The sequence below is a fragment of the Alexandromys fortis genome, unplaced genomic scaffold, assembly GCF_014885135.2.
Source record: "Alexandromys fortis isolate MF-2015 unplaced genomic scaffold, M_Fortis_MF-2015_v1.1 scaffold_3, whole genome shotgun sequence".
NCBI classification, from domain to species: domain Eukaryota; kingdom Metazoa; phylum Chordata; class Mammalia; order Rodentia; family Cricetidae; genus Alexandromys; species Alexandromys fortis.
The window spans coordinates 22,803,775-22,867,746 of record NW_026067909.1 but is presented as its reverse complement, the minus strand read 5'-3'; the positions used below and the strand labels follow the sequence as shown (position 1 = coordinate 22,867,746).

The 63,972-nt window shown below is 44.8% G+C and overlaps 2 protein-coding genes across 2 annotated transcripts; one reads left to right on the top strand and one right to left on the bottom strand.

The window, feature by feature from the left end:
- Positions 1-9,357: 9,357 nt before the first annotated feature.
- Positions 9,358-30,807, bottom strand: Slc25a15 (solute carrier family 25 member 15). The gene is made up of 7 exons (XM_050136778.1): positions 30,677-30,807; positions 27,995-28,109; positions 22,478-22,736; positions 16,785-16,922; positions 14,405-14,574; positions 12,738-12,896; positions 9,358-11,481 (listed from the first exon to the last, which is right to left on the bottom strand). The coding sequence occupies exons 2-7, from the start codon at positions 28,047-28,049 to the stop codon at positions 11,357-11,359; spliced, it is 906 nt and encodes a 301-aa protein (XP_049992735.1). The 5' UTR covers positions 28,050-28,109; positions 30,677-30,807; the 3' UTR covers positions 9,358-11,356.
- A 9,951-nt stretch (positions 30,808-40,758) lies between these two features.
- On the top strand, positions 40,759-54,173 carry Mrps31 (mitochondrial ribosomal protein S31). The gene is made up of 7 exons (XM_050137645.1): positions 40,759-40,975; positions 43,103-43,375; positions 45,663-45,821; positions 46,897-47,037; positions 49,850-49,923; positions 52,342-52,485; positions 53,872-54,173. The coding sequence occupies exons 1-7, from the start codon at positions 40,851-40,853 to the stop codon at positions 54,099-54,101; spliced, it is 1,146 nt and encodes a 381-aa protein (XP_049993602.1). The 5' UTR covers positions 40,759-40,850; the 3' UTR covers positions 54,102-54,173.
- The last annotated feature ends 9,799 nt before the right edge of the window (positions 54,174-63,972 follow it).

Sequence of the window (63,972 nt, the reverse complement as noted above, 5' to 3'; positions counted from 1 at the left end):
GAGAGCCTGCGGCCTTCCGGTGTGTGGAGATACCTGCTTGTTTTGTCGCCTCCATCAGTTCCTACGTAACGAACTCTACTACTCTTGGTAGGATTGTATTTTCATGTTCTCTTTTTAAAAAAAAAATGTTTTAATGTTTCTCAAAACAAAAATCTCTTTTCTGGAAATATTTTTTGTCTCCCCCTTCCCCGGTTGGGAACAGTTCTTCAGTGGGAAAGTTAGCAGCGGTGGAGATGATTCACCTCAACAATAATTTCATGACGGTTGCCAAGAGTCCTCCTTCCGGCAACTGCTCATCATCGTTCTTTGCTTTGTTGGAATAAAGTAGGACTAACGCTGAGTAACGAGGCCATTCTGTTGTTCTCGAGTCGAGTTGAAGGAGTGTCTATCCCAGGCCATTCATTAGGCCCAGAGAAGTCGCCGAGTTTAAAAACAAGTCAAAAGTTTAAAAATAAAAATAGCTTAAGTTTTAAACTTTAAGTCAAGGCCTTAAAATGAAAAAAAAAATTAATTTTTTTTTCTATTTTTGAGACAGTTTCTCTGTGTAGTCCTGGCTTCCCTGGAACACACTGTGTTCTGGCCTCAAACTCACATAGATCTGCCTCCCGAATGCTGGGATTGAAGGCGTGCACCACCACTGCCTGGCTAAAATTAAAAATTGAACTGTAAATATCCTTGTATTCTAGTAAATTTGCAAACCAGCAGAGCATCCGTGCACACCCTTCCCCTGGCTCCCGCCAGCACTAACAACAGCACAGCACATTTGTGGACACTGACAGGATGCTTTCAAACTGCAGACCTTATTTAATTGTGCGGGCGTCCCCCTAGTGTCTTTCACCCACGTTGTTGGCTATCTTGATTTGTTTCATAATTTCCTAGTATTATGAATCCTGTCTAAGGAGATCCTGAAGCCTGTCTTCATTAAAATTCCTAGGACTTTCCTTTTTTGGTTTTGTTTGTTTGTTTGTTTAGTTTTTTTTTGTTTGGTTTCTTGGTTTTTTGGACACAGGATCTTGCGTGTTTTACAGTGATCTTGAACTCAGAGTGTGGCCAAAGGTAACCTTGCTCATCTGCTCCTCTTGCCTTCACCTCCAGAGAGCTGAGAGTGCAGACGTGTGCTGTTGTGCCTCAATACGCAGAACTGGAGGTGCCGGACTCTGTGCACGTTACCTACCTAGTCTACCAACTCAACTTCATTTCTCCCCCGAGCTTTCTCTTTAATGACCTCGACACTTTAAATTTATTTAATTCTTTTATTTGTGCATATGAATGACCCACAGACTCGTTAGAATTCAGGCCTTCTGGGCAGCATGAGAAGTGGCCATGCATTGGAGGACAAACATGGGAGGGGTATGGGGGAGGAAAGGGGGGTAAGTGGTGTAACTATATTTTAATTAAACTTAAAAAAAACTAATATTGAAGACTGGCATTTAAATTTTTCTGTAACACTGACTTTAAATTCTATAGGCACTTATATACATCAGTGTTGGTGCATATATAATTATCAGTTTATTGCTGAGAATGTTGATGACCACATCTTTATCAAAGTTATATAAAAGCATTTATGCCAACTCTTATTTTCTAAAACTATTCCTGTTTTCTAGAATTTTTAAGATAAGGCATTAAGGAATACATAGTTCAAAGCTGCTGCCTACAGTAGTCAGCCCCTCAACTGGTGAACTGATGATAAAAATGTTGTGCATATACGCTACAGATTTCTATCCACTGTTAAGGACAATGAAATCATGAAATTTGCAAGTAAATGGATGGAACTAGAAAATACACTAAGTGATATCATGCAGACTCAGAAAGACAAACACCTCATGTTCTGTGTCATTTGAAGATCCTAGTTTGACATCTTTAGATGTGAGTGCATAACCGGGAATCATCAGCAGAAGGCAGGAAAGTAAGAAGGAACCACGGTGTGCTAGAAGAGGCTCCAAAGGGGAGGATCGTGTGGCAAAGGTGTTATGGGAGGGGAAACAGGGAAAATGGGAGGGTGGAATTCATCTGGGGAGGGGAGAGTCGGGCAAGAGAGTGGCAGGAGGGACAAGGACCACTAAGGATGATGGGGAAAGCCACAGGGGACCATTATTCTATGTTTACTTAAAACAACACATGTAATTTTTATGTATGTATATTCACATGTAAATATTTACATGAAGCTGTGCTTTTTGGGGTGATCATGCTCCCTTCACATGCTGCAGACTACCTAACAAAACCCCAGTTCCAGGTGTGGGAAACCTCTGACTTGGTGGCGTTCAAGGTTTCCAGAACAATACAGGCTGTTGCTATTGCTCTTGATTGCCTTCCAGAGCTTGAAGGGAAGACCTCAACTTTTTTAACTTAAGAATTTGGAGGAATCAGGATGGAATCTGATGAGGAAGCCTCCTCCTGGGGACCAGTTCTCACAGTATCTGTAGGTGCAACGAAAGCCGCCAAGGGAGAAAAGCAAACAATAGCTACCCAACTGTAATGCCTGAGTAAGGCAAGATACACTCAGCGGTGTGCAATAGTGGCACGTGTATCTTGAGGGAAAACAACAGCCATCTAGTTGGACCTAAGGCCTGCTCAACAGGAAGGAATTCATGCTTGTTACTATTAAACAGAGCTAGCTAGCCATGGCTGGTGAGGTCTTGGACTCCACTACTAAAACTCTCCTAAACCAGTATTATAATTCCCAGCTGTGTTCTAAAGATGAATCCTTATGCCCATAGAGAAGTGTAGCTCTCACCCATTATCAAAGCAACCTCTTTTTGCAGGAGAAAGAGATTATCCAACATGGTCAAAATACAAAGAACAACTGATTCAACCACAGGACAAGGCTCAGGGAGCATCAGGGAAGAGTCTGGAAAGGTTGCAAAAGCCAGAAATCCAAGTTTTCTGCTGCAGGATACCGTCTTTTGTATATGATGGGGGATGCCCTGTGAAATTTCAACCACCTTGTTCCCTAAACACGACCTGCACAATGGCAACACAAGTTGGCTTGCAGTTGTGTGGACCAGGGAAGGAACTAATAGCTACTAAGAGAGGAAGAATCAGTATTTCTCTAAGGATGAGTCCGCTGATAAAATTTTCAATCCCAGGTGATCATCTCTAAACACGTATACATATGAGTAATACTAAATGGACTCAGCAGTATGTGTATACATGCGTGTGTGTGTGTGCACGTGTAAAACAATAATACTTAAGGAATAGGTGGTGAATTAGAGAGAGTGGTCAGACATAGGAGGAGGTGGAGTGGGGAGAAAGTGGAGTGAAATGATGCAAACACACTGTCCATGTATGATATTCTCAAATACAGTATAAAAAATACATTGGCTTTAATTTTCTTTTAATTCTTTACTATGTGTAGGTAGATGTCAGAGGACAACTTATAAGAGTTGGTTCTGCCCTTTTTGCATGTGGGCCCTTGGGTTTGAACTCAGGTTGTCATTCTGATGGCAAGCACCTTTATCTGCTATGCCGTCTTACCAGCTCTATGGTTCTCTAAATCTGTCTGGCGTCCGTATTTCTTACTGGCCGTGCTGCTAGTGAATCAGTGAGCTTGTGTCCAGACTGGTCCTTTTATTGTTGGCCAGCATATGTAATGGCGTTATAAACTCTTTTATTCCAGAGATATGTTGGTCTCAACGTTTTTATGAAATAGTATCTTTGTTACTTTTCTATCACTGTGATAAGACACCAAAACCAGGGTTGCTTGGCGGTTGTCATTTCAAGGGAGCTGCAGTCAGTAACGGAGCTCATGGGATACCACCCACCAGACAGCAAAGCTATGATGGTGCACCCTGGAGAGGCGCCACCCTGGGGAATGGTCTCCTGCCCCTTGCTTCTGTGCTTCTGCTGTGCTTTTCCTGCTTGCTGCTCTCGTGTTCTTTCTGTATCTGGCAGGGTGTGATGATTATGAGAAAGGACCCCACTGGATCTAGTATAGTGTGATTGTTTCATGGGAAAATCCCACTCCTCACTGAGCAATTTACTTGCAGATCATAATGTAGATGATTTTTATAAGAGCAGTGATGCTTAGATAAATGATTTAATTGAACTCACTGAGTCAACCTGAAAGATACAGGTGGTTAAGACAGTGGAGATGATTAGGTTTAGGCTTAGGCTGCCGTGCCAATTGCTACAATGAGATTAAAAAAGAGACAGAAACAAGAGTAGCAGCAGTTATCCTCTTTGCTAGGTGTGAGATTTGCTGAGGATGGAAAATAAGAACAAGGAAGTTTCATGCATTATAGACTCATGAATTCTGCCTGTGGGGGAAACCAGGATGATGATCAAAGAAGCCATTATGTCCCTACACCAAGGTTAGGTCTGAGTTCCTTGGTCATGTAGCTTACAGGAGTAATTAGGTTTTGGTATGTATCCTGAAAAATCAAAGTTGTGAAAGGAAATTAAATGACCCTATTGTGTGTAAAGAATAAAGAAAAGAATAGTGGTTAGCTCGACCACTTGTTTACAGTTTTTTAGAGTAGAAATAGACTAGGAGTCTGCTAATCTGAAACAAGGAACTGGCTGAGATATATTTGGCTTGCTTAAAACGTTTTAAATCAACAATAAGAGAATCATTGTTTTGGGGTGAAGATGTTATGGTAGGAAAATTAATACAAAGGAAGATGTTCAGCCACTTGTGGACTTCTAAGAAAAACTTGTAACTCATGATCACAATGTGATTTCTTTCTGTGTAAAGGTTTTGTTTTTTGAAAATATGTAACTTACGGTTGTAAGGTAATCTTTTCTTGCATAGAAATTTTTGTCTTAGGTGGTATAAAAGGGTTAAGAGGAAAAGAGTCAAAAGAGGAAAAGAAGAAAGAGAAATAAAATGAAGAAATGTTTTGCCCCTCAGATCAGTCTCCTGTGTGTTCAGTAGCTCCGACTCCGCACTTCCTCTCCAGTTTCTCTGACCTATTGAAGCTGATGTTGGCAGCACCTTGGAAAAGAAAGCTTACAATATGGAGCTTATGGTGTCGTAAGTCTGAGCCCATGGTGATAAAGCAAAGGCATGACAGGAGGAGCAGCTGAGAACGTACATCTTCCTCAACAATCACAAGGCGGAGAGAGAACACTGGAAATGAGGAGTGTCTTTTGAAGTCTCAAAGCCCACCTCCAGCGACCTGTCTCCTCCAACAAGGTCACATCTCTTAATCCTTACCAAACAGTTGCAGCCACAGGATCTGAGTATTCAAGTATATGGAGGTCTCATGGTCTGAGAATGAGGACAACTGGCCAGGTCTCTCTCTGTCTTCGTGCTGTGAGAACGAATGACGGCAGATACCCGAAGACAGCACTGCTTGGAGGAGTGCACGGGATAAGGCAAGAGGAAGATCCAAAAAATGCCGGACAGACAGCCGAAAGGAAGACCGTGGAGCCTTGGATGTGACAATGACACAAGCATCTAGGACTGCCCAGGACAGGAACAACTGGAGAGCCACCATAAACAGGCTGCCCGTGCATGCTTAAGTGTGGCCAGGGCATCAATGATGGTGAACGATTCAAGTATATGAGTCTATGGGGACCACGCTCATTCAAACCGCCCCAAGAAAAACATCCTCTTAGATTCAAAAGAAAAAATGGAAGCCAGATGATCACTGCTCTGAGATACTGTCCTGTGATCTTTGATCTCCGTAGGTTCTTGACTCCTTTGCCTGTGCTCTTTAAAGGGAACAGCATCTGTTCCTAATTTCCTGCTATATGGAACGAAGCTCGTTTTGTTTCCCAGTTCACAGCAATCTCAAGACAGCCGGAATCTTTGTCTTAGGGTTGCCATGGCATGGAATTCTATTCACATATTGGCTTGTTTCTCCATAACAGATAACGACCTTGGGGTGAGGGACTGAGCAAGGATCTTCCATTTCACTCTCTGGAGCAGTGTTAGCCTGTATTGTTATCTCATTCTCACAGAGACAATTAGAAAAGTGAAAGTTGTTAGGGGAAGGTCTGGTGGGTGGGGCTGGGGAGCCGAGAGGGTTGACTAGAGGTGTTAGAGCAGGCACTTAAACAGAAAGGTTTGTCTTAGCTCAGCTGAGGGGGGAACCGACATGCCTCTTCCTTCCTCCAGGAACACCCAGAGCCTCGCCCCTGGACACAAGAACCATTAGGTTGGCAGATGTAGCACGAACCTTGTTCCTGGCCGTGAACTGACTGATTTCATTGCCTTAACAAGCATAACTGGAGGAAATTAAGAAAAAAAAAAAAAAAAAAGAATGAAAAAGAAAAGTTGCTACCCCGAAGGGCAGCAGGAGAGAAGATTGGCATCAGGAACTGGAGGGGTCTTCCCCTTCTCAGGCCCCCTGTAGATGGAGTGATGGCTAAGCTGTAAGACACTAGGCCTTCTGAGTCCCTCTGCCCAGCCCTACACCCCCCCCCCCCCGCCAGTCCCTTGCTGCCCTGGCTCTTTCCAAGCCCCATCAAAAGCAGTGGCTGCAGGTAAGGGGGCCCAGAATTGGCAGGGAGTGAAGTAGGGACTTCCTAGAGAAGCTGTGGAGTCTCTACAGTCGCAACGGAGGGAAAATGGAGCATGGCCTTTCAGGTCTTCCCTGTTTTTCATGGTTTTTCAGTCTTCCCTGTTGGTGTCTGTTTGGGGGGCAGAGTTGACGACTGGCTGTTTTTACCTGCCTTATTCCTTAAGGTTTGAAGTATTTTTCAAGTTCATTCAGTGCTTTGTTATAGCTGGATTGAGGTATGGTTTCTCAAAATAATGATGGGAGTATATCTTAGTAACAAATGTTCAGGGTCTGGGGTCTATCCCCAGCACCTCTCAGAAAGAAATAAAACAAGTAGCAGAAACTACCATATGAACAAACTAGATATGAAAATATAGTTATAAACAAAAATAACTAGTACCATTGCATCGATATCAGTAGAAAAGACAGTAGAAAAATTTATATGGAATAAGTTAAAAGTAACTAATACAACAAAACCCCAAAGAAATAACACATAGGACCAGCACGATGGATGGGGGGTTCGAGATGTTTTTGCCCCCAGTCTGATGCCTTGAGTTGCTTTGAGTGATCCACAGAATGGAAGGAGGAAGTCAGTTCTCAGAAGTTGTCCTCTCCCTTCCACACGCATGCCTTGGCATGAGCATGCATACATACACACATAACATGCACATACATGAAGATAAAAAATTTAAAAGAAACCCATACACAGCATCGAAGGCTGACGACTTTGCCCGCTCTTTTTGAGAGGCATTTCCCCAGCCTGTTTGATCTGTGGATCAAAGGAAGGACATCCTGGAGTTTTCTTTCTAACCCATAACAATTCCATTGTTGCTGTGGTTTGGGAAGGAATGCTACATGTAGTTTTATTTTTTATTTTCCTAGGAATATAGGAAATTTAAGGTTTCATAAGAGTTGTATTTCTTTAATAAGAATATATATTGCAAAAAATTAAATACATCACTTTGAGTGGTTGCTACATAGCAATTTAAAATTATTAATCATTTGTTTATATAATAGGATTATTCTCTGAGACTTTCATATATTGTATTGTGTTTATTATTTCTCAAGGCTATCATACAGAGGGTCCCTCTAGCTCTTTCCCATGGGACCTCTCAGCTTTCCCTTCTAGCCCATATCCATTTCTTCTGTCTGCCCCTGACCTGCAGAAGCTCTTTCTACCAAGGACTCCTAGCGGCCATGCTGGGCAGAGAGGAAGGAAGAGCCTATTCCCTATCCTCCTCTCTCCTCCATTCTGGTCTCTCCAGATGACTCTTAGTCCCACAGTAGCCTGCTGACCAAAAGATAGAAAACATATGGAAGACATTTAATCCTTATTGCCGATCCTTTATCACTACGTCCTTCGATTTGCCGTAAAAATGTGTGTCTTGGTCACAGAAGCTTCTTTTTGTAGTAAACTGTGGTCAATGAACAGACATAGCTGAGGTTGTTGGTTTTTTGGTTTCACTTTGGTGGTTTAGCTGAATCTAGAAATTCATCCATTTCTTTTAGGTTTTCCACGTTAAGGGAATACAAGGTTTTAAAATATTTCTTATAAAATTTTGAATTTCTTTGGTTTCTCTTGTAATATATCCCTGTTCATTTCTGACTATGTTGGGTTTTATCTTTCTTTTAATTACTCGGGCCAAACAAAGGTCTGCCAATCTTCTCAAATAAGCAGCTCTTAGATTAATTGATTCTGTGTATTGTTATATGGTATGTTTTCAATTTTTTCATTTTTTAACAGTATAAATATCTGAAAAATACCTATAATACACATAAGTCACTATATATGTTGTATTATGAATATGTGTACATATAGATAGATGGGGATATATGTGAGGGTATATACTATATACATACACACTATATATTCTTTCTATAGTATATATGTAGATATATAGTATATATATGTAGTATATATATAGAAAATATGAGTTGTCCTTAAATTTTTTTAACACCAAGAGAAAGCAACATACTCTTGAACCTTCTTTGTGTCTTGTCTATATCATTATAAACTGTAAAGTACTGCATATTTAATTGATGTGATTGCTTAATATGTTTCGACAGGAATAAGGGAAGAAATTTTAAACTCGCTGGAATCATTAGTTCTTTGTACCAGTTTTATTACAAAACTAACCTTTTTCTTTAACCATGTCTTTTTAAGAATGTTCCTAAATGCTGATGACTGCCCTTTGTTTTCATACAGCTTTTATATGAACAAAACATGTAGGGCTACATTGTAATCCAGCGGAAACAGCCTAATGTCCCAGTATGTATTACGACAAGGTTTATGCCAGCTGTGCTAAAGTCAACTTATAGAAACAAAAAATCTTGAGTCATCATTTCAATGCATCAGTCGTCGTAATGCGGCTTTAAAATCTTTTAGAATCTGTTTGCATTTATCATTAATATGAAATACACATACAATACACATTACAGTTTGAGGGCCTGCATACATTTTCCAAGGGTGAGTCCATTATCCTCATAGCAGGAACAAAGTGCCACGTAGGCAGGCGTGACTATGGAGCCAAGAGCTTTGCATCCTGACCCACAGTCAGCAGGGAGAGTCACCGGGCCAGCCAGCCGCCAGCGGGAATGGGCTTTTGAAACCTCCCTTCCTCCAGAAAGGCCACACTTCCTAATCCTTCTAATCCTGTAGTAAAGAGCTCCCTCCCTGGTGACTAAGCATCAAATAGATGAGCCCCATGGGGGCCATTCTCATTCAAACCACCACACTTGCAGAGCGCAGGAGCAATCTAGCTGGATGTTTCATAACTACAGAGTACAACATTTGTCAACTGGCCTAGAGTAAAATTATTTTACATCAGGAAACCTTGCTGGCAAGACAATACTTGTTCCAATGCAAATTGGTCCTTAATACAAATAAAATGTATTTAAATGAAGCTCACCATAGACTCAACGTTAGTTTTATTTAATAATGATAAAGTACTCATTTCTTTAAACAAACTATCTCAAGTTCTGGTTTTGTCTTAAATACAATTGTACCCAAACATTAAACTACAAATTAAACCATAATAATAATAATTCTCCTTAGGTTTTTCTTTTTCACTTCCCCTTGTTTCTATAGAAGAGGCCACAAATCTTTAATGGGCAGACTGCAAGAAGACATACAGGGATAACAGACCCCAGGCACCCAAAAGGAAGACCATGGCTTTGGTCAGTCCTCTTCCTGCAGGAAGCCAATCCTATTTTGCTTCAATCCAGACCTGTACAGATGAAGCACCACTCAGTGGCCACTGGTCACGCAAGAACAGAGAGAACTAAAGCAGAAAGGCGGTTTCTCATAAAAAGCCAGCCCAGGGATGCTGAGAGGCACCCCTCCCTTTTTGGAACACTTTGTTCCCCCAACCTTGTGCTCCTGGCACTGTGGCAAGGGAGCATTAGCAAACCTACCACCTTCACCTTTATAGGCAGAGCAGGGACAAATGCTACCGACAGCCCCTCTGCTCTTGGAGTACTGCAGACGATGTGATTTTGGTCGCTACATATATACTACCTACTTTAATAAAAATGTCTTTATTATGTCCAACACTTTCCAAATTTACACATCATCTAGTCATTGCTGGGTGTGCATGGCTTCAATCCCAGCACTCAGGAGGCAGAGCCAGGCGGATATCTGAGTTTGAGGTCAGCCTGGTCTACAGAGTGAGTTCCAGGACAGGCTCCATAGCTACTAAGAAACCCTGTCTCGGGAAAAAAAAAAAAAAAAAATTGACTGACAGCTCCAAATGTAGAGGCAAATCAAGGAGTTCCGGGCCCCAAGGTAAACTTCAGGAGGGTGAGCACTGACGTGACGTGGTGCCCAGTGAGCTCCTCTAGACTTCCTGTGAGTAGGATCAGGGATGAAAGCAGGGAGCCCAGACTGCTCTGCTTCCTTAAGGACCTTTGATTGGTGGAGCAGAAAGACAGTGGGTTTAGGGTGGCTTCATATCCAGGACCAAAAGAGCAGCCTGGCTGGGCGGTAGTGGTGCACACCTTTAAAGCCAGCACAGAGGCAGGCAGATCTCTGTGAGTTCAAAGCCAGCCTAGTCTACAAGACCTAGCTCCAGGACAGGCTCCAAAGCTACAAAGAAACCCTGTCTTGGAAAAAAAGAAAAAAAGGAAAAAAAAGAGCAGCCTGGATTCCTGCTGAGAGCAGGTAAAAGCCACTGTCAGTTTTCCTAAGAGCATGGCAGGGTTTCCCTTGTCTCTCAGGAGTCTGGTACAAGGAAGTGAGAAGGGAGGGGTGAGTACTCTGCTGCCCTCCAGGAGCTACACTCCAGGCCACTCCCACCAACCCCAGAGTGCATAATAAGCCCGCCTAGAAAACTGAGTTGAGCATCATGAAAAAAAAAAAAAAATCCAGGATATCCTCCCTGAAATTTCGTCAAGAATGTGGAAGCCACAAGTATGCATCTAAAAATATAGATGGATGTTTTAGCTTTGATGTAACCTCTTAGTGCACAGGCTCAGGGGCCTTTGGCCCTACATCTAGGATGGGTTAAGCAATCATTTACAACAATCTGCATAGAAATTGGTCTCCATTTACAACTAGACAGGGAACAAAACTGTGTTTTCCTCAACTTAGATCCATCTAGATTGCACGTGTACCTCTGATCTCTGCGGAAGTTCTGTCCTGAGAAGAACAGTCTGCATAAGGCCACCAGCTAGCTGCCCTGCACATTCCAAGGGCAAGAGCAGCGACTTTTTTCTTTTGGCACAATAATGGGCAGAAATTATACTGTGTAGGGTCTTCCACAAAGTCTAAGACTTTGAACAGAAGAAGGGAAGACTAGGACAAAAGTCCCAATTAATCAACAATTCCACATTGTTCTTGTACTCGTGAAACCCTGAGTTAACAACAGTCACTGAACGCCTGCCCTGCCTCGAATCCAGGCCACCAGGACATTTCAGTATGCTTCCCATTGGTTCATCATCAACTTCCTGCTATATTCATAGGCCAAAAACAGTGCCCCGTTGGCAGGGAAGGCTCGAAGCATAGTGGGTTTCAGTCCAGAATACAAAGCTGTTATTCCTGGAAGACAAAAGGGCAATCAAAGATCATGACAGCACTTGATTGAGAACACATGTGCAACTGCACAGAGAGATGGTCTGTGCCCACAAATCGGACACAGTACTAAAACCCCTGTGATGAAGGGACTTGCTCTCAAGTTCCCTTCAACAGACTACAGGAACAAGGTAAGTAGCAAGCCCCAGGCAAAGCTGATTGATGCTCAAATAACAAACCAACTGCTTTGCCTGGAGGACTCCTCCAGTAAGGACAGAGCACAGCTAAGGACTAACATGGCCAGGTGGAGGCAATCGAAGAGCCAGAGGGACCAGCAAGAGAAGCCAGGGATGTAGTCACCCTGCTCAGAATGGCCATGCGGGAGACCTAGATAAGGGACTGAACTAGAGTATGCCAGGCCAAAGCGGAGAAGGCACACAGGAGAAGTGGGAACACACAAGACACCTGCATTCTGTGTGGGCTGTGAGTTTAACATGTCTGTGTCACTGCGCTCTCTTTAAACCCAAAGCACAGTTCATAACTCAAGGTACTTTTTGCTTTGTTTTGCAGATAATGACATTTTTTACTTCATCTATTTCACTTTTAAAATTTTTATCTCTAAAAATAATTTAAAAATTTTAGATTACAATTATAAATCTTTTCCCTTTCCCCCACTCAAGCCTTCTCATAACCCTAGTTTTAAGATGCCTATATGGTGGGATGATGTTATACGAACATGCCTTACAGTCTGTATCCTGCATAACTCTAAACCTGATAGCAAATCATCTCTAGGGGCTGCTCAGATCATTTCTCATTCCAGAAGTCTTATGGCTAAAGAAGTTGTTGCATTCTTTTAAATGTAATAAGAATGTAATATTATATATATATATAAAACCAGGGTTCTTTGTGAAACAGCAGCCCTGGCTGTCCTGGAACTCACTCTGTAGTGGTCCTGTTGGTCTTTTCACATTTGGATTCCATAAATGAGGTGATGCTGCTCACTTCACAGCACCCTTCCCTCGAGACAAATGTTTGTATCTTAAAAACTCCCAAGGTATTTAGAATACAAAGAATCCTGCCAGATATCTGGTCCAGAAATTAGGAAAAAGAACTTTAAACATTTCTGAGAACAATGAAAATAAGCTACAGCAAAAGGTTTGGAAATAGAAAGCTAGTGTCAGGAAAATGACGAGGCCAAGAGAAAGGAGAAGTCACAGGTCTAATTAACCCTGGACAGATACACTTCAAAGAGATCAACCACTGTGCACACACCCCAGCCTCACCTTCGTTCTTTATGATACTCAGAAAGGTTCTGACTAACCCCGTCTGCTTTCCAGTCATAGAAAGAACTTGAATTCTAGATTTGATACAGTCCACCGGATAGACGGCAAGCCACAGGCAAACTCCACCAAATCCACCACTTAGCATCAATGGGACAGGACCTAGGGAGGGAAAGCAGCCATTGGTACTTTGTTGTAGCATTTTCAGAAGCACATAGACCAACTCCTTGAAAAATGTTCAAGGTTCTGGCTAAGAAGTTAGAATATCCCTGGGCTTCATCAAGACCAGCTGGACATTCAGGTATTGAGCCCCCACCCCAACCTCATCCTCCCGTTGGGGTTGGCCCACCCACAGCCAGCAGGTCTCATATAACAGAGAATGAGAAAACAGCCACTGAGATAGAGTCCATGTCTTTTTCAACTTTAACCCAACACCCCACATCTTTCTCCACTGTGACCAAAAAGGAAAAAATATCTTTGTACGTTCCTGAAACAACTGGTGATTTTAAAATGTGCATTAAGCAGGTGCAACTGGGATTGCTCCATTCATGACACTGATAAGTGCTGCGGGAGCTCCTTCCGCTCCTTCAGCCAATAGCAGTTGAGATACCAGCCCACTGGGGGCGTGGTCTCTTTCTTTTTATTTTTTTATTTATTTTTATTTATTTTTATTTTTTTTTGGTTTTTCGAGACAGGGTTTCTCTGTGGCTTTGGAGCCTGTCCTGGAACTAGCTCTGTAGACCAGGCTGGTCTCGAACTCACAGAGATCCGCCTGCCTCTGCCTCCCGAGTGCTGGGATTAAAGGCTTGCGCCACCACCGCCCGGCTCTCTTTCTTTTTAAAAAGCAGCGGCAGCCCTCCTCTTGCTGTCTTGCTCCCGACTCCAGTTCCCACAACTAGAGTCCTTTCCTGGCTGTCGTGTAGGACAGTGTTCTGTGAATTTTTTCACCTCAAATAAATAACCTTTTTAATAGTAAGTCTAAACTGATGTGAGATTGTTTTGCGCATTATCTGGCGCCCAACGTTTGGTTTTAGAACCACCCCATCACCCCTCCACCCCCATTCCCTGGCTAGGCTGCCTGCTGCCAACTTGGCTTGGCACAAGCCCTCCCTCAGCCATGGCCCTTGCGTGGAGTCAGCAGTTAAAAACTCCACACCTCCCAGGATCCACGGGCTGGACAGTCTGAGCGGGTTTTAATGGATAATGAGGAAATAATGTTTTAGGAAACAAACTTATTTGTGATTAGATGTCAGAACCAGGGTCTGGCAGACAGTCTTATTTTGTAATTGCAATGACAGGCAATTAATTAACCAATTAAAAAAGAAAACGAGTTTCTAAAGCTTATTGCGAGATTATTGATAGTGACAACCATTTCTTCCTCTAATGGACCCAGAACAGTTGGTGCCACCCAGAAGGGAAGGAGCTGCTCTAACAAGGCTAAAGCGGCGAAGAAGTTTGGGACATAAGGCTTCAGGGCTTGTCTTTAGGAAATTTCCCTCAGGAGAGGATGCTAGCCAACACCTGCTGCCATTACTTTCTAGCGTCCAGGAACTCCCCAGTGCCAGGTGGACTCCCAGGAAGTGCACACTGAACACATACCCGGTGGAAACCAGGAAACCCAGGAGGTTGACTCTTCTAAACCCAAATGTCGTCAATGCGAATACATTTACCTAGTTCATCTTTTGATTTCCCTGATGCGAAAAAGGATCTGCTCAGTTCATAGCCACCGAAGAACAAGAAGTAGCCTGGTACTTCTCGAAGTAAAGTGCTTGAGAGTCCGTGGTAGAAGCCCAAGGGGCCATCCTTCCTAAAGATTTCCTTCACAACTGACCAAACTGTGCTGGGGGAGACAAAGCAGGAGGCACAGTCAATGCAGGTGGGGAGATGTGTGCATGCAATCAGATTTATTCTCCAAGGATGACTTACGTGACCAGCGTTGCTATAGCTGTGTTTTCTGTGACCTGCCCAAACCAGCTGCTTCCTTACTTGTGCCTAACCAGGCCTGCTAACTAGGGCGGTACATTTCTGTAAGTTATACTGTCTGAGATGTAAAAGGGTTACTTCCTGCTTTTTCAACATAAGTAAAAACAAATTACAATAAGGAGCCATGCAAGGCCTTGAAACAGCTAACAATACTATACTTGCTTAGTGCCTTGCCCCCTGGAGCCCCACCTTTTCAGCTTGTTGGTGTATTCGTTACTTGTTGTAATAAACACCTGGCAACGTGAAAACTGAAGGGAAAAAGGGCTTGTTTTTGGCTCACAGTTCAGGGTACAGCCCATGGTGGGGGCAGAGCAGTGCAGCAGGAGCCTGGGGCAGCTGATCACAGCGCACCTGACATCAGGGGCAGCGACAATGAGTGCTGACACTCAGCTGGCTTCGTCCTGTTATGCAGGCCAGGACCCAGGCTCGGGTCATGCTGCCACCACTTTTTAGGTGCAGGTGAGTCTTCCTACCTCAGCTGACTGAATAAAGGTGTGCCCAGGTACTTGCCTCCTAGGTAATCTAGGTGTCCCCATGCTGGCAGTCAACAATGGCCATCACTGTGTGCTTAGGATAATTTGTTGAGGTGGTGTAGAGACATGAGTATCACTTGAAAGCAAGACACCTAGAACTAGTCTCTCAGGCCAAAGTGGTCCGGAGGAGCTAACTCCCTTTAGCAGGGGAGCCGCTGCTGGAGCAGCCTCAGGGCCAACATCCTAGCCCCCCATCTCCACCGTAGTGTGCCCGGTGGCAGGTTTTACACACTGAGAACAAGCAGAATGTCACATGGTCAGTGTAACCACTAAATCACTCCCTTTGTTCTTAGGGAGCAGAAGAAATGACGCCTCAACTCCTAGAGTGGCAAAGGCCGTAAGCAACCCTCCTCCTCCTGAGACCTTTGTTCCTGCAGCACTGCCCCCTGCACATTGAGCACAACAGATGACTCCTGACAACACTGAGCTGCTGCGGCAAGCCTGCATCCAGGCCTGGGGAGCGGTATCGTTAGTGTTCGTCTGTTACTCTAGGCACCAGTTACAAGGGCAGAACTGTCCGCTTGTCACCTGTATGTATTCACAGAACCGTCAGTGGGTTCTAGTTCAGAAATCACCTTTTAAAGCAGTGATTCTCAACCTTCCTAATGCTGTGACCCTTCAATACAGTTCCTCATGTTGTGGTGACCTCCAACCATAAGATTATTCCATTGCTACCCCATAACTATAATTTGTTACTGTTATGAATCATAATGTAAGCATCTGATATGCAACCCTTGCAAAAGGATCATTGGACCCCGGGGGTCACGGCCCTCAGGTTGAGAACCATCGCTTTAAAGCATTAGGTAGACTCCTAGGAGGGAGGACACCGACAACTGGTCAATCTCTTGACTGGTTCCCCAGAAGATTTACAGACCCTGGGTGACAGCAATACCCTTGCCTAGATCTTCAACCAGCCACACGTCAGGAGACATCATTTGGTGATTAATAAGGTTAATCATTTTTCAACTCTAGACACGTGTGACATATATATTCCATCCTCACAGTGGTGGCCAGCTGCTTCCATGCCTAAGCTGATCAGTGCCTGGACCATAGAGAGCAACTCTACTTACGCAGGCCTTGATGAATGTTCTCAGAACCTGGGACCCTTACCAAGGACATGTGAAGGTTTGGGAAGGGTGGGAGTTGCCACTAAATTGTGGCAAAAAGCCTGAACACTCATAATTGAGAAAGGGCAGGAAACGTTCACCTCAGAATCCAAATCCACTTGGCTCAACTCTCAGACCCAGTTCAAAGCTGTCTCCCAAACACGGCGGAGGATCATGCCTATGCAGTCAGGAGGACAAAGGGACATTCTGCTCCTTGGTGTCTCCATTTCTGCACTATTAAATAACTGCCCAAGACACCCTCTCTAGGATAGGTAGTGTGTCCCAAACATAATAAACAGTCTTTCAGGAAATTATCCCGACACAATATTAGAATAGAACAGGGCAAACTGTTTCTACACTTGGTGCTTAATTTTAACAACATAAAACGAACACAGTACACCCAGCGTCTGTGAACAAACAGTGCTTACTTCTGGCTTGCAGCTATCTTTCCCGACGATTCCATCTCATACATGGTCTGGAGCCGGCACTTCACAAGCTCTGTGGGGCAGAGGACCAGTGCGGCAAAGGCAGAGGCAAAGGAACCAGCAGCTGCGTTCTGGAGGTCACTGCAAGGACGAAAGGTGGAGCATCAGCTTATAGTCCCTCCGGCACTGACACCACAGAAGAGCAAAGGATGGGAGAAAAGAACCTATGGGTGCTGTCCATCTACAAATCCCGAGACCCTGGCGCAGACACCAGTACTCCAGCACGTGCAGGTAAGACATGTCCCCAGAGCCACACATCTAGAAAGTGGAGTGCTAGTTATCCAACCCAGTCTGCCTGATTGCTACATCCGTGCTTATGACCCCATCCCCTCAGTCCATGTGTAGTAGTGTTTAAAGCAAGGGTTCTTAAGAGGCAATTAGGCCAGGTGGCAGTGGCGTCTGCCTTTAATTCCAGCAATCAAGGCTGAGGTGGTGGATCTCTGAGTTCAAGGCCACCCTGGTCAAGAGAACAAGTTCCAGGATAGGTAGGGCTGTTTCACAGAGAAACCATCTTGAAAAACAAAACAAAACAAAACAATAACAAAAAAAGGCAATTAGAAATAGATTTGTTCCTGAGTATGAGATCTTCATCATGTGATCCAGCCTCCACAATAAGAAATGCTTAAGCTTCCTAATGGATGGTATTTTGTTTAGTAGCCCAAGCTAAGGCACATAAAGAAACAAAAAAGAAAGAATAAAAGGAAGGACCATAGGAGACGGGGAAACCACCTACAGTCCTACCTCCCAAATACAGTCTATTAATACCTAAGTGCATTTGTGACAATATTCCTTCTGGCCCCGAATCCAACCTGGAGTAACCAGACACGTAACTACTACAGATAAAAAGTCTACATTTTTGTGATGGCAAAGATTTACCAATTCAGCTATGTCCTCTCATAAGATTTGATGTGGTTCTCTTCCCCACTGCTCTCCTGAAGAGACAGGTGGGTCCTTGCATCTTCTTCCTCTTCTTCCTTCTCTCTGTATTTATCTCTTCCCTCCCCCACTCCCTGTATCTCAGTAAAACTCCCACATTTAAAAAAAAAAAGATTTGATATGGTTTGTGTATGTTACCCAACAGTTTGTGTGATGGAAGCTCGGTCCCTTGTGTCTTGTTGAGGTGATGGGACATTTAAAAGTTGGGGCCTGCCCATGAAAACACCCAAACATCACAGGTTATTGCCAACATTACTGGTTACTCTTCACAACTTGATTGGTAAAGCCCTACCACTGAAGACAACGTTTACACATGCCAAACACAGAGAAGCTGGTGCCTCCCTAGAAGCTTCACCTCTACTGACTAGCATTTGTGGTACTGGAAGGTACTCTTGCATCTAGAGGAGAAACTCAGTCATCAAAACCTTCCTGCTACAAACCCTGCGACCTACAGTGGCTTCTTTGCAATACTGGTGCAATAGCGGCATAAATGTTAAGGAAATAATTGACCACTTCTGACCGGACCTAAGGCCTACTCCACGAGTTGGAAACCCATCCCTGACATGGCTAACGTGGCCAAGAACCTGAGACAGGATAGGTCTGAGACAGGCCACCAGCTTAGGGGAAACCCTGAAACTGTAATTCTACTAACGGAACTAGTAATGCAATGATTCCTGATGGCATGTCCTTAGGAAAATTCACTGAACAGTGCCTCACTCAGCCCTTGTCAGCGAAGCTTCTTACTTTGTCCCCCAAAATGGGACAAAGTGCAGAGTGAGATGTTGGGAGCACTCCATCTAAAATGGGATGTCTTCATCAAATCCTTCCCCTTGAGGCGCAGGATCTGCGTGGAAAAGGTGGAGGGACTGTGAGAGCCGGAGAGGATGGATGTCTCCATGGAAACAGCGTCTTCCAGACAACAACAGGCCTGATACACACATAACTCAGAGACTAGGGCAGCATGCACAAGACGTGCACAGGCTCCAGCCAGATGGGGCCCTGCACTGAGAAAGGAGAAGTGGACACAGGCTCCCGCCCCTAACCAGCTATCTTACACTGATACCAAAGAAAGATTAGTTTTCTCCAGCAGAGTCTCAATGGGTACATTAGCCACACTTTCCCGTAGTAGAAGGGCAGCAAAACTCAACTCAGTAGCATTTTTGTAGACTTTCTCTTTCAGCTTGCTTTGTTTGTGCTTTTCTTTTTTCTGCCTCACTGATCGTTTGCTTGTTTATTGTGACTTCCATTTTTGTGGGGTTTTTCTTGTATGTGTTTGTTTTATTCATTTTGGTTTTGTTTTAGAGGGGGATGGAGAGAATGAATATAAAGTCTGGTGGGTAAAGAGGTAGAGGGGATATGGGAAGAACATTATCAAAATATATTGTATGAAAAAAGTTTCAATTATAAAATAATGTGGCACCTAGGGTATTGCCATCCTTAGAGGGGATGAATACACTTCTCACAGGCTGCAGTAGATGCCCACAAGAGTAGAGCTTCCTGTAGTATCTGGTGACCTCTCCGTACATTCCCATGACAATTCCATCTACAGTACTGTCATACAGCCAGAAGACGCCCTAGAAGAAGCAAGCAGACGCCAGCCCCACGCTCTTGTACCCCCAGATTATTGTAAACTAAACAAGCCTCTTTACTTGCTTCCAGCTTTGGCCCTGGATTTCTGTAATCTTGCCTGATGTGGGATTCCCCTCTGTATGCTGTAAATGTTTTATTACCATTGGTTAATAAAGAAGCTGCTCTGGCCTATGGCAGGACAGAATATAGTTAGGCAGAAAATCCAAACAGGATACAGGGAGAAAGAAGGCAGAGTCAGGAAGATGCCAGTGGCTGGAGGAGTAAGATGCCAGCATATTACAGGTAAGCCACACAGCACATGGCAATTCAGATGATTAGAAATGGGTTAATTTATAAGTAAGAGCTAATCAGGAAGAAGCCTGAGCTATATCGGTCAAGCAATTATACTTAATATTAAGCCTTTGAATGATTATTTCATAAGCGACTGCGGGAACCTGCAGGCAGGAGAGAAACCAGGTGAGACACATAAAGGTCTGCAGTTATCCTGACCCCGCACATCAGACAGTAGCTGCTGTGCACAGGCTGAGCTGGTCTCTCAAACACCCAGGACTCAGGACAGCAGGCTTACCATGGAGCTGTCCAAAGCAGGACTGTTTTGCTGGGTGGACTTCCTTTTGACCTTAGAGAAGTAAGCCTACCACTATGACTAAGACCAAGCAGGCGTACCAAGATCCTTGTGTGCAGAGCAAGAGGCTCTTCTCGCCACTCCTTAGTCCATTTGTTAAAAGCCAAAGCTTCAAACAGCCCTTTGGTCAGCCTACAGGGCTATACTCGGCCTTCCTCAGGGACTTTGTCAGTCTGCTGACAGGTCACTAGCTGTCCATGAGGGTCATTACCTAGATTGTGCCAGGTTTGCTAGAACTAAGGGGTCAGGCAACAGACATGGAAGTCAACTCAACCTCAGGTGCTGGGACAGTTCCAGAACCTGAATGAACACAAACCATTATAAGAGTACAAGGGAGACGCCAAGCCAGCATGTCCCCGGACTTCGCATTCGTCATAAGTACTTTCCAGTGCACAAAATGCGGCACCTGGACCTTCAGCTCTACATGTAGAATACACATGACAACTGGAATTGAAAGCGCAGAGAGGGCAGGACAGGGTTCTGTAAGCATCGACTGTAGACTCTTTGTCTCATTTTGCTCTTTGGGTCTTTTCGCCTTAAGGGTTTGTTTGTTCATTTTGACTTTCATTTTGATGTTTTGGTGTGTTACGTATACTTTTTGTTTTCTTATTTTCAAGAGATAAAAAACAAAGTTGGTGCGGAGGATCTAGGAGGGTGGGGGAGGGGAAATATGATCAAAATACAGTGTATGAAATTTCCCACACACATATGAAAAAGAAAGAATCCATTGTCTGACCTAAATGTCTCTGCTGCGTAAGATCTCATTTAACCAAAGGTCAAAGTAGAACAGCATGTCAGGTTCAAACCAGGACACACAAATATTTGTGATGTGGTTGCAGAAATCCACAGCAAATGCTTGCTTTAGCGGTTTCCCTTGGCCACTTTTGACACGTGCTCTCTAGATCTGACCAGCATCCTTGCTGGTCTAACAGAAAGAGGTCTGAATGGAAGGGGAACAGTAAGCTCAGATGACACCATCCTTGGCCCAGCAACTATGACTATTTCTCTATCTGAAAGACAGAAATGACAGCACCTCCACACGGTCATGGTAAGGGCCATAAAGACACAACCTAACAACCTACAGCCAGCACTGTCCGTCATCAGAAAAGACTACGTGAAGGGCAGTAACGCCCACCTGTCATCCCTGTGCAGGAGGCTGAGGCCAGTCAAGGCTACACAGCGGGACCATGTCTCAGGGCAGTGTGCTCAAACCAGTCTCGGAAGCAGGGGAAGAGGGAGGAACACCCAGGGCCAGAACCAGGTTTGCTCCCATCACCATTTCTGCCCTGTAGTCAAAGGTTGCCTTGCCCAAAGTGGAGCAAGGAGTCTTCTAGCAGAACCTTCTCTGGGTACCCACTGCTGCTTTGGCTCCTCTCCCATGTGGTCCTTCACTAAGGAAGCTGCCAGAGAAAGCCAGTTGCCTACTGCTTTGCTTGCCTGGTCTCCCTGTGGGATGATAATCTCTTGGACTCTGCTTCTGTCTCCCTTGGCTCTGCTTCCTGACCTCCCTTAGCTGGAGGTCTTGAAGGATCACGTCCAGCCCTCCTCTGTCCTGCACTGTCTCCCTGGGCTATCTAGTCCCCAGTTTTTAAACATAACTTCTACCATCATGATCAATTTTTTGTCTATAAAATAGCACATCTGAATCTTGTAGATATCACCAGAACACATTTCCAAGTACAAGGAATCTACTTGAGTTGTGTTCAGCCTGTGGCTACAGTAGAGGTTCTGACTCCTACTGACAGCCAGCAAGCCTGCCCTTTGCAAGTATTGTGTGTGTGTGGGTAAAAATGACATATGATTTTATGTATTATGTATGGAGGTGTACATGTGTATATGGGTTTCTCAGAAGCTATACCTTTGTGTCTTGAGAAATGATCTCCCTGGGACCTAAGGCCCCAGATCTCCTACCTCTGCCTTCCCGGAACTGGGATTATAAGCACACACCATGTGCAGCTTTTTCTCTGTGGGTGGTATGGATCTAACTCAGTGCCCTGCAAGCACTTTAGTCAGTAGGCTTTCTCCCCAGCCCCGCCTCCCCCAATATGATTTTAAATCATTTCAAATAAAATCAACATTAGAAGGAAGGACAGCTGAGCATCCCCGTGGCTTATGAATTGTGTTTGGTCTCTGAACAATAGGTATCTAAGGAAGATCAAGTACAAATGAAGTCTGACGTGTAGGGTTCGGGTCCATCTGTTCTGCCTAAACTCCACATTTCTTGTCTAGCAATGCTTGGGTACCTTTTCAATACTCTCCACTAAGCTTAAGTTCCATGTTCTATAGTTTTAATCCAGTATCTTCCCTTAGGGACCAAGGCACACAGTGGACTCTTGACATGATCCATTTGGCCTTCTCTGGTTTACACCAGGACAGTGTAGAACATTAGAATCATTTTTAAAAAGGAAACTTCTTTCGTATAAATGTCATTAAAATTAAGTGTTTACTTATATAAAAAAAAACAAGTGTCGGAGTCCTGACTCACCTCAGTTTTGCCTGACTGTCCAGTCCGACCACTTTGCGGACCACCTGCTGGCAGAAGCCGTAACACATGAAGAGCACCGAGTTTTCCGCAATATTGGCAATCAGTGCAGGACTGGTACCCTTGTAGAAGCCACGGAAGCCCACCTGGGAGTAGGTCTTCAGGCAACAGTCGGTGAGGCCCCGGTAGAGGCCTGGAAACGTCTGCATCTTCACCTTCATGGTGTCGAAGGGCTGCCCAGTCAGCACACATGCTGTGCCCCCTAGAGGCAGGATGTGAGTTGTTAGAATGGGCCTACAGCCACACACAAAAGGACAGGCCCTCGCTGTCCATGGTTTACCAGTGTTTGAGTTCCTAGTGACTGACTGCCTTTCCCAAACCCCCTAGCCAAGTTCAGTACAACTTCTGCAGGTGCCTAGGCTGGTCACCCAGAAGCCCATCCTAAAGGGAGTCACACTTACAGGGCAGGTCTTTGGTGTCTACATTCTAAGGCCTGAGTACAAGAGATGGTCTGTGTTTGGGGGGCTCACCCAGGTAGTGGGCAGAGATGGGCTAGAACCTGGTCTTACTGCGTCACCCCAGAGCACCTCTGAACCTCTGTTCTTCATCTACACCATTTCGGACTGTTAACTTGGCACAAACCTGACACACAAGCGGTTACTAATCAGCAGCCACTATAGACATGAGGGAGGAGCAATGCATGCAGGGACAGTGAGTGGGACAGTGGGACGGTGGCAGAGACAAGCATTTCTTCTTGTAAGGCCCGGCTGTATGATGACTATGAGAAAAACATCAGAGCCGAGCGCAGACAAGGAAAACAAGACGCCTGCTAATTAATCTCGAGGGCAAACACTTGACCCTGAACAGAGAGCTTCCATCTTAGTGCTATCAATTAATGATCTGTATGCAGGGAACAGACTACAATTACCTTTGCTTAGTGTGAATCAGCGGCCTCAAGTCTGCCTCGCATGTGCTTTCTTGCAGTGAGAATATCTAATGTACTTAAGTCTAAATTGCAGTAGATTACTTCAGAAAGAGTTCTGAACACAGGGATAAGAACAAACTGTGATTGCCCATAATGTCTGTAGACCCTGGACTAGGACCAAAGTTTTAGGACAAGCTGCTGGTTAATATTTACCTCCCTCACAAGGCTCAGAAGGCCCCGCATTTCTGGCACCCTCTGCTTAGGTCAGGAAACAAAGCACCTGTGTGATGAGGCCACTATCACACCATCAAAATGGAAGGTTTACCCAAAATACTTAAGAAATACAATGTTAACAACTCAGCTACCACACATTGCCATTCCACCTGTGTCGTGGCGATGGAGGGCAGTGAGGAAGACTCATTTATTTACTGGTGGACAAGGTTAACATCACGGGATCAGAGAATGGCTTGGCCTAGGAAACAACCACCATGTTTTCTGTGATTTTCTTGCTGCTGTTTGCTTCTTCCAGGAGGGTAACCGCAGAGCGTCACCCGATTGTCCAGAATTCTGGACCACTGGAAGATCACTCAGCAAGGTGACACAGCAGAGTGAGCGGTATCTGCCTGTCATCCCAGGACCCAGGAGGTGGAAGCAGGAGGACTCAAGAGTTCCGGGCTAGCCTGTGCTAGTCAGTGAGAACAGAGCAACAACACATTAAAATGATGTTCCTATAATCAGAACTGTTCTCTCCTGCATCCTGCTGGGCTAGTCTATGTGGTCCCCAACATAGCAAAATCACCGAATTATTCCAAAGCAGCCAGTGACTGTTAGGACTTTTAGAGTGCCCACTTTGGATAAACAGAGTAAAGCCTGTAGTTCAGCACATTAACCTTCGAACTGAACTGTTTGCATGTTAATGCTCAGCCTGAATGTGCAGACAGACAGCAGTTACTATGACAGACTTTGTTGCATCTCCGTGACGGTTCTGTGTCCGTCCAGAAGGTAGGAAGCTGAATGCTGTGAATATAATGAAGCTGCAGCCTCATCTATTCATGAAGGTGGACCTAAGTCCCAACAATGTTCACCACAGAACTCAGTCTAGTGTCCACCCACCCCCAGCTCCAGCCAGCAAGCACAGCGCCAAGCCGGCTCTCAGATTTACACATCAGTAACACCAAGAACACTGCAGGGTTTCTCCACTTGCGTAGAAGTACTATGTCTGACCATTCTCTCCTTCAAGGACTAACGAAAGAGCCTCTGTCTTCAGGGGCTACCACAGGCAGCTCTCCACTCGCTCTCCAGGAGAGGTCCCAAGACCAGAGCATGCTCAATACTTCATGAATAGTCACTGCGGTGGGTAATTCTCACTGTCGGCTTGACGGCCTTGAGAGGCACCTAAGAGACCAATACAGCAGACCTCCGGGCACCTGTCAATTTCCTGAGAGCACTGACTAAGGAAGAAAGACCCCTCTGAAGCGTCTCCCCACCTGGTGTCCACACGTAATGTAAATGAAGAGTACAAAGAAAAGGGACAAGAGCAGAGTCTCCCCCCCCCCCCCCCGCCTTCTCCCCCTCCGCCGCCATGGGTGTGGGTGTACGTATAGTATAGATGTGTGTGCTTTCTGGCTGTCAAGATCTGAACTTCTCTGGTCCACCACACACACACACACACACACACCCCAGGACGGAATAAAACACCTGAAAACTGCCAGCCAAAATGAACGCCCTCCCTGAGACTGACCCCCTTCTCCTCCCTTAGGTTGACTTCCCCTCCCTTCCTTAGATATTTTATCATAGCCACAAAGACTCTGTCCACGGACTGTCAGTTTTCCATATACAAGCAGCAAATAGCAAGCCACTGAGGCCATTTATCAAGGAAGGAACAACTTAGAGCAGGACTTACAGGCAAACCCCAACCCCCCAGTGGGCGACAGTGCTGCTTTACAGGACTGGGAAGCAGGACATTAAGATATCCCTTCAGAATGGTTTTTGGGGTGCTTGTCATTTTGACACTGAGAAGGTAAACCTCAAGGCTGTAAAATTCCTCCTCCCCAGCCAGTGAATGAGGCACCCTGCAAGGACCACTAGGGACCATTTTCCCCTGGTGTAGGGAGGAGATACAAACTAACTCAAAGCATTCTCCAGACTCCCGCGGCTTGCTTTTGCAGTACACGCTGCCTTGTTCTGGTAACTAGCCAATATCTAACTCGGCTTTAACTCTCATCCCAGCTGCCCAGGATCCCTTCCTGAGACCTCGCCTACAGCAAGCACAGGTCAGGCCAAAGATGGCTGCCCGGCACTTTAACAGCAATGGTTGGGAAACTTGTCTGGTGGGAGCAGCTTTGCTTAAAATCAAAAGGAGACAGAACTGGTTTACATCTCATCATGACCCTTGACCACAGCTGACTGTTCTTACAGATAAACCACCTGACCAATGAGGGGATGGTCATGGAACGAGGGGTTCTCTGCGCAAGTGGAAAAAAAAAAAATCTCAAAACCTAGCAATTTGCCAGTGCAGACAGTTAGGGTGGCCAAGAGTTCAAACTACCTCTGACCTCAGAGAAGGTTGCTGCCCTACTAGGCACTAGAGCAAAGATGTCAACAAAACAAGAAGCCAAGATCTGAGTGTTTCAACATACATGGTGAACACTGATCCCCAGTTCTGGAAGGCATGCTATACCAACTAAAGTTTGGGACCCTCAAAAGTAAGACTGTTCCTCCCAATAGAATATGTCTTACGTCACTAATGAGCATCTTCTTTGACCAGCCCCGAAAAGCCCCTACCCCTGCCAGGAAACCTGTACTCAGAAATCTCGAAACCCAGCAGCTCTGGGGATAGCCTTGTGTTCCCAAGCCCAGGGACAGATCCCAGACCATAGGCAGCAGAACCATTTAAAGTCAATATATGGACATGCTGCCATTGTTTTAAATAGAAAAGGCCCGCCGGCAACTGTCGGCTGTACAATGCTCCCAACAATATTGTTACAATCTACATAAAGACTATAACCTGTAAGTACTCCTCAAATATCCAAATGCACGCTCAGGGGAGAGGGAAACTTTTTTAAAGTATTGCAACAAAGCCTTGCTTGCTCTCAGACTGATGGGAGAGCAGAGACTGCCTGCAGTTGAGATTCTCAAGCGACTACACACCCTCTTACGGAAGAGGCAAGAGCTGTGGTGCTCGCCACTAGCCAGAGCTGGTGGATGTTCATCTCTTACAGCCAGCATCTCCACAGCATGCCATGAGGACTAATCCTTTGGCCCCCATCCTCTCTTCCACAGAATACGGGGCACCAACATGAAGGCCCACAGTGGTTGATAACATACTGGGGTACAACCTTGCTAGCTACTGGACCTGCTCACCACACTGGAACAGTCCTTGTCCCTAGGCTGGAGAGATGTCCTTGGCTGGGGATCCTTATCAGCCTTCCTTCTTAACCAACTTTGACCTTTGATTCATGAATGGGGGTGGAAGAGCTGGCGAGGAGGGGAGAGAGAGAGTTGTTCTCTGTACAAGGATTTTTTTTACAGCTGAACAAAGGACAGGGTGAGAGGTGGTAGTCCCCTGACCACACTTGATCTGCTGACCCAAGAGGTCATACAGGGTAAGAGAACATCAGGCAACCTGGTGCTCTTGCCTCCCAATTTACAAGAATTAATATGTGGGGGGGGCAGGGTAGATGAAAGGTTCCCCTTGGGAAACATGTGCCTTCCAGTGTCCCTCAGCCCCTAAGATGACACGGAACTCTGGAAACAAAATGACTATCATGGGCACCCAGGTCTTTTTGCCCCAGCCTAAGCTTCTCCCTATTTCTGCACATTAAAAGTGATCTTTTTACAGTGGCCTCAAGTCACCAGCTCTGGCTCCAGTCTGTCCTTAGGCCCAGGATCTAAGGGTCAGCCTCAACCAGCCATGCTCAAAAGTTGTGCATCACCAGGAGACTCTGAGGACTGTCCGCCTCAGTGCTAGAGAGCCTCCCTTTCTTTCCTGTCACCAGCGAGAACAGGAGTGGGAGCTGGAGAAATGGCTCAGCGGTTAAGAGAGCTCACTGTATTTCTAGGGTGACTGCTTTGGTTCCCAGCACCCACACGGGGGCCCCACAATTGCCTACTCCAGCCATGGGGGATGGGGGTCTCTCTTCCAAGTCACCTCAGGCACCTGCTCACCTGGGCAGATGCTCACACAGACGCACACGCACATGCGTACACACGTACACACACACACACACACACACACACACACACACACACAAATAAAAATAAAGCAGATATTAAAAAAGAACAGTAACTGGCATTTTGTACTACAAAACATCTAAAGCCTGCCCTGCAGGGACCCACTGCCACTTGCCTGTTCTAGCACATGAGTTAGTTCATTTTGGAACAAGATGCTTTCTGCCAATACCAAGGACATCCTTCATTGTCTGGTAAAGCTTTAATAAACTTAAACACTATTGTGTATGTACTTGCTGCCACACTCTGAACAAAATCACATTCCCATTAAACTGATTCATGTTACCTATGGGGTAACAATTGCCAACCCACTCTGAGGAACTACTTGAGGAATCTGGGCATGGGGGGGGGGGAGGGAGACTTACCTGCAGCTCCTGCCGTGAGGTCAATGGCAGCTTGAATGGCAGGATTGGACTTCATGGCGCCACTGGGTTCTGTGGAAGGCAATTCTCTATGGTGTAGGCTGTGTACCACATATCCCTGGGAAGAAGGAAAGGTTCAGTTAGCCTCTGCAGCATCCATTCTCTAAGCCTGCCAAGTTACTGCACCTTAACTTCTGAGAGGGGGAACACAGGTTCCTAAGGAGGCTGAATGTACCAAGACAGCCAAGTGCTCCTCTTCCCTTACAACATCGCTCACACACCTCCTTCCCTGAGTGAAAACCTCAACAGCAGCAGATAAGGAACCAATCACAAATGGCCCAGACCTCACCAGATTAGTGTTTCAGCGGCCCATGGTGAAAGTCCAGTCCACCAAGCTCAGCCATAAGTTCAGACAGCAGCCTGTGCCTCAGAATGTCAGAGCCTAGGTACTCCATCGAGTCACAAGACTCCTAGACTCAGAGTTCTTCATCTAAGACAAAGTGGATTATAGAATTACCACACACAGGCAGTCATAAATGCCACAAGGTCCAGAATAAAGCCCTGACCCTGCTCTTGTCACGACTCCATTACGTTTCAGCAGTCAATGTGTAGATCTACCTAAGGTTGTGCTACAATTCAGATTCTGGTTCAAGAGGCCTCAAAGTAGGACCAGAGATTCTCACAGTCCAAGTTCCAGGGTAAGGCTGATAATGTGGGCCAGCCCCACTTTGGTGCAATGTCTGAACTACTGGGTTCCAGTTTGACTTGATCAGAATCCCAGGAGTGAGTCTCAGAGAGTCTAGTCACCATTGTTCTCTACAGCAAAACTTGAAATGTTTGTGTGTTGAGGGCTAGAGTTTCGGGAAACAAAGAAGTCTTCTTCTACCTTTAGAGAAAAAAAACCAACTTGCCGAGACATGAACTTAATATTAACTAGAAAAAAAATGGAGGAGGCCTTAAGATCCAGGATCAAAATTGCCCATTACTCAAACTATTCTGTATGTTCTCAAAACAAAGGATAGACTTACACAGAACAGAGGACAGTTTCATTCCTTGTCACACTGAGGAGTTTAGTATAGCCAGGCAGTGGTGGTGCGTGCCTTTAATCCCGGCACTGGGCTGGCAGAGTAGGGTGATCTCTACAAGTTCAAGGCCAGCCTGGTCTACAGAGAGAGTTCCAGGACAGGCTCCAAAGCTACAGAGAAACCCTGTCTCAAAACAAAACAAAAAATACCAAAGCCAGCCTGAAAGTCAAGAAAACAATGCCAGAAACCAAGAACTTGAAAAAAAAAAAGTTTCTTTTTAAATTAGCAATGTGGTAGTAGTTACAGACTAACCCAGTCCTACATTTCTGCAGGGCAAGTAAGACTGGCTGCAGGGGTAACATTCAAAGTGGCCTCAGATAAACTTCAGTGTTGCCATTTTTTGACCCTAAAGATTCTTCACTAACTTAGAAGGCACAGAAAAGTGTATCTAAGTACACAGTCACTATGAACTTGACCCCTTGACATAAGCCAAATGCAAACACTTCAAATTCAGGGAGTTCGCTGTGAGTTTGGACCTCCTAGAAAGGTCAAAAAGACTACACCCCAGTCTCAACGACTTGGAAGCCTAAGCAAGACCTACACAAGGCTGACACCAATAAACACACTAACAAGGATGGAGTAAATCTCAGGGGCGGCTCAAAGAGCTGCAGGTGTTACAGGAGGCCGCAATACAGGCAACTAAGAAATGCTGGGGGGAGGAAAGAGTCCCTCAATGGGCTACATACAAGTAGCATTATATGGACTGAAAAAGTTGTATTTATATATTTACAACTGTGTGTGTGTGTGTGTGTGTGTAATAACAAAGAAAAAGAGGCCATGAATTTGAGCAGGGGAGTTAAGGGAGTTACATAGTCTGGGTTAGCGGTAGAAAAGGGGAGGGAGGAAATGATGTTAATTACAATTTCAAAAACAATTACATATAAAAAAAAAGCTTTTCTGTGCTGGAGATTAAACCTGACTTCCTGCGTACAAGTCAAACAGTCTACCACTTAGCCTCCTCAGGGGTACCTGTCAAATTGTAAGAAACAGAAATGGTACTAACAGATGAACCAAGAAAGTATGCTGAATGAACTCAGTACAAACTGTGGCTTGAGAGTATGAACAGGACTTGCACAAACCGCGGATTTAGACTGACTTAGAGGAGCTTGTTGTACAATTTGGAGTAGAAAACCGGAATCTCTTGAGGGTCCCCCACCCTCTTCCTTCAAACTACCCAGCAGTCGCAGGAACAACGCCAACACTACTACAGGTTCCCAGAGGAAAACAACTTCGGTGGTCGAACCAGGTGAGGCTGCATTTTGTCTCCGGCTGCAGCTGGGTGGCAGGAGGCCGCATGCCACCACCACCACCACAGAAACCATCGACCGAGCGCCGGCACCTGGGTGCCAACTACGGCCGCAGCCGCGGAGCGCGTCACCCGGCCTGCACCGGATCCCCCCACCCCCGCTGCACGCACCCCACGCACCCCGCAGGGCACCACTCGGGTCAGAGCCCGCCCGAGCCCCAGCGCCTCCCGGGACCCGGCCGCCAGCCCGGTCCGTGCCGGTGTGGCAGCACGTGTGCGGCAGGGCGGGGACTGTCAGGCCGCGTCCCCCTAGCCCGGCTGCCCGCCCGCTCCCTTCTGCAGCTGCCGCCTCACCGCCGCGCCAGGCTGCACCGGCTCGCACTCCGCCGTCCGCGCTCCGCTGGCGGCCGCGGCCCCGGGACACTCTTAAGGTCGCAGTGTGGGTACGGCCCTCCTGCCCGCCCTCCCGAGACCCTCCACTGGTCCTTCTCCCCGGCCCCGAGGCCCCGCCTCCCCCGCCCCTCCGCCCCTCCCTCTCGAAACCCCTCCACGGCCCCCCACCCCCAAGCCCCGCCTCCTTAGATCCCGCCCTCCAAGAAGCCCCTCCCCCGGGTCCCGCCCCTCCCTCCCGAGGCCCGGAAGTCTGCTCTCCACTCTGGCAGCTTGTCTGGAGGGCCGTGGAGGTTTGGTGGCTGCTTCCTGGAGGACTCACCTTGGGGTCTCCTGGAGGCTGTGGCTTTAACAGGAATTGAAAAGTACTAGAATGGTAGTGGTGAAATATAGATTCACTTACGGCCATCTTTTACAATTACCTGTTTGTTTAGAGATAGGGACTCACATAGCCCAAGGAATGATGGGCTGGGTCCTCCGGCATCAACTACCAATCAAGACATTCTGGTACAGCCACATGCTTGGACCAACGGTTCTAAGCAATTTCTCTACCGTGACATTTCCTCTTCATTCTAGGTTTGAGTGAAGTTGACAAGCAGCAATAGTTCCGTACCTCTGAACCTTCGTGCCAACTCCTAAGTAAGGTGTCACAGGAATGCCTTGTTAAGTTCCTAAGGATGGTCTTGAACTTTCTGGACTTCCTGGCTCCACCTTCCAAGTGCGCGGAGGTTTGGTTTTATGAGGTGGTTGGAATCAAACCCAGGGCTTCTTGCAAAGTAGGCAAGCACTCCATCGTGCTACATCCCTAGCCCATCCGATTTTATTTGCGTGTTCGTTTGCTTTACATTGCTTTAAATTTCCGTCTTCCTCCCCCAAGGAATCCATCCCCAGGAACATAATGGAAAGGACACCCATGTAAACTGCCGCTACGAGGCAGCTCCCTGGTTTTCAGGTTCTCAGTGACATATTCCTGAACCCATACCTGGTAGCTCACGAGTTCAGCTCTGGTGGACCCAGCGCCCTCTCTCACTCTTCTGGTTTCTGTATGCGTGTACATGGGAATACACACACACACACACACACCTACACACATGTTTACACATAAACATAATGTGTTTTTGTTGTTGTTTTTCAAGTCAGGGTTTCTCTGTAGCTTTGGAGTCTATCCTGGAACTCACTCTGTAAACCAGGCAGGTGTCAAACTCACAAGGATCTGTCTGCCTCTGGCTCCCCAAGTGCTGGGATTAAAGGTGTGCGACACCACCACCCAGCTAATAAAAAAATCTTTAAAAATATAATAAAATTGGGCTGGAGAGATGGTTCAGTGATTAAGAGCACTGGCTTCTCTTTCAGAGGTCCTGAGTTCAATCCCAGCAACCACATGGTGACTCACAACCATCTATAGTGAGATCTTGTGCCCTCTTCTGGTGTCTAAGTATTCATACAGGCAGAACATTGTATACATAATGTATAAAAATAACAATAAAATCAAAAGAAGTAGCCATGGCTCACGTCTTTACTCCCATTTACTTCCAGCACTTGGGAGGCAGAGACAGGCAGATCTCTGTCAGTTTGAGGCCAGCATGACAGAGTGAGTTCCAGGACAGTCTCCAAAGCTACACATAGAGACCATGTCTCAAAAAGAAAAATATAAAAAGAAGCAGCTGAGAATACTTAAGGAAGGTGTGGTTCACAGGACTGATAAAATGACCTTTAGCTCTAGCCCTATCTTAGAAGATTCCTGTGCTTCCTCTGACACTTAGCTACCACCTCCCACTCGGCTTCAGCTTCCCTATAACTATTTCCATTTTCTTTCTTTTTTTTTTTGTGGGGGCAGGGAGTAAGATAGGGTTTTCTCTATGTAACAGCCCTGGCTGTCCTGGAACTCGTTTGTAGACCAGGGTGGCTTCAAACTCAATGAGATTCACTTGACTCTGCCTCCCAAGTGCTGGAATTAAAGGCATGCACCACCACTACCCGGCAGTATTTCCATTTTTTATATTGTAGTTTCTTTATTTTTTCCTTTCTTGTTTTTCTTTTTTTTTTCTTTTGAGACAGCCTCTCATTCTGTTTCTCAAGGTAACTACCCAATCCCCTGCCTTACCTTCCCTAGTAAATTTGGTGGGATGGTCTAAATTGTCAGTCCAGTCTTCAGGAGGCTTGGGCAGGAAGATGGAGAAACGGGCTCTATAAGGAGACCTTATCTAAGAAAGGAATAAGGAAAGAAAGAAAGAAAGAAAGAAAGAAAGAAAGAAAGAAAGAAAGAAAGAAAGAAAGAAAGAAAACCAACACTTTATCATTTGGATATGGTATTGAATTATTATAAGTTAAATTAAGTGATTGGTAATGGGTATCACGGACTTAAATATTTTGGCGTGTTGCATTTTAGTGTGTAACAGGAGTGAACAAGAGTTACCTCTTGCTGGCCATAGCGTATGCTTTAACAATGTCAGAAAACCCACTATGTGGGGCACTGGTCAGCATCAGCCCCTTAGACCTGGCTTACAGAGCACAGTATAACTACAGAAACAAGCCAGGGAGCTTGGCTGAGTTGTTCAAAGTAGCACATAGCCTAACAAGTTTGAAACCTTCGGCAGCTGTGTTCCGTGGACAACCTACTGGAGCCACCATGTATGTGGTCATGGCTACTCCAGATGGTGACTTGGCAACCATGATGAGCCCCTGGTTCCCAAGCTAAGGCCTTGTTTGTCCCAGTAGGGTTCCTTCCTCTCCTTTTCTTCCAGCTCTGTTCCCAATACTCCCAAACCACTTCTGTGTTTCTCCTCCCTAGAATATCCTCTTGACAGCTCTCAGCTTCAATTTGTTCTGTAACTAAGACATATTTGAGATTGTGCTTAAAAAAAAAAAGAATGTAAGCCTCTAATCTGTAAAGTTACCCTTTCTGTACAAATGCGTGTCCATTTATCCTCTGGTTGCAGACCAATCAGAGGAGCCCCTGCATGGGATACACTAGCTGGTCCAAGTGAGGATCTCAAAGAAATAGAGGAATGGGTCCTTTACGCAGTATGATGCTAGAGCTACAGGGACATTTGGGTTCAGCAGAGGCCTGTCCAGAGGTGCTCTTAATCTCCGTGAAGTTCCACTTCTGGGAAGGTGCAGCCCTCCCGTGACTTTGGTCACCAGATGCCTCAGGCACATCTCGTATTACTGTGTATGGCAAACGATACATAATAAAGGACTAGAGTCAGGGACCAGTAAGACACGTAAATTAGATTAGGGACCTTGGTATGAGGAAATACTTTGTGTAACTTTCAATAAATGCGTCTTTGTATGGCTCTTCGGGGGTTCAGTTCATCAGAAGAGGCTGGACCTTCCTGCTGCCACAAAGGCCTTAAATTTTTATCTAGGATTGCTTTCTTTCTTTAACTGACCTGCACTGCACAGTGTACCCCAACAGGAAGGCTTCTTTTCCAAGATAAGGGAGCTACAGCCACCAGTTCCTAGAAGAGCTTAAAAATCCCCTTTCCTTCCATCCTCCCTCTCATCTTTGTCCTGGGAAATGAGAAGCAAGCCAGTGTATTGCTACTTCAGAAAGAACTGATTGGAAGGCTATGGGTTTCCACTAAACAAAGTGCCCATGTAACTCCGTTCAGTGAGTCCCCAGAAATAATGGGGCCTCTTTTTCTTAAAATTTATTTGATTTTTAAATGTATGTGTATGTGTGAAGACATGCATGCTGGTACCTGTGAGGCTGGAAGGGAAAAGTGTAGTCCCTAACTAGAGTTACAGGTGATTTGAGCTACCTTATTCGTGTTCTGGGTCTCCTAAGAGCAGCAAGTGCTCCCTCTTAACTGCTGGACCATCTGTCTCCCTCTCCTCTTGAAAACAGCATGTCACAAGCATGGACCACTGCTCTCGCAGAACAGTAGAGTGTATTTCCGAGCTGAATTCCATGAGCAAACACAGTCACACACTGGCCTCTCTGCTCAAGGTGGGTGGCTGGCTACCTTGGGATTGTGCAAGATGTCTCTGTGGCTGACCTGTAATGGAAGCAGGTCTGACGCAGGTGGAAGGACAGACAGATTGACCACAGGAATCAAGCTCTTGTCAGAGCACCAGAGTTTCACAATGTGCAGGCTAATGACATCACAGGGGGAAACATAACAAAGTGTAACTGGCGTTGCTAACAGATCACAAACACGGAACGTCCCGGATTCAAATGTGTACTTGGTCGGTGAGGAAAAAGAAAACAATGCTTCAGTTGCACAGTTTCAGCGCCCACTACATGGGACCTGGGTCGAGAACTCCCTCAAGTCTTGTTTGGAGTCAGTACAACCAATATTTGAAGTTGAAAAAAGCAAACACAGATTTGGGTTTCTATGAAACTGTGTGAAATGGCAGGGAAATTTGCATCAGTGAAGTACTTGTTAGAACAGTGTTTGAAAGGAGGCAATTTCTATCACGTATCTTTGGAACCTTTTATGGTATTGCAAAAATGAAGGAAGGCCAGGCGGTGCTGGTGCATGCCTTTAATCCCAGCACTCGGGAGGCAGAGGCAGGTGATCTCTGTGAGTTCCAGAACAGGCTCCAAAACTACAGAGAAACCTGTCTTGGAAAAAAAAAAAAGAAAGGTAAGAAAGTCAGATCACATATATATTTTATGAACCATAAACGTATCCATTTTTAAGGATAAAATAACGGTAGCATAATTACCGATGATGCTCATAACTGCTCACCGTTTTGTGAGTCATCAATAATAGGAAACATGCCATAACTGAAACAAATTCCTCTCCTCCTATATTTTAGGAAAAACTTGGCAACAGGTGACATAATCCCCAAGCTATGGTATAATCATTTTGTCTATGAAAAGCTATCTAGAAGTAGGAAGGGCTGGGGTTGGCTGACAGCTCAGCCAGGTCTGGGTCAGATTTTCCATGACAGAGTTCCACGGCCCACGACTGTCTAGTGATGGTGAGACAGCGGGCACAGCTCCATGTGTAGTAACCTCACATGCTTTGTCCAAGTCAGGAGGAAGCATTCTCATGCGTCTTCCTGTCGGAGGAAAACATCTCTCCTCCCTGACAGTGTTCAGCCAGGCTTCACCTTGGGGTCCACAGGCCCAGAACTGGCTTTCATTCCCTCTCTCAACAATAATAATAGTAATGGACAGAGACTAGAATTACCCATCATTCATGTGGAACAGGGCCCAGGAAAGTCCTGAAAAGATCCAGCTAGCAAACCCTGCCGACTTTCCAGGACATGCTGTCTCTACCGTGTGCAATTGGCTTTGCCACCAAGAGCCATGGGCACTGCAGATAATTAAGTGGGGTTGTTTTCCAACAAGACTTCATTTTTCTTTGCACATGGAAATTTCATCTCATATGAGTGAGATTGCTTCTTTGGTTTGCTGTGATGAAACCATGACCAAAAGCAATCCGGCTGCTTTTACAGATTAGAGTCCATGTCTAATGGACAAAAGCAACGACAATATCTAATTTTAACTTCTCACACTGTATCACTCTTGCGTTTTTCAACTCTTTGAAGCCAAGTTTTTTAAAGCATTTGGAACAGCTGAAGGAGTAGGCTTGTCAACCAGGTTTAGTATGAGTGTTTTGCTCCCTTAGAAGCGTAGGAGGGGCCCACATTCTCTGCGATTAAAACACCCCTTCTTGAAAAGAGGAGAAAGCAGTGGCTCCCCAAATTTTCTAGCAGCAATCTCTTCACTCAAAAATTTTTATGTATTTAGGGAGCCATAATAGATATACAAATCAAACATTCATTTATAATAAACCCTAAATTTGCTTTAAAATAATTCTTTGGTATACATATCTTGTTTGTTTATTTGTTTGTTTGAGACAGGGTTTCTCTGTGTAACAGCCCTAGCTGTCCTGGAAGTCGCTCTGTAAACCAGGCTAACCTCGAACTCACAGTGATCCACCTGCCTCTGCCTCAGAATGCTAGGATGAGAGGAAAGTGTCTCTCCACCTCTGGCAAGTTCCCACATCTTTGCCAAGTCATTGAAATAGCCTTTGGTAAGGAGAACTATACCCCCAGGGCGTTCTCATAGCAATTCCACATGGGGAAGAAGATGCAGAGGCTGGAACTGAACTGTGTTCTGATGGCATGTCCCGTGGACACTTTCTGAGAGTTGGTGATGTCTTCTGAATGTGACGGCAGCGTGGCTCTTAGTCCTGCCTGATTCTCAAGAACCATTTCACAGGCAGGGTTCTGAACTGTGTAAGAACAAGAAGAAAAAAACTAGCTGAACGATAAGCAGAAGCAAGCAAGCGTCGTGGCTGCATTTGTTTTTCTGTTCTGTTGACCACAGATGTAGTCTGAGCAGCTGTCCTAAATCTCCTGCCTCTGTGACTTGCCCACATGATGGACTATAACCTGTGATCTGAAGCCAAATAAACCCTTTTCCCCCCTAAGCCGCTTTTTGCCATGGTATTTGTCTTAGTTTTATTCTGTGATGTGATAAAATATTGTTTCAGCTTAAGAGGCTCACTATTTCAGAGGTTTCAGTGCATGGTCCTTTAGCTTTGTCCTTTCAGGGCTGTGTGGCACTGAAGCCATCATAACCGGGTAGGTTGTAGAGTAAAATAAAGCCCTCACCTCATGGTGGCCAGAAAGCAATGAGAGAAAACATTCCCTTCAAGATCATACCCCTAGTGGGCTGGAAAGATATCTCAGGAATTAAGAGCATTTATGATTCCTGCAGAGGACCTGAGTTTGGATTTCCAGAATCCACGTGCTGGCTCACAACAATTCATAACTCCAGTTCCAGTTCCAGTTCTTCTGGCATCTGCGGGCACCAGGAATGCATGTTTTATACACAGACATACATGCAAGCAAAACTCAATTGCTACTCATTGAGCCACATCCACACCCTATGATGATGCTTTTACTCACATTTAACATCAAGACTCTTTTGAATAGGTTAGTTAGTGCTGTGTGAGAAAGAGAATGAACCAGACTGTCCTGGTGATGGCACACACCTGTCCTCGGAGTACAGGAGATGATGTGGCAGAAGGGTTGTATGCACTACCAAATTAGTCATTAAAAATAAGTTTTATAGACAAATTTATAAGTTCTCAAAAAAGGAATATTCATAAAACAAAATTAGAAGATAAAAAAAATATAGTTGGTCCTATTGTATTAGAAATGGTTGTGAGACTATCATATGACTCTGTTGTCTCCTTTGGGTTTCCCTTGCCATTATTATTTTTTATCTGTCTGTTTATTTTTATTTATTTATTTTGGTTTTTGGAGACAGAGTCTCTCTTTGTAGCTTTGGAGCCTGCCCTGGAACTTGCTCTGTAGACTAGACTGGCCTTGAACTCACAGAGACTCGCCTGTCTCTGCCTCCTAAGTGCTGGGATTAAAGGCCACCATTGCCCAGCATATTTTTTTGTTTAATAGAAAAATTTGTAGGAGTCTGTTGAGTGTATTTGCCAATTTTCTCTCTAGAGGATCAAAACTGATATATATGAGGTTTATTAGAGCGGGTTACATGCTGTGGTCTGGCCAGCAGCAGAGAGGGCAGGGATCTGGTTGTTGTTCAATCCACAAGGTTGGATGTCTCAGCAGTCCCAGTCTGGTGCTGGAGTCCCAGGGAAGTCCCAGAAAGCTTCTGGTCTTTATATACAATAGAAATCTGGAGAAGTGGTTGTGTGCCTAGATGTGCTGTTTGCAGAAGCCTATGCATTGCATGCAACGCCTGCAGTTTCTATGAATGCCAGAAGAGGACATTGGACCTCCTCTCCCCCATGAGCTGGAGTTACAAATGGTTGTGAGTTAGAATCAAACCTGGGTTCTCTGGAAGAGCAGCCAGTGCTGTTAACCACTGAGCCATCTCTCCAGCCCCCTGAAGCCCCGTTTTAAAATCTTATCCGTCTCCTTGCTGTCCATTCTACCTTTATATTTCTGCAGCACTCAGCGGGCTATTTACGCATTCATCTCCTCAGTTGTCTATTGCTGGCACCGGCACCCCACTGCTGGCGCAGCTGCGGTTGGAAACCAGCAAAAGCGAGGACTTACTGCTTTTAACTGATGTTTCTCTACTTTCGGGCAGCTCTCAGCTGTGTGTAACTGCTTGCTTTCCATACAATGGAATGAACTTTCAAGTTCAGACTCTCTCTTTCACTAGTCCTGTTTCAAGAGCTCAGTAGCAGCTTATGGATTGTGGTTTGTGGCTTGTGGGCAGGACACACAGGGCAATTTCATCATCTCCATAACTTCTATTAAATCAGCAGCTGGTACACTGTGGCATTCAGGAAACAATGGCAGCCAGTGCTCTTAACCTCTGAGCCATCTCTCCAGTCCTGCAAAGAAATTTTGTCTGTTGTGGATTTTGTTTTGTTTTTTTTGTTGTGGGTTTTGGTTTGTCTGTTTGTTTTTTGCTTTTGTTTGCTTGATTGCTTACTTTGATTTGTTTCCTTATGTGGGGATGGAGGTGGCAGCAATGAGGAAAGGGGGAGGATGGGGACCAGGAGGAAAAGCTCCAAAGAATCAACAAAGAAGTAACTAAGGGGAAAAAAAGAATACAATGGACAACATAAATTGACCCGATAGCACTGATTTATAATAAAAATATTGCACTCTCCAAAAAATGAATTTATAAAGGGAATTGAAGTGGCCACAGTTTGTTAAAAAAACTTTTTTTGCACAAAAAACATGAAAAAAAACCCAAAAATGTTGGAAACAATAAGCACAGACACATGATACAATGAAATTAAGAGCACCCAGTTGAGAAAAAAAGGTAGAAAATTTCTCTATTTCTTTAGGATGTGAGGAATGCTTAGTAACACAAAAGATCTTAAACAAAATATGACATTTGCCATGCAAATTTAAGCTGGCACTATTTTGCTCTGTGTCTATATGCTCCTTTTTCTGTAAATGACCAAAGGAAGAGTGGTTTGTTCCTTCTTCTCCTTCCCCACCAACGTCTTTCCAGATTTCTTTTTAACAGGTAACTTGGGTGTTCCAATTTGTGGCAAGTCAGGTCTGGCCACCCTTCCACAACAAGCCTATGAAAAGAACCAAATTAATCGTGGAAAGCAGGGGGAAAGAAAGATGTATTTAATGTGCTCGCATTGGGAAGGGAGGCCAGAGATCCAGCAAACCTCTCAAGTCCACCATTGGGGTCCTGAAGTAAGGCCAAAGTTTAAATAGAGACCAACAATGTGCACATCAACCAGTCCTTCCCAAGGTGCAGTCATGTTGTAGGGATTTAGCAGTCACTGGGGTAAGCATTAGAACAAACAGCTGTTTTCTAGAAGTAATTTGACCTTGAAGAATCCTTATGGAAAACAGTGATTGTTTTCTGATCTGTGATTTGCAGAATTATTTTACTGAAGGAGCATTGTAATCATCACCCCAAGACTTTGGTCACAAGATTCCTCAGGCACACCTGAGGTTCTTGTATTATCGTGTATTGTAAATGACATAAAATAAGGGACTAATTATGTCTCATGAGGCCCTGTGATGCTTTTTTAGTAAGACATATAAATTAGATTAAAGATCTTGGTATGAGGAAATACTTTGTGTGACAATCAATAAATACGAGACACAAGAAAACCATATGGGTGCTGGGAATTGAAGTTAGGGCCTCTGGAAGAGCAGCCAATGCGCTTATCCTCTGAGCCATCTCCCCAGCCCAAGCATATCGCTCTTTAATTTGCACTATCATTTGACTCCAAACAAAATCAACTTGCTTATTTTGTAAATTCTGTGGGATCCCATATTTTCAATTCATTGGAAAAGAGAAGAAAGAAGTTGGAAACACCTAGCCCAGACCTTGACCAGGAGTTTCCTTAAAAGCCGAGCACGGCGAGCTCGCCCCGTCACTCATGGGAGGGCGGGACAGGCAGTACGACCAGTTCTTTATGGCCCCCGATCAGTTTTTGTTTAATTGATCACCCGATTTACTCTCTCTCTCTGACCCTGGCGTGGACTCCGCCCAGACAGCCGAACCTGAGAGCGAGGATCGAGGCAGTCAAAGATCCCGGAACAAAATTACAGACCTCTGTGGCCAGCCGGAAGCCCAAAAGCGAGGAAGCGTGCAGGCGGAAACCATGTCGGGGGACATATTTGGGGGAAGGGATGAACTAGTTCGCTTGTGCCCTTGCTTGAGTGTGCTTCCGGTTGTGCTCTTGCTTGAGTTTATTTTTACACGATGCTTCGTAGAATCCCGGCGTTTATACGTCCTCGCCCCTTCTCGGGCCTCCCTCTGTCCCCTGGAAACTGGGATGTCTTGGTGACTGTGAGTGCGCTACCCGCGGCTCGGTCCGGAACTGTCTGGTAAGGCGTTCCAGGGTTTTTGGTCCCGCCGGTCTACCGTGGCTCTCCAGTTCTTTTATTTGCAGTCCTAGTTTCTCAAGCCGCCTGGGGTTGATACTGCAACCGTAGGCTTAGAAGCGGTTGTTTTAAATGTAGGCAAAGAGAAATGTACAAGATAGCTTGCCCAGGGTCGCGGTGGGTGTGGCAAACAGTCTTGTCTCCTGTCCTGGGTACTTTCTGCTGCACGCCTGCCCTTCATCTTGCTTGCTGCTACAAATCTTTGTACAGTCTCCAAAAAAGAGGTCGTTTTCTTGCATTCTGTGCGTCCCAAGATCTCTTGATGGCCTCATTAATGCTTCCCACTGTATTCCTTACTGCATTATTTAAAGTGCCTACGATGTGTCAGTTACTGGTGTTGAGCTCTGAATAAGACCGTCCCGCTATTCTGGACAGTTATTTAGTTCCACTAAAGAGGTAATTCAAGTACAGTAACAATAGCTTGGGTAAGCACAGATTACTTCGCTCTCTCAGCACATAACTATAGGAGAGCAAATAGGGACGCCTAGAGGTTGTAAGCGGTTCATGGCATCCTCCCTGGGCACACCTGTTCTATCTAATATCACGCTGAAGCAAGCTAACAATGGAGAAGGAGAGGAACAGCTCCACGGAGGAAGAGACTGCACAAAGTAGAGTTAACGGGATGTGACGTGAGGAAGTAACGAAGTGGCCAAAGAGACCAGCTCTTTCAGCTGACGGTCCTAGAGAATCCACAGAAGGAGAACGATGTTTGAGAAAGAGTTTTAACTATGTCATCATTTTTAAAATGTTGGCAGAGCTAACTTTTATTGTAGGAGCCTACATTATGAAGGATGAAGAATGTAAAATCAGCCTCTGAAGGGAACAATGTGGGGGTCTTTGATTTGGTGCCAGAGATCACATTCAGGGTTTCCTGCTTGCTAGACAAATGATCTATTACTCACACCGCCAGCAAACTAGGGGAAGCTCATGAGATATTCTCAAAGAAAGTAAGTTCGGATGAGAGATTCGGAGCATAGTTTTATCTATTTATTCTTATTGGCTTTTTCTAGACAGGGTTTCTCTGTGTCTCTCTGGTTGTTCTGGACCCCAGTCTGTACACCAGGCTGGCCTCAAACTCACAGAGATTCACCTGCCTCTGCCTCTCTCAGTGCTGGGATTAAAGGCGCGTAATGCAAGGGATCTTGAATTATTTTGCTATAACACAGGTTATGTTTTGAAGTCCTAGAGCACTCTTGGAAAGAAGCAATGTGGTAACCTGATTTCCACTTGTCTGTACCTTCAACATTAACTTTCAGATGCAAGATAACAATAATTATCAGAGGGTTTTCCTAACAAATTGTACCATATTGATGCTATGTATTGGTCATGGCAAAACTACCTTTGTAACTGTAACTAATTCTCAAGTGACTGGTGAAGTAGTCTCAGGCGTTTTTATAAGCAAATTACTTAGTTTTGGAGTTTAGGAGAGCTAGGTGATTGGCGTCTCAACGAATGGACTGTTCTCTGGAATCATAAGACCAAAAAAGCTCCTTTTCCCATTAGTGACTTTTAGGCATGGTATTTTATCTTAGCCACAGGAGAATAATAAAGACGCCCTGTGCAGTTACTACTGTGGTTTTCCGTTTCCTTCTCTGTGAGAGGAGGCTGGTGCTGACCTTTGGAGTTGAGGTGGGGGTGAAAACTCTACACAAGTCTTGCTGTGTAAGTGAGGCCCAAGGTCTGTACTAACACATGATAAATCGCTTCCATTACGGTTGTTTATAATAATGGAAAGCAAAAGAAAACGGAAAGGGCTCAAATTGAAATTCTTTTCAGTGTAAAGCAGGTTCTTTTCAGTTACTACTTTAATATTTTGGCATTGTATTTTTCTATTATTCTTTTTTTTAAATGTTTGTTTGTTTGTTTGTTTATTTATTTATTATGTATACAATATTCTGTCTGCATGTACACCTACAGGCCAAAAGAGGGCACCAGACTTCATTACAGATGGTTGTGAGCCACCATGTGGTTGCTGGGAATTGAACTCAGGACCTTTGGAAGAGCAGGCAATGCTCTTAACCACTGAGCCATCTCTCCAGCCCCCTCTATTATTCTTTAATGTCATTCCAGGACAGAAAATAATAACCAAAGACATTTTGGCACTGGCAGCTTGATCTATAGCAAGAAGGATAGCCAGTCTGTTCCAGCTGGTGAAATTTCCCAGGAGGCAGCAAAGAAGCAAGACAAAGGAGAGGAGACTTCAAAAAAAGACCTGCTAGACATTATTAAGGACATGAAAGTCGAACGGAGCACAGTAAACCCTCGTGGCAGGAAACCTTCTACCATTTTGGAGGCTACAGTTGGCAGGCATCCCAGAGCTCCAGAAGATCCTCCAGGGGAGAGGTAAATAGTTTCAAATCAATGCTCTTGGAGACCAATCTGTGGTGTCCCAATAAGCCTTTTCTTATAGTAAACAAGCTATTAAATTATAGTACTCGAGACATTGAAATAACGAAGCAGTAGAGGGTCTCTAATAGTTATTTCAGGGGTGTGTGTGTGTGTGTGTGTGTGCGCGCACGTGCGCATGTGTGTGTATTTAAGGGACAAGCAGATATTTGTAGCCAGGTATGGTGGTGGCACTTGGCTATAATCCCAGCGCTTGGGAGCAAGAAACAGAGTATTGTGAATTTGAGGCCAGCCTGAGTTACACAGACTTTATCTCAGAAAAACAACAACAACAATAATAATAATAATAATAAAATAGACATATACATCTAAGTACTCATTCTGGACTACATTTTGGCAGGGCACACATCTGTATTCCCAGCACTCAGGTTAGACCATGCATACCACAGGATTACTTTGTTCTCCTGGACTCTAGTCTTTGCTTCCTGAAGGACAGGCGCAGGCGCCGTACTTAACCACAGCACTGCTCTAAAGGAACTGAGATTAGAAATGGTGGTCTGTGCACCAGTGATGTGGTAGATATAAAGATGTCTTGGGAATATTGCTCTGTGCAGCAGTGATGTGGTAGATATAAAGCTGTCTTGGGAATATTGCTCTATGCAGCAGTGATGTGGTAGATATAAAGATATCTTGGGAATATTGCTCTATGCAGCAGTTATGTGGTAGATATAAAAAAAAATCTTGAAACCATCTGACTTTGTCCAAGAAGAGGCTGTGGACAAGATCAGTGAATGGAATACATTTGTTCTGAGTTTGAAGAAAAGTTTTTTATAATAATTTTATTTAACCATCCAGGCATCAGATGGTATCCCCAACCACGTTCTTACTTTTTATTTTGAGAGAGAGTTTCACTAAGTTGTACAGGCTAGCCCTGGACTCACTTTGTCCCCAAACACAGCATGCTCTTGTGGTCCTCCTGTCTCAGCTTCCTGAGGAGTTGAGATTACAGGCCTGGGCCCGACCAGATCCCTCCCATCTTTCTCTTAGAATCCAGTGTCTGCAAATTTGAGATAGTCATAGTATTTGCCTCACGATTGCAGTGTAACAATTACTCCACACGTGACCGGCCTTCCCTCCCTCCCTTCCTCCGTTCTGGTCATAATCAAAGCTCACTAATATGGCTACATTGGCTGCATTATAGATTGCTCCAAACACACTCTCATAAAATGACCGTTTTTATACTCACAGAGAAGATGATGTCTGAGGCCTCAGCTGGAGGCTATGAGAATCTCTGAGATCACCTGAAGTTTGCTCCCTCGCTACCAGCTGAGCCCTTAGCTGGGCTACTAGCAGAAGCAGCCACATGAGCTGTTAGGTTGCTCTGGTGTTTTCACAGGCTGGTGCCTGGGTACCAGGGATGAGTGTCAAGAGAATGTAGGAGAAGATGTATTTTTTTAATGACCTGGCATTGGAGTTAGGTTGAATGACTGCCGTCAGCTCACATTGATGTATGTGGGTCTGCTTTATTTTTAAACCCACAGAAACTGCTTTAGAGACAAAGGGAAAGAAACAGAGAAAAAGAAAGAAAAAAGTCTTTACCTGAGAATCATGCTGTTAAGCTTGCGGGGCAAATGCTTTCCCAAATAGTAAGTGACCTCACTGGTCCGCACCCAGCTTTTTCACACGTTCTGGGGATCGAACTCAGATTCTCAGGGTTGCATGGCAAGCGCCTCGCTGACTGAATCATCTCCATAGCCCTCAATTCCCCCTTTTTTCCCAAGACAGGATCTCCTTACATAGCCTGGGTTAGCCCTGAACTTGTGATCCTCTTGCTGTAGCTTCTGAGTGCAGGAATTGCAGGCGTGAACCACCATGCACGGCTGCCCGTGGTGTGTGGCCTCAAGTATTTATTAACTTAGAGTATCCTGTTTCAGAGTTTCTGTGTTCCCAGCACTGAAGCAGTACATATGTGGTGTGTATAACAGGTATACGTAAGAATATCGTAGTTCTGTGGCTGAGGTAGGCAATTGTGAGTTACAGACCAGCTTAGTGAGATCCAGTCTCAACACAGACAAACAAACAACAAAGCCACCTAGAAAACCATGTTGAATATTTGAGAATTCTTGCTTTTGTGGAAATTGAATACTTTTTTTCGTGAGTTTTCTTCCCCACTTTACTTTTGGTTAAACTAGTGATGCACTAACTTACTCTGGTTTACTTTTGATTAAAGAGTGATGTCCTAACTTACTCTGTTTTTTCCTTCCTCATTTCATTTTCCATTTAGAAGTGAGTTCCTGAGTCCTGAGCTGGTGGCAGCCGCGTCTGCTGTTGCAGATTCTCTACCTTTCGACAAGCATACAACCAAGTCGGACCTGCTCAAGCAGCTTCAGCAACACGAGGAGGAGTCGAGGGCTCAGAAGGCCAGAGAGAAGCGCAAGATTAGGTCAGTGGTCAGATGTCATGTCTCCCAGTGCCCAGTGCATGGTACACATCTGTCTTACATACAAAATCCACCTCATGGGCCAGCGAGGTGACTCAGTAGGTAAAAGTGCCTACTGCCATGCCTGGTGGCCTTCTGTCTCCAAGCCCTCACGTCTGAGGGAGAGCACTCACGCCACCAACTGTCTGTCGACCTCTGCATATGTACTGTGTTGTGCTCTGCCTACACACATGCCCACCCCACATAACAATAAAACTTAGAACATTTGCTTCGTAAGAGCAAGGACTTCCAGCTTCTGAGCCACCTCTCCAGCTGCTGTTTGTTGTATTTAATTGAGTGGCTAAGCTATTCTTTTAGGAACTTACAAACAAATAAGATAGGTTTTCTGAGAAATTAAACATTCTATTGGTTTTGCTCACACTGTGATGTCAGACACAGTCCCTCCCCATTTCCTTATGTTTGAGCTCAGCTTTTCAATATATTCTGTTTTAAAAACTGTTCTGTGTGTGTGTGTCTAAGTGTGTGTATCTGCGCTGTGTGCGTGCAGGAACCTGTGGAATCAGAAGAGGGTGTTGGTCCCCAGAACTGGAGTTGAAGGTGTTGCCATGTGGGTCCTGGGACCAAAGAATCCTGGTCTGTCTGTCTGTCTGTCTGTCTCTCTCTCTTTCTTTCTTTCTTTGATTGATTTATTATGTATAGTGTTCTGCCTGCATGTCTGCCTGCATGCCAGAAGAGCTGGCATTACAGATCTCATTACAGATGGTTGTGAGCCGCCATGTGGGTGCTGGGAATTGAACTCAGGACCTCTGGAGGAGCACTCAGTGCTCTTAACCTCTGAGCCATCTCTCCAGCCCCTCAAATAAAAATTTCTTAATAAGAGTATATTTTAAAAATTGGAGACATGTATCTTAATGTCTGTGTCATGTGAGTATAAGTGTGTGACTTTTTTACTCATAAATCTTCACACTCATCGGGGCATAAGAGTGAAGTAAGAATGAAATGGTATGTCTCCTCTTGAGAAAAGTGTGCTGCTCCGATGCAGCTAAGACTCCTAATGCACTGGACCTTTTCATTTCAGTTTCCGTCACATAATATCGGATATGAAAATTGCCAGATCCACTTCTGTAAGAGTTAATACCAGACCACAGCACCAGATTCAGTTTGATGAAGAAATGGACAACTCTCTTGACCAGGCGAGGCTCACTGATGTAAAAACCAGGTATTGGAGCTCTGTAGTCTACTGGATTTTGTTTGTGTAGATTTCTACTCCAATTGTCGTCTTAATTTATGCTGCACATTATCACTGATAGACCCAAGGTCATCGTGGATGCCTAGTTAGGGTTTCTATTGCTGTGATCAAGCACCATGACCAACCTGGGAAGGAAAGGGTTTATTTCATCTTCCAGGTCCAGGTGGCAGAATCAGAGAACTCAAGGCAGAAGCCTAGCAGCAGGAACTGAAGCAGAGGCCGTGGAAGAGCACTGCTTCCTGGCATGGTCATACTGCCTCTTTCTGTTTGCTGTACTCTACAACTCAGGACCACTTGCCCAGTGAGCTGGGCCCTCCCACATCAATCATCCACTGAAAAAAATTATCAATTAAAAAAATAGGCCACAGGGCTGGAGAGATGGCTCAGAGGTTAAGAGCATTGCCTGCTCTTCCAAAGGTCCTGAGTTCAATTCCCAGCAACCACATGGTGGCTCACAACCATCTGTAATGAGGTCTGGTGCCCTCTTCTGGCCTGTAGGCATACACACAGACAGAATATTGTATACATAATAAATAAATATTAAAAAAACAACAAAAAAAAATAGGCCACAGGTTTGGCCACAGGCCATGTAGTGAGGGTTTATCTTCTCGAGAATAGAAGTCCTAGCATGCTGGGGTCGGCATCCAACACCAAGGCAAAGGTGGCGAATGGCCACCCCCAAGAAAGGCTCGCAGGCTTTTTCATACAACTAAAGGAGTTCTAACCGCAGTGTGCTCATTCTGTCTAGAACTGGCTTACCAAGTGGAATCGTATTAGTACGTTTCTATTGGTTAGGGCTAACGGGTTGGCTAAGGCTATAGCTTTTACATTCTTGGGAAAGTCTGGACAAGTCCCAGGCTTTGTCCTTATTTGGTTATAAGGTAATGGGGGGTTTGGCCCAGGCTGAGGACGCAGTTCCCCTTGTCCTCACTGTCGGGGCGCTGTGATTCATGTCTTCCTCAGAGACTGTCTTGTTCTGTTTCAAAAGGCAGGAACTGAGGCCTAGTTCTTAGCTGAGTTATTAGGACCTGTTATGATATTTGCCTGGCCCTCTCATAAAACGGAACAGTTTGGGGAAAGGTTTCCAGGCAACAATCAGTCCAGTTCCAGGCGCACAGTGAAGCTGAAGGTGTGACAACCTAGAAACTCTTGTCCAAATTACATATGACCATGGGTGTGGGTCCCATAGCTGAAAGGCCTAGAACCTAGTGTGGTCTCTGACTGAGGTAGCACAGAGGTCAGCAGCCATAGAGCACATGAGACGTCTTCCCTAAGGAGGCGGGGAGAATCTGGGATAATCATTCTGGGGAGTTAGGGTGAGATCACCAGGTCATTAACCACATCTACTCTCAGCTCTGCAATGATAATGTTTAGTAGGGAAAAGAACCTGAGGCCTCGGGGGCACTTCTGGACAGAAAGGCATGTTTCGTTGTCATTGATTTTAAGGTCAGGGTCTTACTATGTAAGCCAGATGGCCAGGGTGGCTTGGAATTCCATCCTCCTGCGTCTGCCTTCCAAGTGCTAGGATTGCTGGCAGCGGAACTCCAGGAAGGCCAGTGTTTACAGCTACAAGGCCACCTAATGGATGAGGTCTCTTTTGTTTCTTTTAATTTGCAACTTTTCCCACTCTTTTGTTTGTTTTTGTTTTTCAAGACAGGGTTTCTCTGTAACTTTGGAGACTGTCCTGGAACTCACTTTGTAGATCAGGCTGGACTCAAACTCAAGGGATCCGCCTGCCTCTGCCTCTCAAGTGCTGGGATTAAAGGAGTGTGCAACCACCGCCTGGCTTCACTTTTTTTAGTAGAGGAATTTGATTGAGAAAAGAAATTTCAAAGTTATATTTAAAACTATTCCAGTAGTTTATGAACTGGTTTTTAGTTTTATTCAAGTAAATAAGTAAATTGAAAAAAAAAAAAGTGTTTCTTTCTGTTGAAAGAGTGAACTGTTGATAAAGCAGTCTGTCCTGGTTTCCTTTCTGTGATGTGATCGAATGCCCTGAGGTTCTTGCCTACAGCCCTGGGGGCTGGGAAGTCAAAGCAGGGACCGGAAGCCATGATCCTGTCATGTCCACAGTCAAGAGCATGGAGACACGTGTGTTCTCTGTACTTACAAAGCCCAGGATTTTCTTGGGCTTGATGCCACCCCATCAACTAAGGCGATCCCTCACTGAGAGGTCCTGCCCAGCCTGATGTAGGCAATGCCTCATTGAGATTTCTTCCTGGTGACTGTAGGTTGTGCCAAGTTGACAAACATCATAATTAATTGGGTATATCAGAAGTTGCATATTAACTCTCTGACATTAATTTCAGTAGTTTGTAAAAATGGCTATGTAAAGAAAGTTAAGAATTACTTTTAAATTACAGATTGATTGCTTTATAAAATAGCATGTTTTATCTGTGCCTTCTTCTACCACTATAATTTGTAGCTAAACCTTTCACTGCTTTCTGTCTCAAGGACAAATGTTTACTTTACTGGTTTCTATTTTTGCAGATTTTTATTGATTTACGTAACACCAAGTTTTCTAGAACTTTCAATTGAGTATTTTGAAAATTAATATTAGCTGGTTTGTTATATTTAAAGCAGAAATCCAAGTGCATATGTTTTTTTTTCATTTATGAGTCCTAAAATTATGGTGATTTAGCTACAATGTCAATGGGGGTCAATGTGATTGTCTTTAATTACTACATAGATTGTTTCATGTAATCTTTTCCTTAAGCATTTTTGTTGACATTTTATAAATATATCTTACTAAGATTTTTTTTCCCAAATGTTTCTGTCTTAGGAAAGGTTTATTCAAGGGGAAAAGACTTTCCATTTTTGACGTGAACGCGTTTGCTGATGAAGCACCTGAGGCAGGTTTGTTAAGAATAAGACTTCTCCAGGTGGAGACTCATTCTGTCTTTCTAAGATGGCCTTGGTGTTTTGATTGTAACAGTTGGGTGTTCGCGGTTTCTTATTTCTTGCTGTCGTTGACCTAGGTCTTGCCTGTGAATATAGGTGTTGATCTGCTTATTTGGGTCATGCTTCCCCCCTTAAAATATTGCATCCTTTGGGATCTTGAGAGATCAGTGCTACCAGATAAATAATCCAGAGCTATGGATTGGCTGCTATTTTTGGTTAGAAAGTGTTATTCACCCACCATTTGCGTTATAGCACTCTGCTTTTACCTGAAGATAACTAATCTGTAGTTCCTGATTTTGAGCAGCTCACTACCCAGAATAGGAGAGCATGCATATACACACACACACACAATTGAATACTTTTCAATTGGGCTAATTTGGCTGCTTGACAATCTTTTCAAAAAACTAACTTTTCATTTCATTAATTCTTTGCTTGTTTCTGAAATATTAATACCAGTTCTGATTTTGATTATCTCTTACCATCTGTTTTTTGGGATATTGTTATTGTTTTTCCAATGCCTTTAGGTGCTTCATTAAGTTATTAATTTGAGACCTCAAAAATTTTTATGTAGGTACTTGATTCTATATTTCTCTTAGGAATTGCTTCAGTATGTCCCAAATTTTTGTATGTATGTTTTCAATTATGGGAATTATTTAATTTCGTTTTTGATTTCTTCCTTGACCCAATTACCATTCAGCAGCATGTTGTTTAGTCTTCCATCTGTTTGTGTAATTTCTGCAATTATACAGCTTTATCCCATTGTGGTCAGACAGAATGCAGGATGTGATCTCAATTTTCTGAAATTTTTGAGGTTTGTTTTGTGTCCTAATACATATTAGGACAAAAACACGATCTAATTTGAAGAAATTGCTGCTGAGAAGGATGCATATTCCTTAGTATTTGCGTGAAATATTCTTGTTGGCCCGTTTTATATATGATGTCATCAAACTCCAGAGTTTCTCCATTTAGTTTTTTTTTTCTTTTTCGGGATGACCAGTCTGGGTGAGAGTAGACTATTGAACTCACACGCCTTTACTGTGTTGGGGTCAGTCTGTGGTTCTAGATCTAACTAATGATGTTTCTTTTATGAAATTGGATGTTCCTGTATTTGGTGAGTATATATTTAAGACTGTACTAATCTCCTGGTTCATTTTTTTCCTTTGATGAGTTTGATATGTCTTTCTTTCTCTGTTCTGACTTGTTTGGTTTCACATCTTATTTTGTCAAGTATTAGAATAGTTATGCCTGCTTTTTTCAAGTTCCTTTGCTTGGAATACTTTTACCCCAGGTGGTGTTTGCCGGTAATGGTGAGGTGTGTTTCTTGGACTAGGGCTGTCAGAATGTGGGGAGCTAATATGGGGAACATGGGTAGCCTACCTGGGTCTCTGGAGTGACCTAGCCTGGTTAGTTTTTTGTCAACTTGACAACAATTTAGAATAATTTGCAAAGATGGGATGTCAATTGAGGAAACGCCCCTACCAGATTGACCTGTGAGCAAGCTGTGGGGGTGTTTTTGTTGTTGTTGTTGTTTAATGTTTGGTGTGGAGGGTCCAGTCCACTATACCAGTCCTGGGCAGGTGGTCCTATGGCATATAAAAAGGTAGACCAAGTAAGCCATGAGGAGCAAGCCAGTAAGCAGTGTTCTTCTGCCAGTTCCTGCCCTGACTTCCTTGGGTGTTAGATTACAATCTGTAAGATGGGATAAACCCTTTCCTCCCAAGTTGCTTTTGGTCATAGAGTTTTCTCAAGGCAGTGGAACCCTAACTGAGGCAGGACCAGTCTGGGATAAGGTGAGACCCAGAGGGTTGGCAAGGCAAGAAGAAGTGGTAGTCCCCGGCTAGCAGCACACTTCCAAAGGTGGAGAGGCCAGGAGGTGGTGGCAGTTCTTGGCACGCAACCGTAGGATTTTGGGGTGATCAAATGAAGGCGTACTGTGAAGTGGAGAACAGTCTCCACACTGTGGGGGGTGGTAGCTGGAGAGTTCCTGGTAGCTTATAGTCTGGTTTTTAACTTTTTAATTAACTCAAATTGTTTTGCCAAAGTGCTTCTACCGTTTTATATCACCATTGGCAATGGCTGGTGAGAGTGTGGCTTATTCTTGAAAGATGATTTAAGTTTCAGAAGGAAATAAATGATTAAAGCGTAGAAGGTGGTGAGCACAGCCGCCATCTCTTACTCCTGGGGCTGATTGTCGAGATTAAATTAAATGTGTTTAAAAACATTTTTCATAGGCGGAATGCTCAGAATTTATTAGTATTTTTTCCTTTTTCTTGACAGGCCCTCCTGTAGGATGTGATATATGAGAGAATAATAAAAATTAATAACAAAAATAAAAAAGACATTTATATTTTCCTGTTTTTTTCAATCATACAGCTGCGCCCCCTTCTCTCTGGGAGATAGAATTTGCTAAGCAGCTGGCCACAGTCAACGAACAGCCTGTGGGGAATGGGTTTGAGGAGATGATCCAGTGGACGAAAGAGGGGAAGCTGTGGGAGTTCCCAATTAACAACGAAGCAGGTCAGTGTTACTTCAGACTCCTGACAGTTCTCAGCCAGAGCTTGTTCCGGAGGGCTCCATCTTAGCGTGCAGCTAGGTGCATGTGGATCTTAGAGCACTGGTGTCTGAGAAGAAGCCTAGCAAAGTTGTTTTAAATTGTTGTTTACAGATGGTTGGAATTTTATTTAATTCTAGATATTTGATAATGACAATAAAGGAGTAAAATTATATGTCAGAATGTATCATGGGAATCATGGGTGTACTTGAGCAGTGGAGTGCTTGCCTAGTGCACCTGAGGCGTGGTAGCCCACAGGTTTAGACCCGCTTACAGGAGGTTGGGACTGGAGAATCAGAAGTTCAAGGTCATCCTCAGCTTTAGGACTCGATACAGCTGTTTGAGGACAACCTTGGAAGTCAGTTTTCCCCTTCACCATGTTCTGAGACAGATTCTGTCTTGCTTACTGCTGGTCCTGCCTGCCGACCCAGAGGATTCCCGCGATTCTCCTGTCTTGCCTCCCATTTCTAGTAGGGGCTACACGGGGAGTGCAGAGGTGTGTCCTATTGCATCTGGCTTTCTCACGTGGGTTCTGAGGATCAACTCGAGTCATCAGACTTGGGCGGAAAGCCATCTCCCCAGTCAGTCCCCAATCTTATTTTTATGGCTTGGCAGGTATTTGGACCGTTTACATTTAAAGCAATTGTTGATCCAGGGGTGGTGCTCCACAGCCTACCACAGCCGCACTCTAGTGTTTGGGGTGTGGAGGCAGGAGTGTCAGGACCAGGCTGGGTGAGGTGAGAGCCTGTCTGAAAAGTAAAACAAAAATGAGAGTTTGCTGAATTCCTGGAATATAACCCTGCGCCTTTAGTTATTTACATTTTTGAACTTATCATTTGTGTTTTCTTCTTTTGGACTACTTGAAAATCTATGAGTCTGTCTTATTTTACATTGAAATACTTACACACTGTATAACTTTCATCATAGTTTCTCAGATGTTAGCAATATGCGTGAGCAAGAGCTGTTTCTTCTATAGGTGGGAGAGCCACTGTATCTCAGCTGCTTCTATTTAGTCTCTGCAGCATCCCTAGGAGGGCGTCCTCCTAGTCCTCATTCTGTGTCTGCAGCATCCTAGGAGGGCGTCCTCCTAGTGCTCATTCTGTGTCTGCAGCATCCCTAGGAGGGCGTCCTCCTAGTCCTCATTCTGTGTCTGCAGCATCCCTAGGAGGGCGTCCTCCTAGTGCTCGTGCTGTGTCTGGAGAAACTGGTGCTCACAGTCACGTTTAAGTTGGTGGTTAAACTAGGTCTAATGTCACAATTTGTGCTTCTAACTAACTCTGATGCATCATTAGTGTTATTTTATGATGCGGGCTTTACACTCACAACATGTTACTTTCAATTTTATTTCCCAGGTTTTGATGATGATGGCTCAGAATTCCATGAACATATATTTTTGGATAAGTACCTGGAGGGTTTCCCCAAGCAAGGACCAATTCGCAACTTCATGGAGCTGGTGACAAATGGCCTTTCGAAAAACCCGTATCTGAGCGTTAAACAGAAAGTGGAGCACATAGAGTGGTTTAAAAAGTACTTCAATGAAAAGAGGGACATTCTCAAGGAAAATAACATAGCGTTCGCTTGACATCATGAAGAAAATTTTTATTTAAACTTTTGAAGATGTGTATTATAGCTAAATAAAAATTTTATTAAAGTTTTTCTGTGTTGATTATTGTATCTGATTTGACTAATATAGATGTGAAATGACTTTTAACCTGAAATGCGTTTTGTATAGCAACAGTGAGGTACAGAAGAATATCTGAGAATTAGTAATACACCGAAGACAGTCTCCTAGGGTTTTCAGTAGGTGACTGACTGCTTCTTTGAGGTATATGATGGTCAGCCGTAAAGCTGACAGCATCGAAATCCTGTGTAATTAGACCCTTTACCACAACAAAGTATCCGACTCAGGCTAATGTTAGAACTAATACAGCATAATACAAGCTTGGGTAAGGCTTCATCACAAACGCAAAAGCACCAGTGGGAAGAAGCCATCACACCTCACAACAAGCTGGAAGTGAAGCCCCACGGTCCCTTGTGAGACCATAGTCCCAGTGACTCGGGACCCTCCAGCCAAGCCACTTCCTTCGTTTTAACTGAGATTTTTAATTTATTATTTGACGATTTTGTACATACATGCAATGTGTTCTGATCTAACCCCGCCCCCTCTGCCACTGCTTCTGGACCCTCCCAACATGTTCCCCTTTCACCTTCAGGTCCTCCTCTTCCTTTTCATGACTTGCTGAGTCTAAATAATCCTGGCTACAGGCGAATACATCCCCACTTGTAAGGATCCATGCCTCCTACGTGATGTAGGATCAACACAGTAGAAGGCAGGAAGTAGACAGTGACCAGCATCCGTTATCCCAGGAAAGCAAAGGTTCACATTAGTGGTTCCGGTATTGTGTTAATCAAATGGATTCTTCAGCCCCAACTAACCAGAACCACAGACTCTTAACTCAAAAGGCCTGGTAGAATGTCTGCTTCCCTCTGTAATGTTACAAGTCAGCCCTCAGTTGTTTGCATTGCTCTCAACATCCTACCTCCCAGCTCCTACAGAACAGCTCAAACACTCAGTGGCTTCTCTAGCCCAAAATTCCAAAGTCCTTCCACAATCCCCAAAACAACAGGGTCAGGTCTGCCACAGCGACACCCACTCCCAACATCAACTTGTCTTAGGTTTTTGATTGCTGTGATGAACCAGGACCAAAGCAAGTAGGCGAGGAAAAGGCTTATTTGGCTTACACTTCCACATCACTGTTCATCATTGAAGGAAGTCAAGACAGGAACTAGGAGGCAGGAGCTGATGCAGAGACTATGGAGGGGTGCCGCATATTGGCTTGCTCAGCCTGTAATAGAATTTATGACCAACAGTCCAGGTGTGGTACCACCCAGAATGGGTTGCCCCCCCTGTCCCCCATCAATCACTAAGAAAATGCGCACATGGGCTTGCCTACAGCTGTTCTTATGGAGGCATTTTCTCAATTGAAGTTCCCTCCTAGATGACTGTAGACTGTGTCAAATTGTCTACATAAAATTACCCCCTGGAACAATGGTGCTTCTGCACTAGCAAATGCTACATGGTTCAAGACAGAGAGACCAAAGACAAGTCATGGACAAGCCTCCTCTCTTTGGTGGGCTTGTGACTCCCTTCCACTCTGGCCCCACTCCCTCATCTTCATTTTTATTTTTATTTTTTTTCCAAGACAAGGTTTCTCTCTGTATCCCTGGCTGTCCTGGGAACTTGTTTTACAGACCAGGCTCACTTGACCTCACAGAGATCCCCTGCCTCTGCCTCCCTAGGCCGTGTTGGGATTAAAGGCCTGTGTCACCACACCCAGCTTTCTTTGTCTTTTAAATGTTTTACCAAGATCAAACCATTGCCATCATTAGTTCCCCATTAAGACAATGGGTGTCCTAGCCGGGTCCCCAAGTGGGCCCCCAATCTGTGGTCTCCTCTAAATCAATACAGCCCCCTGTGTAATTAATTGCTCTCACAATGCTTCTCCAAGAGCTCAAGACGGGCAGTTAAACGATGCACTACTGACAGGCTCAAAGTCTCCTCCCACCTGAACCTGACCCATGCCCCCTTAGATCCTGGGGACAGAGTCTAGCAGGAAGTTACCAACGAATGAAGTCATCACCCCACCCCCGTTTTTTATAAAATCTGTCCTCAGGGTCTGGAGTGGAGGGTTAGTGTTCTCCAGGCCTCAGGTGGGCTGAGAAACTCCAGACAGGAAAGTCTTGGCTTGACTGATAACACCTGTGGACTGGCAGGGTCCTGGGAGTCGTTGATAAGGTGATCACCATCCCAGCTCTGCTGGCGGATCTACCACTTGAGACCTCAGGGTGACCGACCTGAAGGTGGAATCTCCCATCCCCAAAGTTCTTTTTCCCACCCTATAGGACCCCCAAACCCTATGCCACATGTGCAGTCTCCACTTCTTTGGTGACACCAATGCCTTTTGGTTCAGGAACACTTCTGCTTCTGGAGAGCCTGGCCTCTGCTCTCTTTCATTCCCGTGACCCCTCCATCAATTCTGATCTAACACCCATAGCCTTGGGTAAACACGTTCAGGATCAGCCTTGACCATGTCTGAGTAGTCTGGACTGGTCATCCAGAAAGGGGGCGGGGGGGGGGTGTCACTGATGTCTCAGGTCAGGAGGGTGAGGGAAAAGCTGCAAGTTTGGTATATTCCTTATCTATCAATGGCCTCTTTCCCTATTGGTCTATCTGTCAGGGATCTGTCAAGCTCCTAGTCCTTTATTCTGTCAAACTACTAGAGGTTTATTCTAGTAATGGTAAAACAGGAGGATGGGTTGGGTGTCCCGGGGAGGTGAGAACAAACATCGGTTCAACCCTTAGAGGACACCAATAACAGAGGAAAGTAGGGTTCTACTCAAGTCCAGCTTGGTAAACCAAGGAGTGTATTAGGCTTACTCACCGAGCATGGGTAAGGAGTTCCAGGAGAGTAGGTGACATTCCATAGGTTCCTCATGCTGCTGCGGTAGCCTCAGACACATTGGAGATGGACCCCACCTCTTGATTCTCTGGTAACGCTAGAAAGAGAAGTCCATTTTGTTGGTGTTTATTTTTGAGATTTTTATACATATAATAACACACACACACTCACGTTTGTTTGTTTTGTTGTTTAAGACAGGGCTTTTCTGTGTATCCCTGACCGTCCCAGAACTCTTTCTATAGACCAGGCTGGCCTTGAACTCAGAGACCCATTTCCCAAGTGCTGAGATTAAAAGTATGTGTCACCACCACTCAGCTGGGATTACAATTTACTAACAATATTTCCCCCTTTCCCTCCCTCCCAACCTTCCCAACTTTCCCATATGCCCCACTCTGCTCTCATGCAAATCCATGGCTTCTTTATTCACTGATTAGTAATGTATGCATATATATACATATACATATATGCTCATGCATATGTATTACTAAACATAACCTGTTGAGACCATCTAATGTTACTTGTATGTGCGTTTTCAGGGTTGACGAACCTGAGTTACCAGGGACGCAGCGTGGGTGTGAACCAGCGAGCCCCTGCTGCCACACGGTGGTGCTGGCACACAGCTGACATGTGACTAGGCTAGTGCACACTGGGCTAGGGCTCACGTGGGAAGAGGTGAGCCCAGACCACCACACTGGGTTGTGGGAAGTGGGGGCATAGCACATGAGGAAACAGGCATTCTGGAACACAGCAGGTGTGACGTAGTAGTAGCAGGGTACATGTGTAAATACACAGCGTGGTTACCTGGTGGCCTGGGCATGCCTGTTAGCCCTCCTTCACACTGCCCCCGGGCTGCCAGGTGGCAGCCTAACCAGTCCTTTTTGCAAGCCTATCACATCCCGGAGCAGGTATTGCCCCGCCTCTTTGCACGCCTGCCATGTCCCAGATTTGCCACACGGTGGGGCAGGATTGCCTGTTCGCCTGAGAGCCTGTCCCAGCACCAACTCGTACCAGCTTTATTTTTTGCTTTCTTTTTGCTTTCTTTGCCTGGTAACATCTGTTCACACCTGCTGGCATGCCTGCCATGTTACAGCGCCACCACCTCCTGCCCTGGGCACCTGTTTGCACACTTGCCAACAGGCCCCAACACCACCATATGGCAGCCTGGGCTTGCCTGTTTGCATGTTTTCCATGGCTGGGCAATGGCACATGCTGGGCTTGTCTGTACGCATGCTTGTCATGTCTCTGGACCTCCAAGTGGTGACCTGGCCACACCAGTTCACAAATCTGCTGTGTCCGAGAGCCACCGTGTGGTGACCTAAACTCTTCTATGTCCAGTACCACCGAGTGACAATATGGGGCTCATCTGTTTGTACTCCAGCTGTGTCCCAGGGCCATCTCATGGTGGAATGAACATACCTGATTGTATACCTGTCGTTACTAAGCACTGCCATTGAGCAACGTCAATATGCCTGTTCATACATGTGCCATGTTCTGGAGCTACTGTGTGGTGAATTGGGCATGTCTGTTCTCACTTCCGCCATGTCCCGGTAGCACACCATGGGAGCACCAGCACCTAAATTTGCATGACTCCATTGTCCCAGCACTGCCAGAGTTGGAATTTATTCGGGTGACTGACAGGCTGTGGGTCACAATAGTCCAACAATAACATCTCCTGATGGACAAGGTCAAGGATCCTGCAGCTGTTTAGTCCACAAGACTGGACGTCTCAGCTGGTTTTCAGTCCCCATTGGAGTCCCAGAGAAGTAGTTCCCAGTGCTAGATACACGGAAGCCACAGTAGCAGGACAGATGGACTTGACAATGACAGCAAGGACAAGCAAGCAAGCAAGAGGAAAGCTTTCTCCTTTGCATCCTTTCATGTAGGCTGCTACCAGAAGGCGTGGCCTAGATTTCAGGTGGGTCTTTGACCTAAAATAATCCAGATTTTCCCGTGAGTTTCTCACCTCAAGTGATCCGTCAAGAAAATTCTTCACATGGCCCAAGGCCGCTGGGTGTTAGCTGATTCCAGATGGAGCCAGGCTGACTACTAGCAGCAGTAGCAGGGCTACTACTAGGGACACTAACCTTCATAATGTACGTGTGCAATACTGGCCATCACAACACGTGGATGCACGAGTCTAGACATCTGTACCCACTTAAGATAGGGCTAGGAACTGTGTGTGTAAACCGGTACCTACCCACCTACCTAAGACATAGCCTGGAAACTCAAGTGTGCCAGTCTGCACTTACACACCTAGCAAGGACTGGTGTAGGAAATACATGTAAGTGAACTTGCACGTATACACCTAACTATGTCAGGGATAGGATATTACACTTGTATGTGAAATTGCACGTCTACAATCACCTATGGGAGAGGTAGGACATACATGGGTGTGAGCATTCACATATATAACCATCGATTGCAAGGATAGGAAAAATGCGTTTGAAAAGCTGCATATACACCTACCAAGACAGAGCGTGTCTTAGAGATGACAGGGAAGCTATACCCACGATACTCCGATCATATGTCTGTCTTACTGAGACACGAACAAGGACAATACCAATAGACACGATAATGTGGAAGGGGTCCATCTCAGGTGGCCTCACCTCTAGACAAGGAACAGCTGAGGAGTGCCAAGATCAGGAGAATCAGATTTCCACATAATCCTATGCGGATGGTCCCCCAAATTGACTGTCCAATATCAAAAGTGGTCAGCCCTGAAATCATATATGTACGAGCAACACTAAATGGGACCCATGATGTGTGTATGCATGTATATGTATGTGAGAATATGTATGTATGTATGTGTATATGTGTGTGCGTGTGTGTGCACACACACATTTATATAAGTAACAGTAACAGAAAGAGAGGTTATGAATTGGAGAGGGAGTAAGTTGGAGAGGCCACGGGGAGTGGTCAGGAGGACAGGGAAAGGGGGAAATGTATAGCTTCATTTTAAAAATAAAATCGAAGAAAAAGAAAAACTGTGACTCAGTGGGTTGTGTGTTGTAATAATAGCGGTGGGGCTGCGTCCCCAGCACCCCGGCCACCTGCTAGCTTATGCCCCACAATAATTACACGGACACTGTATTCTTTTAAACACTGCCTCTTCTCGGCTAACTCTCGCACCTGGACTAGCCCATTTCTAATAATGTGTGTAAGCACCCCAAGGTGCGCTTACCGGGAAGATTCTAGCCTACATCCATCCTGGGTCGGAGTTCATTGCACCTGCCCGGGAGAGCGAAGCATGGCCTCTGCTCCAGAGAGCAGAGCTGTCGAGTCTGAGCTCACTTCCTCTTCCTCCCAGCATCCTGTTCTGTTTACTCCTCCCACCTATGTTTTAACCTATCAGGGCAAGCAGTTTCTTTATTTAATTAACCAATGACCTTCCTCCATCAGTTGTGATGAAGGTACACATCTCTTTGGGAATGAGTTTTCCAAGAAATGCTGCTTGAAGCTCGCTTTTACAAATTAAACATTGATTCAGCCCATAACCAAGTCAATAATGTGGTTTGACATTGCTGATAATAATTCAACAGATTTAATCAGCTTCCGTACTATACATGCAGTCTATGTAAAATTAACTGACCTTTAAAAAAGTCAGCCTCATCAGTCTTACTACACTTTGGACTCCCAATATAATTAAGTCCTACCAGATGAGTTGACTACATAGTTTGGTTTTTACCAAGTTCTTTATTCACCCTTCATAATCCATTCACACTCCTAAATTGGAAAAATGAATGTATGTGTAAGACGTGGACACACACACACACACACACACACACAAAATATTGAAAACGACACATGAGCACAGATTGACAACATCTGACTATAACTCCCTGTGTTGTTCCAAGCACGTAAGAGAAAAACGATTTCATTCCTCGTGAGATGCCTGGAAAGGATTGATTAGGACAAAAAGGTTCCTTATTTCATTTCAGAGCTGTGTTTGTTGCTCCCTGTGGCAAACACATAGGATGATGGTTTTTTTTAAAGAGATTAGATTGCCGGGGGCTGGAGAGATGGCTCAGAGGTTAGGAGAACTGACTGCTGTTCCGGAGGTCCTGAGTTCAATTCCCAGCAACCACATGATGACACACACCCATCTATAATGAGATCTGGTTTCCAGAACACTATATACATAATAAATAAATTTAAAAAAAGATTAGATTACCAACGGCAGTGTCAGAGTAGCAAGTGGCAATTGACTTTGGGAGAGCAGCCCACCAGGAGTCAAGGCACTGATGGGTGAATTTCAGGCAGGCAAGGCCCGAGGGCTTCCACCTCAGAATATCTCTTGCTACTGTAGCTGAGTCTTTACACGCTGTTTGCTATCGACAGTTTTCTCTGGTATCTGGCTTGGTGTGAATGGGCAAGGGGAGATCCTTTAATGTAGGGCGATTACCTCATGGAAATTACCTGTTCTACTGGGTATTTTTACTTGTGGATTATTATGATGATTTCCTCCTAAGCTGTACTGTTTAACTGAAGCAATGATTTTATACAATAATAGTGCTAGTTTAAGTAGGATTTTAATGATTGAGGGCCTTTAATAAATATAGAAAGGGATTATGAGAGTGGTTAGTTTAGTGGGAAAACTAACGAAGGCAAAGGCAAGATATGGTGTTGCCCTCACCCCTGAAAAAGCAGGGGCTTCAGAGCTAGAAAATGAGAACAAGGGAATGTCCCATGGCTAGTTTCTCTTGGGAAGCCGCACAGACTGTGGCGTAGGTTAATGATTAAGAGAAACAATTGAGTCCCAGAAGCTAAATTAGCTCAAGTTCTTTTAATCTTGGTGTTGAGAGATGCCTTCACAGGTTTCCGTGTGCATCACGGCTAACAGAGCTCTAAATGTGACTTAAGGTTAAGATGTTTTCCCTTGATAGCTTTGAGGTGAGAAACCCAAGGAAACAACCTGAAGTTTAGAGGGCGCATAGTCAAGTGAGGAACTCACCGAGGCCGCGCAGTTGAGTGTGGAACTCACTGAGGCCGAAGAACAAGAACGAAGCCGCTCAGCTGTTATTAGCTGACAGGCCTTTCTTGTTAGGAGCGGCTGGCGATCAAAGACAATGATTAATTCCTTGTGCCCATTTCTGCTTCCCGATATAAAACACTGTTGACAAATGGGTTTGCACCCTGAGGACTTAAAGTAGAGCTGACGGATAGCTTTTCATATATAAAAATTTAGGGTCGGGTGATGGTGGCGCACGCCTTTAATCCCAGCACTCGGAAGGCAGAGGCAGGTGGATCTCTGTGAGTTTGAGGCCAGCCTGGTCTACAAGAGCTAATTCCAGGACAGGAAACAAAAAAGCTACGGAGAAACCCTGTCTCGAAAAATCAAAAAAAAAAATTTAGGTTTGTGATTTTTTTTTAAGTTTTTCAAGATAGGGTTTCTCTGTGTTGCTTTGGAGCCTGTCCTGGAATTTTCTCCTCAAACCCACAGAGATCCACCTGCCTCTGCCTCCAGAGTGCTGGGATTAAAGACATGTGCCACCACCATCAAGCAGGTTTGTGAGTCTTTTAAGATTCCATATAAGACTACCCTTTGAGATAAGTAAAAAGTGATCTTTTTTTCTTACCAACCACAAGACACAGCTGTCAGTAAAAGAACTGGCTGAGAAAACTACCTGGCTTGTTTATACTCTACTAATATATAACAAGTTACTTGGGTATTAATGTATTGGGTTCTTGGGATAATTTGTTTTTCATCTATACTTCATGGGATGCTCAGTTATGTAAGGGAAATAGGAAACATGTTTTTTACCTGTATTCATTGTAATCATTCACTTGAAAAATAGAAATGTAACCACATTGTACTTTTTATATCGTCCGAAAGATTTTGTTGGAACATATAAGCTGTAAAGAAAAAATAAAGACAGAGACAAAGACAGAAGATGACAGGAGAGCCCTAAGAGTGCGCGTGTGAGTGTGTGCGTGTGTGTGCGTGTGTGTGCATGTGTGTGCGTATGTGTGCGTGCATATGTGTTCCCTTATTTGTGTCCCAGAGAATTAAGTTTTACTCCCTCAGATAGAAGAATCAAGTTGAGTGATTAGTCAACGGACTCCATAACTCTCCTCCAAACGCTGATCACTAGAGAATGGTCCTCAAGCCAACAATGTTAGATCGGAACTCTTCAGAGCAAGTCAGGCTCACCCTTTGGTAAATGACATCAACAATTAATCTCTTTTATTTGGAATTGCCTCATGTCATCACCATAGTACCCATACAGGATATTTTCACTGCCAACAAAGCATTCTCTCAGGGATGCTGCAATGCACACCCTTCCTTGTGTACACCAATCCGCTGTTTGTTACCAAAAACTGGCACTGTCTTTTCTCACCTTTCATATAGGTGGATCTACGCAGTCCGTAGTCTGTTGCCTCTAGAGTATTTAACTCAGCATAATTGTTTTAGGACCCACCAATGGTCTGCATGCACTTTACTCTTTCAGGGATTTCTATTGCCTATTGTATCCCATGTATGGATTCACCACAATTATGTATTCGCTGACTGATTGACATTTGGAATGTTTCCAGTTTTTAGTTGTTTTTTTATATTTATTTATTTATTCATTTATTTATTATATATACAATATTCTGTCTGTGTGTATGTCTGCAGGCCAGAAGAGGGCACCAGACCTAATTACAGATGGTTGTGAGCCACCGTGTGGTTGCCGGGAATTGAACTCAGGACCTTTGGAAGAGCAGGCAATGCTCTTAACCACTGAGCCATCTCTCCAGCCCCCTAGTTTTTAGTTGTTAAGAGTAAAACAAAACAACTCTGTGCTTGGAGCGTGTCTTTGTATTATTACAAATCATTTTAGATGAGAAAATGATCTGGCTTCTCAAAGGAAGGGAGGGAGAGAGAAAGAAGGAGGGAGATAAGAAGGAAAGGAAGAAGGAAGGAAGGAAGGGAGGGAGGTGAAATAGTAAAAGATCAGTCTTCAGAGAGACAGGGATGGATTTGAAGCCTGGCTCTGCTTCTAGTTATCGTCT

Coding starts and splice junctions, on each gene's coding strand:
- Slc25a15 (XM_050136778.1), bottom strand. CDS start 28,049: ATGAAGTCCAATCCTGCCATTCAAGCTGCCATTGACCTCACGGCAGGA. Junction 16,923..22,477: donor GACAGTCAGGCAAAACTGAG/GTGAGTCAGGAC, acceptor TCGTCCTTGCAG/TGACCTCCAGAACGCAGCTG. Junction 12,897..14,404: donor GAAATCAAAAGATGAACTAG/GTAAATGTATTC, acceptor TTCCCTCCCTAG/GTCCTGTCCCATTGATGCTA.
- Mrps31 (XM_050137645.1), top strand. CDS start 40,851: ATGCTTCGTAGAATCCCGGCGTTTATACGTCCTCGCCCCTTCTCGGGC. Junction 43,376..45,662: donor GAAGATCCTCCAGGGGAGAG/GTAAATAGTTTC, acceptor TTTTCCATTTAG/AAGTGAGTTCCTGAGTCCTG. Junction 45,822..46,896: donor AGAGAGAAGCGCAAGATTAG/GTCAGTGGTCAG, acceptor TTTTCATTTCAG/TTTCCGTCACATAATATCGG.